We start from the raw sequence: 69204 nt of genomic DNA, 5'->3' as shown, positions 1-69204 counted from the left end.
TAAATATTGAACATATCAGAGTCCAAGACAAATACTTGGGGCTGCCCTCCATAGTTCAAAAATCAAAGAAAGCAACCTTTGGAGCTATCAAGGATAAAGTTCAGAAGAGGATTATGGGTTGGAAAAGAAGTTTATTGTCCTCAGGTGGCAGGCACACGCTGTTGAAAGCGGTGGGGGAAGCGATTCCTATTTACACACTCTCTTGTTTCAAACTCCCGGACACGCTCTTAACTGAGATTCATAGCATGCTCTCGCAATTTTGGTAGGGTCAAAAAGGCACAGAACGAAGAATGGTTTGGATTAAATGGGACACAATGATGAGGCCGAAGAAAGATGGAGGGTTGGAGATCAAACATCTAAGGGCACAAAATTTGGCCTTACTGAGCAAGCAATGTTGGCGTGTAATGAAATACCCTAACTCTACACTGTCAAGAATGTTCAAAGCTAAATATTTCAGATATACAGATTTCTTACATGTAGAGATAGGAAGCATACCGTCGTGGGGCTAGAGAAGTGTTCTTGAAGGCCGCAAGGTGATTGAGAAAGGCTTGTTATGAAAAATAGGCTCTGGTGCTAATGTCCGCATCTTCCATGATCCCTGGCTCCCACCACCATTGCCATCCAATGTCCCTCAAGCTGCAGTGATAATCCCACCGAATCTGCAAGTGTATTATATTAGTGCGCTACTAAATCCTGATAGAAGCTGGAACAGAAACCTGATTGAGTCAATTTTTTCAGTTGATATATGCAATAAAATTTTTTCCATCAAACCAACAGAGAAGGAGGATGAAGTTAATTGGTGCTGGACAAAATCTGGTATATACGAAGTTGGGTCAGGATACAAAGTTGCTTATGAGGTCTTTCATTTTCCTATTTCATTGATGCCTCAGAACATACAGAACAACAGAGTACGGAATAACATTTAGAAATTGAAATTACCTCATAAAATTAAGATTTTTTTATGGAAGAGTCTTCATGAAAAGCTTCTAGCTTTGCAACAAATCCATAGCCGGTTTGCATCCACCACCGCCACTTGCCCAAGATGCATGCTGAAAGATGAATCAATTTCTTATGCCTTGTTCCAATGTCCTCTGTCTTTAATAATCTGAAGTCTAAGCTTAATAAACCCTGACTTATGGCAGAGAGAAGAGGAGACCTTCATCAATTGGTGGCAACGAGTCTTATCTTGGGCAGCGGCTCAAATCGAAGGTAGACAAAAGATCCTCTTTATCGCGGCGCTGTGTTGGAGCACTTGGAAAGCGAGGAATAGGTGTGTCTTTAAGAAGCTAATAAGCCCAACGCCGGAGATAGTACAAGAAGTCAGCAATTTAATGCGTGAACTCAATAGCCATACCTGATGAATGTTAATAATTTCTCTTTATTCTTACTTTGTTCTTTTTTAAGTTATTTGTCTTCCAATCACATTTGGTGATAATTAGAAATACTCAACTTCTTTTATACTTTCTTATGGAAACATTATTATTTTATAATAATAAAATAATATCTATCTTTGAGAAAAAAAAAAACATACATTAATATTTTAAACATTATAACCATCATTTTTACTTGAAAATATCTTTCACATGATTAATTATCTAACAAGAAAAATGTGTTCATACTTGATATAAAAACACATCCAAGACCAAAACACAATAGAAAAAGGTCCCTTTTTACCAACTAAGAAATCAATAATACAAAAAGGAGCAAAATATATTAACCAGGTGCATTGAAATCTCAATCCACCAGAGCTTAAAAGCAAAGAGAGGGGTTTTCAATCTTCATGATTAGTGAAGCTGCTGCTTCTTCTTCTTAACTAAAAATGACACCATAACCAACACTATAACCAAAGTGCGTGCATGTGGGATTGTGGGGCCCAATTAAGTCTGACCCTCCAAACTTTAAATACTCTCAATCTCACTCACCTCTTCACCCATCAAACTCTTTCTCTATCAGAATTAAAACACTTCAACTATTTTAACCTTTTTCTTAGTTCATGCATTTTCACAAACACATGGTGCTCGCACCCTAGCTTGCAACTAAACAACGATCTACTCTTCATCCTTCGAAACAAAACCGAAACTTTTTTCACCATGGCCTTCGATTCGTGGCTCGGTAGGGTAAAAACCGCGCTTTCCAACGGGAAGAATCCCAAGTCAAAACGCGTTGCCGTTTTGTCATTCGAGGTCGCCGGCGTCATGTCGAGGCTCCTTCACCTCTATCAGTCGCTCTCCGACGCCGCCGTCGTTCGCCTTCGAAACGATGCCGTTTCTCTTGAGGGTGCATTGAAGCTCGTTTCCAACGACGAGTCGTTCCTCCTCAGACTCGCCCGAGCCGAACTCGCTGAGTCAGTTCGAGTCGCGGCCGGCTCTGTGTCCCGACTCAGCTGCATGTGCCACGACCCTTTTCTCCGATCGTTCCACCGAGTCTTCACCGAGTTCGCTAGCTCGGGCTACGACCCACACGCGTGGACACTCACCAATCCGAAGGAAATCGAAGCCAAACACAAGAAATTGGAGCGTTACGTGTCACTCACGTCAACGCTTCACAGAGAAATGGAAGAGCTTTCCGTTCTAGAAAGTGCGTTGAGAAAAGCACTTAACCATAGTAGTAACAACAATAATGGTGAACCTGAACCTTGTTCAGTTAATAGTAAGGATCATCAGAAACTCTGTGATCTTCAGCAAAAGATTTTCTGGCAGAAGCAAGAGGTTAAGGAGTTAAAGGAGAAATCTTTGTGGAATAAAGGTTTCGATGGCGTTGTTTTGTTGCTTGTTAGGTTTGTTTTCACTGTGTTAGCAAGGATTAAGGTTGTGTTTGGAATTGGGCATTGTGTTCCTTATTTGTCTCGTAGTTTATCAGCTTCAGCCACTGTTTTTCCCTCTGATCAAAATCCCAATAGTGAAAATTATGCTATTCATGTTTCTAGACCGTTCAAAAGTTTGAAGCTTGATGGGAATGGTGATTTGGGGTGTGGTAGTTTTTTTGAGTCTAATTGTAAGTTATTGAAGCCAATGAATGGTACTTTAGGTGCTTCAGCTTTGGCATTTCATTATGCCAATTTGATCATAGTTATGGAGAAGATGATAAAGTCACCACAATTGGTTGGTGTTGAAGCAAGGGATGATTTGTATGCAATGTTGCCAAGTAGCATAAGATCATCACTGAGGTCAAGATTGAAAGGTGTTGGATTCTCTGCTTGTGATCCTGTTCTTGCTGGAGAGTGGAGAGAAGCATTGGGGAGGATTCTTGGTTGGATTTCACCATTGGCACATAACATGATTAGGTGGCAGAGTGAGAGGAGCTTTGAGCAGATGAACCTGATGGTTCCAAAGACCAATAGTAATGTGTTGTTGTTGCAGACTTTGTTCTTTGCAGACAAAGAGAAGACAGAAGCTGCCATAACTGAGCTGCTTGTTGGTTTGAACTATATTTGGAGGTTTGAGAGAGAAATGACTGCTAAGGCTTTCTTTGAAGGGTGCAACAACAGTTTCAATGGCTTGTTAAATGTTAACCATTCAGAAACCCAGTTAAGGACTTAACTAAGTAGATCATCATGGGTTTCTAAACTTTTGTATGACAGTCATGAGTAATGCTAGACATTTGACAAAAATTTTAAGCTGACTATATTTAACATAATTCTCCTCTTTTATCTGAGATTGGGGTTCGGATATGCGAAACTTTGTAACAAAGTTTAACAGCTGAGTTATCTGTTATTAATGCTAAGTAGCTAGAAAATAATTAAAATTCTCTTTCTGAAATACTGAATAATAGTTTTATTAGATGGGAGGAAATAGCACCACTTGTCTACCTATCCAAAAGTAAGGTTTATGTTATATACTTATATCATTATCAGAAGATATTAGGAGTCCATAGGATTTTATTTTTCCTTTGCTTTATCTCCTTCAGTTCTTCCCTTCTTATTTCTCCCATTCTAATTTGTTTCTACCAATTTTGTGTTGGTCAGGAACATAGATGTATGTCTGTGACATGAATTTTTAGTGAAATTCCCGTAATCATGTGGAATTATTCCTACAAAAGTTCCCTTATAATTTTATCATCATCTACTGTTGATATGCATAGTTTAATCCTGTTGGTTTCTGTCGCTGCATCAATAGTTTTAGATTCAGTTTTCTACAGTTCATGTGATGAGTAATAAATTACTAATTATATTATGACCAACCCTACCATACTGATGGCACTAATTTCACCATTCAGATTGGAGTGGACCCTACTAATTTCTACATCTCACATTCTCACTACCCTATAAGTTCATATAGGAAACTTCTTTAGTTCTTTTATTTCAGCTAATCAATAATTTGCAAATTGATAGATTAAAGTCAGATAATTGGGGTAAACATCCTCATTTGCATAAATGTTTAATTTGATTAAGTTATTCAAAACTCAAAAGCATTATTTTTAGCAAGGACAAAATTCAAAAACTCTTCTCTTCCAACTTGTTGGTTTCTTTCCTTTGTTATTTTTCTGTTATACTAGGTATTGATGGTCTTTTTTCTTCTTTTGATGGATCTTCCTTTTACTAGCAGACACAACAGCTCACAGTTCTGCGAATAATAAGTGGTCCTATGTTCAATTTTCCAGTAAATGCCACCACCTTTTCCAATTTGTGTAACTGTAGCACCCTACACAACATCATTGGCCAAGCAACTTTTTTTTTTTAATTTCTTTATTAAATAGCAGGTTATGAAGGAATAGATAAAATTATATTATTACCTCTAACCCCTTTTATTCTATTTCTTTTCTTTCATTTATATTCTTACTCTATTTCTGTTTGTTCAGACTTGAGTAGTTCATCAAAATAAAGTTGGGAAAAAAAGAGAAAAAGAATAAAAGATGTATTGAGATCTTTAATTTTATTTTAGTGCTACTCACATGAAGATAATAGTTAAGAAGTTGACACGTATTATGTTAAATAATTTAATCAAATATATTAAATCATTCGACAATTTTCAGGTATTATTTTCACATGAAAACATCTTTACATGAGTAGTCATATTTTGTTTTAGTTAGAAACACAGGATTTACTATCAGCAATAGGGATTAATCTCTTCACTGAGAGAGCATTTTAAAACGATAAACAACTAGTTATAAAGTATTGATAGGGATTGAATCTCCAATTACATTATTAAAGTAAGAAATTAGCTACCATGACACAGAACTCGTGCATATATATCTTGAGATCTATGAGTAGTAGTTCTCAATGCACTTGACCGTTGTTGCCGCCATGTGGTGATGGAAACTTGATTCAAGTGGCCCAAAAGGGCAATTGGCACTCCCCATAGTTCTTCTACAGCATTATAGAGTCCAAGTTGAAAAGGCCCTTTTTATCTCCATGGATCAAATGCCATTATATAGTTTAGCAAACTCGACAATAATTTTAAATGTTTTTACTTTGACCTTGACATTCTATCTAGTATCCAGCCATGTGCTGGTAACATGGATGGAGAGCATTCAAAATTTTGATATCACTTTATGAAGACATAAAGTTTATAGACATATAGACTATTTTAGGATTGGCTTTGAAATTTAATTTTTTTTTGCATTGACTGTATAAAACCATTTACATTGATAAAGCAATAAGAATATTATCTTCAAACAACAAAGACATCCTTTTTTCACTAGCCTTTGAGTATTAATTAATGATACCTTTTGACCCAAAGATATTTAAAAGATAAAAACAAAATAAAATCTCTCCAAATACAGGAATATCTCATTAAGCAAAATTATTCAATATCATTCCACAGAGAAAACATGTGATAGTCTAAAATAAACCCTGCATTTATAATTTTATATAACAGTGGTCAAGAACAATTCGTGCTTCTTTCATAGAATGTCCCTTTCCTTTGTACATGTCCAAGTCTGGCTTCCATAACTAGAACAACTGAACAAGTGGTGCTTCTTAGATCGATTCTATTAGATTTGAACATCATGATAATATGTCAATGTCATTGTCAATTTGTCATTCAAGTAGCCCACCAAACCTACAATGAATGAGAAAAACGGGTTCCCCAATGATAAATTAACTCCCCGATTTTTCTTTTTCTTTCAATTATTTCTATCATATAAAGTTTGATTAAGAATAAGTTAAAGAAAAGAAAGAGATGAATGAATGAATAAATTAATTGATTAATCTTGTACTACCCCAAAAAGGCAGTGTCCTTTAGACCTTCCTTGGATGTACCAAACCAAAAATCTAATTTTATCCTAGGGAATACTGAAGAACCACAAGATTATAAAATCTGCAACTGAATTGATTCAAATTGCATTTTTTCTTGATTGCATAAAAGTGAATATCATACCAACTTTTATTATTTTTAGCCTCAATTTTGTGCAGAAAATCACAAGAAAGCAAACTTTGTTGGATCCTGCACCTTTGCATGAGTGGAACTGGCCTAGCAGGTTGGTTGAGGCAAAGTCGATGGAGTACATTCCAAGGTCAAAACTGGACTGCACTCTGCACTCCAACAAATTCTCATCTTCGATCTGCCTACAGAATTTAAATCCACCTCTTTCAATTTAGATCTCTCTTGCAAACCTTTTCGGGGTTACTCCGTCGAGGTTGCGCATTCTAATCAAAATCCTGGATTCCAGAAGATAGCTAAACTTGACAACCAGGGGTGTATATGTACCTTTTACAAAATTCCCAAAAGCAGCAACCTCTGGTAAAACCAAATTTGTCAGGAAAATAAGTGAACTTCAACTAGAGAATTTACAAACTTCAACAACTCTCCTAATCCGTTCAATAACTAGAGGAATCTCGTCCAAAGACATAGTAGTAAAACAAATACGAAACCATCCGGGTTCTATGCAATGGCAGGCTGATCCGGGAGTAATATTGATCTTAGCAATACTCATAAACTTCTCCCATAGCTCAAGTTCTCCTTTCTCACTGTAAGGTTTGATTAATCCACTCATATCAGCCCAACAGAACATACCACCGCTGCTCTTGGCACACTTAATTCCTATTTTACTTAAAGCATCCACAAATTCATGGTGTACTTGGCGCATTCTGTTCCGGTTGGTTTCAAAGTAATCCTGAATAAATTTTTTATCCGAAAGCATTGATGTAACTAGCCTCTGAGTTGGAGCAGATATAGAAGAAAATCTACATAACTTCCTAGCAGTAGCCAAGACATTCTTGTTGAATGAATATATAACCCCAACTCTAAAGCCAGCTAGTGCAAGGTCCTTGGACAGCCCATATATTATATGAATTCGTCTGTTGTCTATATATTCTGAATCTGACTCAAGAATTTCAGCTACGCTGACAAATTTCTCACTTCCATACGTGGAGCCTGCAAATACTTCATCAACAATGAGATGAATATTTTTATCTTCGGCAAAGTCTATGAGATTGTAAAGCATGTCCTGTGTCAGCATATTGCCAACAGGATTCGAAGGGTTGGAAACAAGAATTCCGCGAACCTTGACTCCTCGTTTTCTTGCTTGACTATATGCCTGTTCAAGAGCTGTCATACTTAGATTAAAATTGTCAGCGCTGCGACAGTGAACAGGTATTAGATCTACCCCGGGACGCCATTTAACATCTCTGTCAAAACCTGGATAGTATGGTGTAGGGACAAGGAATGCATTCCCATGGTCTGCCAAGCAGAAGGATAGTATCTCAATTGCAGGAGTTGCACCAGCTGTTAACACCATATTAGATGTGTCAAAATGCACCGATCCTCCCATTACTTGATGCATAAAATCCGACAAGGCCTACAGAACCAAGCCAAACAATGCACATAAGAACAATATGCCCATAACTGAAATGACTGAACACCAAGCACAATACCATAACTGCAACCGAAAGTGACAAACACAGAACAGCATGCCCCAAAGGGTATTAATTTCCAAAACTGTCAATTACTCTGTGTTTTACAATGTTAATTACATGCAATGACTTACAGAGTAGATACAATATTCAGAAGACATGCAAACGCCACCATCCTCATTCAAAATTCCCTAAAACATAAATTGCATAATCCAATCCTAAAAGAAGGAAAATTCTTACCAGTTTGAGTTCGTCAACTCCATCAAATGCCTGATACGTTGCAATCCCATTAATACTCAAACCATCGTCACCACCACTGCCCCACTTCCGCATCCAATCCCCAATCAAATCCAAACTCAACTGAAACAAAAAAAAAAAAATTTCATCAACAAAACGACAATTATTAATTTCTCTTTTACTATTTTTAAAAAAAAAGAACGAAAGAAAAAAGAACATCGTAGAATCCGAAAAATAATAATTAGAGAGAGAGAGTGACGAACCGTGTTATCGGACAAACCAAGCTGGATGATTCCATCGGGGTTGGTGAGCTTGTGATAGGGATCACGTGAGGCTCTGTTGAGGCCAACGTAGTAAGCTGAATCGTCGTCGGAGATGGTAGTGGCGAGCCTGGAGAGGCGCACGCCGGTGAGGGATCCCCTGGACGAGAGGTTGGAGCGCGACGGCGTGCGCGGCAGCTCCGGAAACGAGGAAGAAGGCGAAGGAGGGTTGGAGGAGGGGTGTTTGTCGTTGGAACGACGTCGTTTCTTGAGGTACAGCTGGAAGAAGTAGAACAGCGCACACGGGATTAACGACCCTAACAAGATTCCACCGCGACCTTGAACCACGCCTTGCAGCGGAACGATTAGCTTCATCCCTGTCGAAGATGAAGAAGGCGAAGAGGTTTTGGATTTGGATTCGGGTTCTCGGGTTCGGGTCATGGGAAGACCCGAGTGAATTGAATGAATGGAAGGAAGATTAGATGAGAGCTCAGAAGAAGAGAAGAGAACAGAATATCCACTCAACTGTGCCCAACCTTGCTACTCTTTTTTGTCTTTTGCTTTGTTTTCATAAAAAACAACACAGTTTACTTAATTAATTCACTTAAATATGTAAATTAGGTAAAATTTGAAGGAAAAAAATAAAAATATTATATATATAGATTAAAATTAATTATTATATATTTGTATATATATTTATATATTTACTTAATTTATTTTAATATATATTTTATATTAATAATTAATTTTGACGATTAATTTTCTGAATTTGTCATTTTATATATATGGAATCTAAGCAATGACCATGTACCAAATTAGATGACGTCATATATGAGAGAATTTGATTAATATAAGTCAGTTTTTATACTGTAGATTTTTCCAGCATTTTCTATTTTGGGGGCTTATTAGTATATTGTTATCTCGTTGGCTTCAACCGGATCCAGTCCTCGGAAACATGAACACACGTGATGATTGAATGTTTTCGTTTCTTTATTTTGGATTGTTGACTTCTTTAGATTCGGTTTTAAGGGAAAAACTAAAGACAGAAAGAGCGTGTGTTTAAGTCTTGAGTGGTTGGTGATATTTCATAGCTTTTTAGTTTTCTTGTTATATAATTATATTAGAGTTGTTGCACAAATACTAATATCACTTTATAGTAGTAATAATATCATATTTCCTTTTGTTCTTAACATTACAGAGCATAGCTGCATAGTAGTTCAAATTAGAATTATTTTTTGTTAAAAGTGAAAGTAATAAAGTATATTAACAATGATTTTTCAATCTAAGTGACAGTTCAGTATGATCATAAATGAATGAGAACATAACATATTGGCGATTTTCACATGTACTTTCATCCAAGCCAGCACAACCCCACCAGTGTTGAAAAACCAGACCATGCCCCACAGAGCTTTTCATCAGCCAAATGGAAATTCAGATTTGTTTCAAGGTATTTGTTATGATTGTAAGTGATAATTTTTTATAAAGAAAAAAATAAAAAAATAAAATTAAAAAAAATTCTAATTGCATACATTGAAAACTTTTCTTTTCACAGAAAATATTTACCTTTAGCTCACTTGCAAAATTTCATGTGATTGATGTTGACAATGGTATTATATTTTCTCACCAATTCTCCAATGGAAGTGAACTAAGACTGCTAATTATTATGCAAGTTCACCTTCCTCTAATTCAGGAAATAGTCCACAGCTACCAATTAAATCTGTATAATTTGCTGTATTCTTGGCAAATTTATCCAAACCAAGCAGGTCATCAGGATTCATTTGAGCCATAAGAGCATCATAGAAATCCATCAAGTCTTGATCACTGTCAAATGCTATGTCTTTAGAGAGTTTTGCTTCCTTGTTTTCCGGATGTGAATGTTTAGTCAAAGTTTCTTCTTCAAGTATAGGCTTATCTGATGATTCATTTGATGCTTTTTCATATGCAGTGTTGTTGTTCTGATATTCTACCACCTCCTCCCTAAAAGGCACATCTTCTTGACTTTGATTACTTTCATTGTTGTGATTGACATTCTTATTAACTTCAAAATTGGATACTTGATATGGTGAGAAAACATAAACAATAGGATATTCCAAAATAATTATATCTGCAAACTGTTGTCCTATTGGTGCTTTCATATCCAACTCCTTCAAGGGTGACGTAGGACCCTGTAATAAATGAACTAGTTGTAAGGTTGAATCAAATTCATTGGATTCTAATATAATACTTTAAATATATCTAATCAATTTAACATAACCCCCAAAGACAATATTTGGTCCTGAGCATAAAGGGTATTTTATTCGTGTATATAACTTAGAGATAAGGTCCCGGTAGCATGCTTTAAGGCAAAATCATGATGTAACCAGTAAAAGTGACACTAAGCAATCTTAGTAAAGAAATCAACCTTTGGCCGGATAAAAAGCTTGAGAGAATCCAGCTGTTGCTCACAAAATTGCCTTAGCTGATGGTTCCATGGACCAGGTTTGAGGTGTTTCTCTAAAATGGAGCAGAAGCTTGCATTTTCATTGACTCTAGAAAACATAACATAAAAATGCTATCAAGAAACAAAGTTGTGTATTTTCAGAGCATTCATTATTACAATGAAAAAATTGTCTTACTCGTGGTCATGTAGAATAACATTGGTTGAGTGAAAATGCCATTCAATTGTCCAATATATATACTTCTTCCTGATAGCGTTGTACATATTTATCAGTAACTTGCTTAGAAACAAAATAATGTATCATATATCAGACACTAGGTATGTAGAAATAAACCCTTACATCATTTGATGAGTAAAATGAATATACCTTTTGTCATATTGAGATTGGTTATTCTGTCTTCTTGACATTCCACTGGGGAGAAAAAGAAGTTTCGTTCTTCTGCTCCAAGCAGCACTTTGTAGGCTTCTAAGGTGATGAGGCAACTTAAACTTTTTATGCAAACCCAATTGAGTTCTCATTCTATGAGCAGATTCAACCACCCTCTTCACCTCCTCCAGCATATTATAATCTATATAACAAATATAAATATAATTAATTAAACTAAAGAACTATGGTATAGGATTCAATAAAGGGTGAAGGAAGCAGTACCAGATAATAGGATATTGTCATCAAAATGAGAAAGAGGAACAAAGTGAGTGATGTTCCTCTTGCCATTACAACCAGTGCGAGCTTTGTGAAGTTTAACACAAGGAAGACTGCATGAGTGAAAGGAGCATCCAGGGCACTTGTATTTTGATGGCTTAGATTTGCATTCTTCACATGACAATGCACTTAGTTTTTTTGGTACATCATTTTCAACTTCTTCTTGTTCTTCTTCCCTCGTTGGCAAAGAATCAAACATGTCGTGTGCATGCAACAATTAAATGCGTTGTGGGTGCAGCTGCCACAGGGAAAAGAAAAAATTGGTTCTAGAAATTATAGCAAATTTTGGTGGATGAGACTAACGAGATAAAGTATTTAAGTTTTCCTGTGCATGCAATAATAAATTGCGTTTAGGGTTCCGCAGTCACAATAGAAAAGATTGAAAAATTGCTTGTAGAACAGTAGGAAGTTATAGGAATTTTGGTGTATGAGAGCACAATAACGAAGTTTTTTTTGTCAGAGCACAATAAGGATTGGAATTGTAGTAGACACTAGAAAGCATAGACCAGGCCCAACTATAGTTTGGATCGGTTTAATTGGACGTTTTACTCTTATCCAAACAAATTGGAATATTATGACCACACACAAATTGGAATATTAATCTTTATTTTTTATTAAAAAATAATAAATTCAATTTTAATGCGCTATTAGTATAAAACAATTTCACAGGCATATCATGTTAGTAAAAATAATTATTTTTATAATGACTATATGAATAATCATTTAAAATAGTACATATGATTAAACAATTGTGTAAAATATTTTATATTATTAGTATACATATCAAAATTAAACTAAAAAATAATTTCTCATTCCATTTCGATAATAAGTATCTCTTTCTTGTTTTAGGTTTATTGAAAAATGACAAATTCTTTGAGCAAAAGGGGAGAGAGGATTGGAGATTGGGTTTCGGTTTGAGCAAACAGCATACTTTTACGCGGGCAAATAGCCAAATATATGTAGTATAGTTGTTAGTCATGTTAACCCAAATTAATACAAGCACGTTGTGAAATTTTTCTACGGAAGCGTTCTCGGCCTTCTTCCCTATGCAAAACTCGCCAGTTGATAAAAATGGTGGCACAACGGAGGAAATCTTAGTAGATGGAAGCATAGCAGGTGCAGTGTTAGGGGGTTCAAAGGTGGCAATTATTGAAGATAAGAGTGTGCCAGTATCGCAAGATAAACCACCTATTGAGGTTGGTGATTATGTTTAGAGTTTATGTTCTTATTTATTCTGTCTCTATTATTTATGGATAGTTTAAATATGATTGTTTGGAATATTAGGGGTGCTTCTAATAAGTTAGCCCGGGTGCATTGTAAGGAACTTGTTAGAAAATTTAGATCTGTTTTCTTTATTGTGGTTGAAACTCACTCCCCTTTTCAGCATTTAAAATTATTTTGGAAAAGGTTGGGGTATCACTCTGTTGGTATAGTAGAAGCAGAGGGGCATAAGGGAGGTATTTTATTTCTATTCTCTATGAAGGGTGTTTGTTGTAAGTTCATTGATGCTTTTGATCAGGGTGTTACTGTTGAGGTTCAATTTGATAATTTAATTTGGAGGTGTAGTGGTATTATGGTAGTCCTCAATTTAATAAAAAGATTCTCCTTTGGGATTATCTTGTTGCACAATCCATGGTTTTTCAAGGACCTTGGATTGTTCTTGGTGATTTTAATGAAGTCAAATTTTCTCATGAATCTAAGGGCTGTCAATTTTCTCATCAAAGAGCAGACATATTTGCTACTTCATTAGGAGATAGTGGCTTGTTTGATCTGAAGACTATTGGGAGGCGGTTTTCTTGGTACAGGAGGATGAAAAATTATGTTGACGTGGCAAAAAAGCATGATCGAGTCTGTATAAATAGTAGTTGGTTATCTATCTTTCCAGAAGCTGATGCAGAAGTTTTAAATAGGCTTCAATCTGATCATTGCCCTATTCTGGTGCGTTGTAAAGGTCATCCTCAGCCTAAAGGAAATCAACCTTTCTGATTTGTTACTGCTTGGACTACTCATCCTGGGTATAGGGATATTGTGAATCAGTCATGGTGGTCTGGTAATAGAGGAATTCATGGCAAGCTTTCGGAAGTACAGAAGAATTCACTAGAGTTTAACTCGAAGGTATTTGGTAATATTTTTGTTAAGAAATGTAAATTAGAGCAGCAGATTAATTATTTACAAAAGCGTTTGGAAGTGGTGGATAGTATTTATTTACGTCAGAAAGAGCAACAACTGCTTGATGATTATAATAATACTCTAGTGCAAGAAGAGCTCCTATGGTTCCAAAAGTCCAGAGAGCAGTGGGTAAGGTTCGGGGATAGAAATACAAGATTCTTTCATATTCAAACTCTTGCCCAAAGGAAGCATAATAAGATTCATGGCCTTTTTCTCAAGGATGGAGTGTGGAAAACTGATCCAGAGGTTCTGAGTCAAGAAGCAGAGTCTTTCTATAAAAGCTTATTCTGTCATTTGGATGATGTTGATTTGGGTTGCCTTGGTGATGTGCCTCTTCTTTCTCTGAATGAGGAAACTTGCAATAATCTTACGGCACCAGTTACTATGGAGGAAGTCAGAACATCTATTTTTTCACATGAACTCTTTTAAAGCTCTGGGTCCTGATGAGTTTCAAGCTTTCTTCTTCAAAGAATATTGGGAGATCATTGGTCTTGATGTTTGGAAGATAGTTAAGTAGGCATTCTCCGGTGTTACTCTTGATCTGAGAATGTTGGAGACTTTACTGGTTCTTATTCCAAAGGTTGAATCACCGGTATCAGGCCGATTAGTCTCTGCAATGTAGTTTACAAGATCATCACGAAGGTCCTTGTTAATAGGCTTCGTCCTCATCTTGTGGAGATTGTTGGCCCGCTTCAAGGAGGATTTATTCCAGGACGAGGAACTCCTAACAACATCATTATTGTTCAAGAAGTCCTCTACTTTATGAAGAAGACTAAATCAAAGAAAGGCACACTGGCCTTTAAGATTGATCTGGAGAAAGCTTATAACAGAGTTGACTGGAGGTTTTTAGCTCATACTCTTAAGAGCTTTGATTTTCCTATTCCTACAATTAATTTGATTATGAATTGTGTCACTGCTTCTTCCTTATCTATTCTTTGGAATGGAAATCGTCTGAATGGCTTTACTCCTAGCCGAGGTCTTAGACAAGGAGACCCTATGTCACTCTATCTTTTTGTGTTGTGTATGGAGCGATTGGCATGCTTTATTAGTCATCACGTTGATTTGGGCTTGTGGGAGCCGATTGCTATTTCTAGAGGGGGACCAAGAATATCCCACTTAATGTTTGTAGATGACTTGCTTCTATTCTGTAAAGCTACAAAGAGACAAGTGCAAAATATGATGTTAGTTTTAGCGACTTTTTGCAAAGTATCTGGGATGAAGATTAATATGGAGAAGTCTAAAGCACTTTGCTCCAAGAATATCTCAGCAACAAGGAAATAGGTTTTCACTGGGGTATCCTCTATTAGATTTGTCCAGGACTTGGGCAAGTATCTTGGAGTTACCCTTAGCCATTCTAGGGTGATTCGTTCAGCTTTCAATGGTGTCCTAGATAAGATTCGGAGTAGGCTAGCAAGCTGGAAAGGAAGTTTACTCAATCGGGATGATAGACTCTGCTTGGTTAATTCTGTTGCAGACGCTATTCCCACGTACCAGATGCAGGTCTCTATTTTTTCCAAAGGAATCATTAGTAAATTGGAGTCTATGATGAGGACTTTTCTTTGGAAAGGACAAGTTGATGGAAGAGGATTGAATCTTGTTAGTTGGAAGGTACTGGTTACTCCAAAAAAATATGGAGGTTTGGAGATTAGAGATCCTTATTGTGTAAATATTGCTCTTCTTGGGAAGCTAGTTTGGACTTTTTTCCAGTAGCCAAACAAGTTATGGGTCCAATTGTTGGATGCCAAATACCGATCATCTCTATATGACTGTTTTAGTTATTCTAAGAACAAGGACTCTCTCATTTGGAGGTGTCTTTGTAAGGCTTGGGAAGTATTGAAGGATGGGTTTGCTTGTTGTATTGGAGATTTGAACAAGAATTTTTAGTTTTCTAGCTGGAGGAGAGAATGAGGTTATCTAATGAGATGGATTATGTTCACATTTCTGATTCGAATCTCCGGATACATGATATTTGGTCGGTTGGTAGGTGGCATTTGGATACTCTTTATTCTCTTTTATCTCAAAATCTGAAAGGTAATATTCTTTCTTACAATCCAGATGAACAAGCAGGTCCATAAGTGGGTTGGTATTGGTGTGGGTCTGCTGCCAAAGTCTATGACTCACGCAATAGTTACTTGTGGTTGTGTAAGCAGCTGTTTGGTTGGGAGGAGCGGGAGAATTGGATTTGGCTTTGGCGTCAACTTGTTTCGGTAAAGTATAAGTTTTTGGCTTGGCTGTGTCTTAAGGAGGCGCTTCCTACTGCAAGTTTTCGCTTTAGAAGAGGGATGTCGTCATAGGATAGGTGTCTAAGATGTCTTTCTAGCCAGGAATCAGTTTTATATTGTATTTAGGATTGTCCAAAAGCTCAGCTTGTCTGGCATAGGTTGGATATTTCTTGTCATCCTTTGGATTTGAAGAACTGGTTCTTGTATCATAGCAAAGAGCACCCGTTCAAGTTCTTTTCGGGACTTTGGTGGATATGGCGAGCAAGGAATAATGACATCTTTAATCCTCATGAAACTTGGCCTCCGAAAAAAGTGATTTGTCTGGCATTAACTTCAGAAAAGGAGCTTAGGAATATTTTTGAATTACAACGTATGTCCCTTCTCTCAACTCTAAATGGTTTTTGGACTCCCCCATCCCTTGGTACTTTTAAGATTAATTGTGATGCTAGTTATTTTGGTTCGGGTGATAGTGTTAGTTTTGCTTGTGTTATTAGAGATTGTAATGGGAGTTGGCAAATGGGGTATTTGGGAATGATTGAGAGTAATAGTATTCTTCAAGGAGAATTATTTGCTATTTGGAGAGGATATCTCTTAGCTTGGGATATGGGTCAACGAGATGTTATTTGTGAGACGGATTGTGTGGAAGCATTTAATCTTGTTACTTAAGATGATTTTGGGTTTATTGATCCAGTGGTGCTCAAAATAAGAGATATCATGCATTGAAATTGGTGTGTTGACTTTCGTTTGATTATGAGAGATACAAACACAGCGGCAGATACTATGGCAAAAATGGCGATAAAGTTACAACTTTTGCATGTAGAGCTTCTTTCACCTTGGGAGGAGTTTAAGAGTAGTCTTAAACGGGACTGTCCCTCTATTTAAGCAGTTCCTTGTTTTGTTTGTTTTGTTTTTCTTTGTTTAGTTTATTTCAATCACAAAAAATCCAAATTAATACAAAATTATTGGCTCTCTAGCTCTATTGTAATAATAATACAATTTAAAAAAATTATTATTTATATTCATAAAAGATGTAAATATTGACAAATATACTTATAAAAGAAACTCATCTTGTAATTATGGAAAGTAACTTTCGTATGCTAAAAGTATCCTAACGTTGATTATGTACTTGGTTCATTAATATCCGAACCTACATAGTAACAAAACCCCTCAAAACCTATCTATATGTATTCTATTATTTTTTTATTAAGAAATGGAACAAAGAACTTTTTTGCCCCCATTTGTGCCCTAACAGAGCTTAGTTGTCGTTGTTACTACCATCCCAAATCGGAAAAAATGATCGAAGCACTTCCATTCTGTGACAAATAGTTCTCCCATTTAATCAAATCGATTATGCATAGTAGAGCATCATTGAAAACATCTCACCATCACTATCCAACCTACAATCATTGCTCCATGAAGAACAGATGTATGCCACTTCCAATTTTTGCAAGTTAAACTGATTCTGTTCCTTTCTCGGATGTTCTGATTAGTTTTTATGGGCTTGAAAAATGTTAGGAAATTGGGTTAGGATTAGAATTTCTGTTGCTATGTTGTTATCTGTAATTACATGGAATGATAGCTTAGATTATATTGTCTTGCTTGTAGGGATGACCACCATTCGTATAATTCTGTCTATTAATTATAGAAGAAGGTTTGAGAGAGGTCCATGTGGAAAGCTTGTGTATATTGGTGAAAAAGTAATAGAGATTGAGAGGGTTAATGTGGATATCTTCAATGGATTTTTCATAAGTGATTTACTAAAAGACAATGGGTATACGTCCATAACTGATTTTTATTAGCTAGAACCTGCTAAAGAACTTGATAATGGGATAAAATTATTAAGGACTGATATGGATACAGTTAAAATATATTAAGCAGTTGTGAAGAATGATAACAAAATTAAGTTATATATAGAGCATCCTGTAAATGATCCTGTTATGATTGAAGAGAATATTACTCCAAAAAAGATAAGATTGAAAAATTGTGGCAAAAGGATTCCAATCTCCAAAGAAGACTCCAAGAAAAAAACTTATAAGAAAAGTTTATTGTTTAAAATAGTCCAAGAAAAGTTGTTGAGGATGATGATGCTAAAATAGTGGATTATGTACAAGCTTATTGTTTACAACCTGGTCACAATAAGAAAAGTTGTAAGAAGAGAAAAGAAGCAATAGCTGAAGGGAATGGTGCGCCTCAAGAGCATGCTGCTGTAGGGGATGAAGATACCGACCAATTGGCCAAAATATATTGGGAGAAAATCTTAGAAACTGCAGATGTTGAAGCAGCAACTACTACTGGTAAGGGAAGTGGTTCAGCAATCCCACAGGATGTAGTTATAACTGTCAGTTCATTTGCTGCATATTTTATTTTCCATTACTATTGAATTTGGTTCCATACCTAATCTTTTGCTTCTTGTTTCAACTCTAATAACCTCAAGCAAATTTTCAACCAAACTCCCACCAAATCCTCAACCACAACCTTCATTGAACCCTGCACTAAACAAAAGCCTGTTAAAAAAAATGTTAAGATACTTCTTCTAAATGCTCTGTCATCTATCAGACTTCTATCTATAAACTCTTCCACAAATAACTCAAAAACTGCATCTATGGTTACACTCCAAATAATGCAAGGTGCTAGTGTTGGAATCACCACACATTTTATGCCGTTTATGTCTACACCTGATATAACATCAACTGTTAGAAGTAGAGGGCCAATTGTCAGAGATAGAGACAGGTTGGTGATTTCTGAAAAAATATATGCAGCTAAGTTATCCTCCTCTAGTAGATCAGTAGTACTGTATCAAACGGGAGCAATAACTCAATTCCAATATCATAGATGTTTAGTTGATGGAAACTATATTGCCAATACATTAGTTCAATCTTGTTTTGGCATGCATTAAACTTTTGTCTTTGTTTTGTTGGTAGTTTTATGTAATCAAAAGAGATAGTAAATTCTTTTATTTTATTTTGGTGTTATAGTGTATTTGTTATGAAGTACGGACACTTCTCTGAGTTGCCGTATTTACGTATCGGACACATTTCGAACACGACACTCATTGATACTCGTTTGACACGCGTGTTTGCTGTGTCAAACCGTGTCTTAATAAAAAAAAATTCTTCTCTGGACATGCCTGTACACACCTAAATACCATCACGTATCAACATGTCCAGTTTTATTCTTAACATATATTTTTAAAATAAATTTAGATATAGTATATATTATCATTTATTAAAACAAAAAATATTTTAAATACTTGATATAATTAAAATAAGACATTAAAAATAATTAAAAAATTTAATTCATATTTTAATATCAATAAAATATCAAAATATCATTACAATTTATCTAAAAAATACTTTATATTTTATATGTATGTGTGTCCCCTTGTCATGTAAGAATTTAAAATTCGCGTGTCGACGTGTCCTGTGTTGTATCGTATTCCGTATCCGTGCATTATAGTGTATTTGAGACAGATATTAAAATTGTGTTTTTTTATGAATCCACAATGTATCGGATGCTACATATTGCTTTAACATAAAAATTAGTGCTATGGAATTAGAGTATGTATTTCAATTATGTATGATATGATTTACTTTACGAGACATACCTATTTAGACCTAAATCTCAATTCTTACAAGACCTTTTTTGTCGAATAAGGGAATCATTCATGGTCAATTATGCCAAATGTTAAAACATTTATGGGTACTTATATCAAATAAAATATAAGTCACATTATCAAAAACGGTATTGATTCAAACTTCTTGTCATATTAAGAACAGGAAATAATAATAAACAACAAGGATCTCCAAACACACCAATCCTATATTTTGATTATTAAATATAAGTTACAAGCTAAACAAAATATAATTTTCAAAGTCATGGTTGCTGTTTGTCCTCATTTCACCCTTAAGTTTTTCATCTTTCTTTGCCATCGTGGAGAAGGCTTCATGATTCTTCCCTCCAACTACAATGATTGTCAACCCACCTTTATGTCTTGCAAAAAAATGCTCTATATTCTTTTTAACTAACGATCTTGCCAGACTCTCCGAACTTTCTTCGATTTCATCCACCCACACAAAGTATTTGAAGTCTCTTATTTAAAAGATCAAAATACTCACTCAACTGTCAATTAAAATTAAAAAAAAATATAACCTTCACAAAAAAAAACTGCATAGCCATTACATTTCAGGGAGTAGGACATCAGATGAACTATCTATTTGAGTTTGTTATGTGTCAGATTCCATTAACGGAACCTTTAAACCATAGAAGCGAGCATCTCCCGTCAAGCTTCTTTTCCTTTTTCTTCTTCAAACTCGAAGCATTGTTGCAACTTGCATTACTTATAGCAGAGTTAAATATATACAAAGACATCTCTAGGAATTAAAGTATTTTTCTTTGTCAGTGTTCGTATTTGAGGAACAAAGAAACATGAAATGGTTTTAATTTCTGGGATAGGGTAAAAATCAAAAAAGAAAGGCATGTTAGGTTTCAATTTTTGTATTACGTGACTCTGAAATGGTTACATGTCTTCGTTACCATACACGTAGATAGATTTAGATGAGTTTTGTTGTCATGTAAGTTTGGATACTAACCGACTCAGTGCGTAACCAATGTCAAAATACTTCTGACGTACAAAAGTCATCTTCTATGATTATAAGATGAGTTTTTTTTATAAATACATTTGTTAGTGTTTATATCTTTTATAAATATAAATAATAATTTATTCAAATAATAAAATAAAATTTAAAAAATAATTTGCCTTAAAAATAATTAAAAAATTACTGGTTCAAACTAAATCTAACAAGAAATATCCCAATTCAAAAAAAAATATTAATCTATTGAATTGGAGAGTTTTATACTTCTATATATCTTTCTTAAATATCGCATTAAGATTTGTTTTTGACAAACTTGTTTTACTATTATATTACAACTTAAATTCAAATTGTAGGTTGTTTTTTTTTTTACAACTATCTTGAATTATCATTTATCAATGAATTATACTCTAATTATTATATAATTCAAAAACCTATAAAAGAAAAACCACACACTCATACACAAGAATGGCTTATTGGATATAGAAAATTTTAGAAATTGATTTTATATATGCATCACATTGAATTTATGCTCCAAGGTGAAACTTGTAACATCAACTTCTTTAAACGAATAAGATATATATAGTTGGATCTAGGTTGTTCCAATAAGATTTGAGATGGAGTCAAATGACCCATCATTTTTGAAATCTCAGGAGCGTATGTGCTTTGATTTTTATATAGGTTTGGAGCAAAAGACAAAGTTGTCCTCATTTTCATGTGCATGAAGATGTGACAGGCGAGGACAAATCCGGAAAAGCGTGCACATAGACCTAGGAAGCCATAGACATGGTTCCGCAGTGTATGGAACAAAACCTAATTTTCCACGTAGAGACGAAAATGTTTGGTTACAAGTTTTGCATGCAAACCCCTTAGGAAATGACCTTATTTGTCTTCTACTCTTTTTTTGTTTTTTGCTTTATGAGTATAACTATGAATTTAAATTTCAAACATATGCAAAAAGAAGGAATAATGTGGGGATACTCATAAATGAATGTGACAAATGCTACTTCCATTTTTTTCTATATAGACCAAAACCAAATTCACGAGTAATAAGGGCAGTAAATTTTGTAATTTGTAGTTATTAATTAATTATTATTAATATTTTTAATAATGTAACATCTAATAGTATGAGATTATTCACTATTAATTAAGTGTTAGATTAAATTTTAATAAAAGCGTTGACCCTAAATTTTTTCAAACCAAAATAGTAGATGGAGAAAATAATGGGACATATATCCATGCAAATAAAAACTTTGCAACATCTACACATTATTTATCACGCCCACATATTTCCTTTGTTGATGGTGCTTTAATTTTCTCTTTAAGTACTTATCCAAACAAATTATTAAAGATATCATACATTTTCAGATCTTTACTATTTTCAATTTTCTTATTATGCAATAATATAACTATATATATACGAGATATAAAATCTATTAACCTAAAGATGCCATAATAATAATAATAATAATAATAATAATAATTAGTAAATAAATGAAAAACAAGGACAGGTATATCAAGCACACACATGATCATCGATCGTCATATTCCATACGCATCCAGTTAATCAATAATAATATTAAAAAAATTAAATATTCTAATAATTTTATCTATCAATTTTAATACTATATATATTTTATAATTAAAATGATTAGAACGTCGATGTTTAAGAAATATTTGAAATTATTTGAATAATATATATGAACCACATGTTATATATATACATGCATGTATGCAGTGAATAGTAGCAATCCTTTCAGAATAAAGTCAATGAGATTGAGCATATCTATGTAGCAAAGTTTCAACTTCTAAAGGTATATTAATTGAACACAAATCTGCAGGTTAGGTTGATGACAACTGAATATATTACAGTTAAATATTACATTATTAATGAGGTTCAGTAAGAAATGTTCTTTCGACTTTTGTCTACAGAAATAAGACAGCAAGAAATTAAAATAAAAAAAATGCAACATATGTATGTTAAATAAAACACAATCTATCAATTTTCCTCTTGTAAAATTATTCTTACTCCACTTATTAAATTATGAAATTTAACGACGATTCTTATATGGTATATTTAACTTTTAAAATAACTGCAAAATAAAAATAAATAAAATGTATAAATTAGTTTGTCAAATTTAATACTACATTAAATAATATGATATATTTAATAAACTAATAAGAGTAAATATAATAAGTTCAATTTATCTAAAACTATAACGTGTCTAATTATTATTTTATTTTTAAAATTTATGCTTTATTAATTACAACTTGGTTCTGATAATTATCAACTAATATTGTCTAATCCAATTAAAGTCATAGTAGTGAATTATTACTAGGTGTTAATAACAAATATAACAAAAATTAATTTTGATACACTCACATAATCACATTAAATCATTTTACCCAATCATCACATTACATTCGTTTTTAGATAATTATTTATATAAACTTTTAAAAAATTACTTTTTTATATAATAATACATAATATATATAATATTAGTCAAGATGATAGTTATTTTAGTATTTTCATCTGTAATCGTATTTAATAAGATTTTAATATATGAAAAAAAATACTTAAGATAAAAATTGACATCGTCTTTTTTTTAAATAAAAAGTCAGTTAATTTTATAAAAATTGATAATTAATAATTTTTAATTATCAATTTTACGTGTACTTAATTTTTTATTTTTTTTAAGGATTTAGTAGATGAAGGGATTAGTGGTAAAATAATGATTGACTAACGGAACATATTAATATACGATGCGATGAAAAATTCAAAAAATGGTAAGCATGTGTGTCTAAATTGGGCGCCAAACAAACTCTCTCTCTCGCAACGAAATCTTCGCCATTCTCTCCGACATTAACACTTCATTCATCCATTTCCTCTTTCATTTCCACTCATTCCAAATAAAAGAACACACAGAACCAAATATATATACTAATTAATTAATTTAATTGACTAAGATCAAGCTTATTATAAATTAACGTCCCAACCTCAACCTCTTCGTTTTTCCGGGAAAACGGATTAACGAACAGAGTTATTTTCCCTCAAACGAGAAAAAGAGAGAGAAGCGGGGACGGGATTCGACTCTGTAACTTCAACGCGGATTCTTTCTGGTTCGTGTCGAATCCCCAATTCAACCGCATTCTCTCTCTCTCCCTCCCATTCAATTCAATTCAATTCAATTTTATTCATTCATTCATTCATTCGTTATTATTATTATTATTTTATTTTTGTTTGCTTCATTGCTTTTTACCCCTTATTCGTTGAGGTTCTTCGTCTTCTTCAATTACGGTGAGAAAACGGAGATTCCATTGCGGAAAACACGGAAATTGTAGCTACTAGCCTCTGAAACAGAGAGAGAATGATGGAAGAAGAGTTTGAGGAGTTCGAGGAGATCGAGGTCGAATACGCGTGCCTAGAAGAGGATGAAATCGATCCCGTTTACGAGTTTGATGCTCCTCAATTCTGCGATTTCTTACGTCCCGAGACGCTTTTTGATGATGCTGAAGCAGAGCAGTGGTTCGAAACCGCTCAGAGCCATGAACCTTCACGTAAGGATTTCATTGAATATGATCCTTTTTTTGTGAATCGTGATGTTTTTGTTTCGTAGATTTTTTCTGTTTTCATTGCAAATTGTATGTTTCAGAAAGAAAATTTTGAATATAATAGAAATTTTTCGTTGTTTTGTAGCATTTTTGCTGAAGTTTAAATGGAGAAACCCCTGTGCAGATGTTTCAAAAGCTCCAGCCAATAATGGCAAAGGTACAGTTCTTTTCCCCTCTTTTGTTTTTTGCAATTTCACAATTTACCGGATTTTCATGCAATCGATAAACGTGGTTGAAATTGGCACACTGAATCTGGAAAATTTTTTTCTTTTATTGCATATAGATTGGTAATTGATAATTTCTGATTCTTGATCAACGTCAAGAATATCTTAATGAGCAATGCTAGGGGGCCAACAACATTTGTGATTGGTAGCCATCAACTAGCCATCAATGATGATTTGATGGTGTGAGATTTCATCCAATGGCTCACTTTTTTCTGCTGGTTACATGCTGGCCAAAATGCAATAAAATTGCTGGCCCCCTAAACTCTTCCTATCTTAATTGTTCTCTTTTTCTTTTCCCATAAGTGTTTAGCATTTGGTTTTGCGATTGCAATTGTAACTGAATACATGCTTGTTTTCAGAAACAAGGCCTACCTGCAGCAATTCAAGTGGATCATCGAAATCGAAAGTTTCATCTTTCATGAAGCCAACAGCAAGTAATTTGGCCAAGCAGAAGAATGTTACTGAAGTTACATGCAATCAATCTTGCAGGTCCATCAGTTATATCTTACTATATGATTATTACTATGTCTATTTTTGTTTTCTTTCCTTCTTTGTAAGATTGTGGTTAACTTGTTTTCCTTTTTTCACCTTTAATTCTTAGTCTTTTTTCCCTTAAACTAAGCAGGATTAAGAGTCAGGATTCTTCTCCAAATGATAGCCTATTATCCAAGAGACAGAAGCTTGAAGCCGGTTACATAAAAAAGGTATCTAAGTTTATCTGAATATTTGGTGCCTAGTTATTTATATATCCTTCCAGTTTCAAATAACTTGATGTTTAAAAATTATATGTACCATGTCTCCTAACAAAATCAGAACATTGATGTTGCCTTTAGTTTCAGGTTTGCATTTCTCTCAAATATGGTTTTCAATGTTCATCAATTTAAAAAAAATAAATAAATAATCAAAAAATTAGATTTCCTTGTTTCTTAAAATGCTAGAACAATAGCATGCAAATAATTTCAGTGGACTATTTTCGGCTGAACTGCTAGATTGAGCAAGTTTCTGTCATAAAAAAATATAGAAAATAAAAAAGTCCACATTATTGTTGTTGATGTTAGACTTAATTATTTATTATTGCAACAGGCTGCTCATCTGAAACATCAAGCACTTTTTGCACATAAGAAAACCGAGGTAACCAGTTTTTCATCATGTATAATATTCGGTTGTGCAATACTTAACAGTTCAGTATACAAGATCAATTTATGTGTGATTTTGAACTGTGGTGCAGAAAGATCCTTCTGGAGTGAGTGCAGCTTCTAGACCGAAAGCAACTATTCCTAAAGAACCAGTTCTGGAAACAGCCGTGAGGGCACAAAGACACAAGTATACCAACTACTACTACTACTACACTCAGATTATAGTATCCAATGGTTTCGAAATACATGCTGAATTGTTGGGTGATGTGGCTTTTTAATAGGCAAATAACTGATGCTGAATCCCGTGAAAATACAAAATCGTCACTTATAGCACGTCCCTTGAATAAAAAGGTAGGTACCTTCAGTTTATACTTCTTGAATAAATCACAAGTGCTTAATCATAGTCAATTTGCGTATATAGCTGTTTTGTCAATTATAATTTTTTTGGACATACCAGATTTTGCAGGCTCCAGCACAATCCGTACAAAATAAGAAAACACAGCGAGCAAAAGAAGCTAATGTAATATTTTCTTTTGAAAAATGCTGTTGTATGCTTTCCGATTCATTATTTTTAATTAAATGCAATGAAGGAACTCATAATTGTTCCAAATTTTACTTTCTTCCCGAAACATCACAGTAGGTAATACAACAAACTGCCAGCAATGCTAGTCCCCTAGAAATATGCTTTAGTAATTGTAGCCTTTGAAGTTTGAACTATCTGCTTCTGCTTCTACTTCACTAAAGTAGGATGAATTAGTTAGTATGTTCAAGCAACTCTTTTTGCCCAACAAATAAGGTTAATGGCTTCTCTATTGTAGGGTGAGGGAGTTTTGAATAGAAGTTCTAACACCAATACAAGGGAACACCGAAGGTATAAACATTTAGAATTGCATGGTAGAATATTAGTATTACAATTACAGATACGATATGCGGCTAATTCATGCATTATCTTTGCATATAAGTGAGCAATTATAATCTGTTATCTGGTTATATTACTCTTCTAGGACAAACTCTAGCGATGGCTCAAGGCAGGAGAAATGTGGAATGACTAACAAACCCAGAGGAAAGCCTGAGGATGCGGTTTGTAAAACTGATTTTAGAATAGGTTCAATTTTTCATGTTTTATTTGTTAGTAAAATAAATTGATTGATTATAACTGGGTGTGGTGCTTTTATTAGCAACGATCGAACAAAGGTGAAAGAGGTGTCTTCCGAAGTATCAAAGTATATCCACTGGTAATGTACTAATCTTATGCTTGTATTTGAGATGTGAATGAATCATTCTGCGTATGTTTCTTATTTGAATTCCTACCCCCTTTTTCTTTGTATTGTTTTTATAGGAACCAAATGACAAGAGACTTAATTATGAACCACCTACAGATTTACTTAGCAAGGTACTTACAAACTGTATTCCATTTCTCCAATGTTAATATGATCCATACTTTCATTGGTACATATTTAGCTAATATTTGAGTCTGATTTGCAGCTGTCCCTGGTTTCTGATGTGAAAAAACCTGCAAAACTGCCATCTAAGGTGCAGCCAATTTCCTAGGTTCAGCTATCTTAGCACTCATATAACAACTTAAGATTCTTTTGAGTGGGTAAAGGCATGGTGATTCCTATTGTTATATTGCAGGGCTTGAAGGAGAATAGACCTGGATCCTTGCACCAAGAATACGAGGTATGCAATTAGTTACCTGCTCAATTCTATACCTAGTCTTGATTTTAATAACAGTTTTGTTTATATGCAAGTCTCTTATTGTATCTTGACATTTAACTAGTACAAGAAACCGGCCAAAGAAGCAACCTGTGGAAAGCAGTATCGATGCGTCCTCATAACGCAGCAGGCCTATATGGTGGTAAGTAGAACCAAATTAAATCTAAACTTACTTTGCATTAGTTTGTTTTGTAGTTGCATCCTTTGGTAAGCTAGATACTATGTGAATTTCACAATAATCTTGTCTTTGACACAGGAACTCGGACATTAGATGAAAATGTGGTGTTGGTTCTCCTGATTGATGCTTAAATTCTCTTGAAACATTTGCTAAAGTTACAAAAATATATATCCCCTCTATGATGGAAACTTCAATTGTAAGTAATATTGGAAGAACAATTCCAATGGGGCCCTTATTTGCTAACCAGTAGTAATTAACAAAGGATAGTATTACTACTGGATGAGATTGTTTAGAGAGGGATAGACTTCCATGATGTATTGCAGCCTAATACATGCAATGCATTGTAATACAATGAGATCATATTGAAATTTTTGTAACTTGTCCATTTCTTTTTTAACAGTTAAATTTATGTATAAAGAAACTTGAAAAGCCAAAACAAAAAACAAGACACATAAAAGGGTAATGTGGTACATTTTGGCACATACAATACTCAAGTCTCTAACCATCTAAATTAAAATGTAAAGTGTAATAGTGGAAAAAGTCTAAAATAATGTGAAATAGATGGTGGATATTACTTGTTAATAGTCAACAGGGTTGGGCATATAACAATATAGACACAAAAATGGTGGTGTATGTGGCATGTGAGAGTATGGAGACAATTAAAATGACAACATTTTGCCTACAATTTTGTAATACATGGCCTACAAATTGGATGCCGTATGATACGTTCACATCAATGATACTTTTTACAGTTATAACAGTTGATAATGTGTCAATTTGATAAGCAGTTGATACTCTTGCTCCTTCTAATACCAAAGAAACAGTTGATAATGTGTCAATTTGTATTTGTCACCGAATAAAAAAGATTAGTTAACGTTTGGGTGCGGAGTGTAGAGCGAACATAGACAGAATGTCTTGATTTTATGTTTACTTTGCACTATTATAAGCAGTGTGTTTGTAATACTAATATCTAATATGAGCACAAATGAACAATATAACAGAAAATAGTTAGCATCACAACTTACATGAGTTATGTAAAACTGTAATTGTCAAAGTATAGGAACCACAAATTCAGAATGGAAGTTAATTATGTTGCAGTTAGTTAAACGGCATGCAAGGAACTGGTATACAAGTACAAATTAAGTACAATATTTTTCATATTATTTGTTGTTTATTAGAGTCTTAATTGAGTGTCATTTCATAGAAATTCTTGACTTCTTTTTCCAACGTGCTGCAGCATTCCATTTTTACACTTTAAAAAAAAGCACTGGAAAAGTAAAAATCTTATGTCATCAAAGGTATTAGAACACCAAACACTTTCGACACCTGTATAAAAATACGATTGTTATTAATCAATTGTATATTTAGATTGTTTTTCAATTAACCAAAAAAAAAAAATACATGTTGATTGTTAATAAAATATTAGTATAAAAACAATGTCTATAATAAAGGGTGTATGCATAGTTGGATTGTTTTACAAGACCCTAATGACCAAAACCCTAGCTAAACTACAGCACCAATAATTTGAAATAATGGTCGGTAACTATTAACCAAGATCTTCATTCGGGTCCTTACATGTTACAGAAAAACCTTCAAACAGAAAAAAGTTACAGGCTGAATTCTTTTCTAAACAATTTGTTGAATCATTTCAGCTGCAGCAATTCATGGCAGCAAATATAGGCTAACCAGGGTATGATGTAAGCAGATCAGTGTAAGCAACAAACAAGACTGGCCTGTGATTACCTATATACATCTTCCTCAAAGAATACAAAATTTATATTCCTATGTACATCAAATCTTCTTCCACTGTGTTTTAGTGGAAGTGAATATAATGGTTTGTCTGTGAAGCTTATCATATCATGGAGCTCTTGAGGGGTAACACATTGAAATCCTGATTTCATTAGTCACCAAAGAATAGATGCTTGCCTCCAATACATTATTTAAGGTCAATGAAAAAGAGATGAGCCACTAGTCACAACATTCTGTCTGTTTCGCTCATTGAAGCTTTTGCCTGTTAAGGGTTGAAAACGGATTATATTCGTTAGCAACACCAAGGTCTAAATATGTGTGTGTGTGTGTGTGTGTGTGTGTGTGTGTGTGTGTGTGTGTGTGTGAGAGAGAGAGAGAGAGAGAGAGAGAGAGAGAGAGAGAGAGAGAGAGAGAGAGAGAGAAAACCTCGTTCGGTGTGGTATTTTCGGAGGGGAACCAGCGCATGAGAACACCGAGATTCATGACAAGAGGTATCAACTTAAAAAGTAGTGGGGTGGTAACCTGAGGCATTTTAACAATAAGTATAAACTTGTAAAAGGAAGATTAGTATGGAGCTTCTAGGTGCAAATGAAATTTACCAGACTGAAAGCCGTCGTTCCCAGAAGAAGAAGATACATTTTCCCCTGAAATATTGTAGTCAGTCAGAGAGAGAGAGAGAGAGAGAGAGAGAGAGAGAGAGAGAGAGAGAGAGAGAGAGAGAGGGACGACATTAATGAGAGGGGAAAAAAGCATAGGAGAGAGAGCGCAGACACCTCAACAAGATTGAGATTTGAAGCACGACTGAGGAGAACAAAAGCGAATTCTCCAATCTGAGCAAGCGAAATACCAACCTGCGTTGTCATTAAGACAGCTATTCAGTGTTCAGCATATCATGGTATTTAAGTAATTATAGTTAACCAATAGAGCATATGGAAGTTGACAATGTTAACTTACAAGAAATGACGTTCTAATGCTATATCCAAATGCCTTTGTAACTATTGCAACAACGGCTGTCTTAACGACTATAACCAGAATAACAGATGCCAGCAAGATATCAACATGGTTCCAAAGAAATTGCACATGTATAAGCATTCCGATACTCGAGAGGAAAAGAGCTGCAAATAGGTTTCGAATTGGTTCCACCTATATATAATATGAAAGCATAATCAGACAACTGCAATGAACTTCACAATTCAGAAAAAGTAAATAAACATGAGAATGATACCTGATCCAAAGTATGTTGAGCAAAATCTGTTGTAGAAACCATCACACCAGCCATAAATGAACCCAGCTCAAGACTAAGGCCGAGCTTATCACTGCACTGGAAAGATATTAAATAAAGTTAACAAAATGCACAGCATCATAACTAATTGTTTAATCCACCAAACTGCATATAACACAGATGTAGACAAGGCCATTAGGCTTTGAATTGTTTTGGAAAAGCAATATGGAATGGCACATAACTAAAGGAAAACTTAGTATACGGTTTTCTTACCCATGCAGAGAGTAAGCAGAAAGCAACAGCAGCTAGCTGATAAAGTTCATTTGTCTGGAAAGGAAAGGAAGCTCATGAAAATTGCTATCGGAGGCAAGAAAGTGGAAGTAAAACTCTGAAACAAATATGAATTACCCTTACCTGAGATGAGAGCTGCATCATCAGTTTAAGAAAGCGAGGAACAAATGACCAAGACACGACAGAAGTAGCAGTAAGATACAAGGACAGCATTAGCATCCTGAAGTTATAAAAAAAAAACAATTAGATATATTCAATAATATAAATGATCATATCCACACTCTCCCCCCCCCCCCCCCACACACACACACACACAAAACAAACAAACAAACAAAACCCCTAAAAAGAGGGCCTGAAAACCATTATGAACCCTATATCTCACTAAAACTTGTGACGTAGAATTTTGCAAGATACATCAACATTTCAGTGTTTCCTCAAGTTCACAAGTAAAATTTTCTGCTCGATACAGTTTTCCCACAAATTACAGTTGTTACACTGGTGTCATTTATCCACTTTAGAAGATAGTGTTAAATATATGTTAGAGTTGGTATATTAAAGTTTATTTGGATGAGAACTTGTATGGAAAAAATCGTGCCCTTAAGTTTAGGCCTTCAAGAACTCTCGAAAGTGGAAACTAGTAGAGAAATATAGCAGCATTATTAGAGTCAATTAGCTTGCATTAACTGATTAACAGAACAAATAGTTCTTGATCATTAATCAGAAAGGCGCTTTATGAAATGATACAAAGGAACCAGAGAAAGGATTGCATACGAAGAGACTTACAGTTTTCCCATTGAAATAAATCCTTGTAGAAGACCACTGCTGCCACCCAAAACTGGAAGCAGCGCAAATAGTAAACCCACAGTGCAATCCTGGATATACACATGTTGAACAAGGACCAATAAACAGACAAGTCAATCCTTAGACATTACTTTATGAAAATCTAACAAGTTACCATTTAACATCAACAAGAAAGATACCTGAAAAATAAGAGTCCCAATGGTAACTTGAACATGAAGAGCATTATTAGTATTCCGATCCACCAAAAACTTTATGACCTGGTTAAAAGTGAAAGTAAATGTGTCATGTCAGAATTCACAAAGCACCAGGTTTTTCTTTTTTGTAAAAGAAAGGGGATATATACAGTGTTTTTTTGTTTGGAGAAACAGGGAAAACATACCACTGCTGTGGATGACATGGAGAGAAATGAGCCAACGAAAACACCTTCAGACAATTTGGCTCCAAATATCTGCAAATCAAGTGGAAAATGATGTTCAGAACCCATCTCTACTCAACCATAAATCCTTAATTCTATTGAAGACCATAACATATACACTCAGCACCATACCTTGGAAAGAATGCCACAAAGAACCATGAAAATAGCAATTTGAAGAAGACCTCCTAAAACAGCAACAGGTCCAACAGCTTTTAACTGCATGGATACAAATTTCAGAACAGCTGCTCTTTAGAAAATGAAAATTTATCAATATTTTGCAACCCCTAATTGATAGCCTTTGGCAAGGATAACAATATTTCCATTTTAATCTTTAAAATCATGAGTTGAGTTGAGATAACCTAGGGTCAAAATATGTGAAATACTATCAATAAGACATGAATAGCAAACCTTTGCCAAGGAAAACTCCAGACCCAATGCAAAGAGAAGAAATACAACCCCAAATTGTGCAACAGTTTCAACCTATATAAAATGTGAGGAGAAAAGGTTTATCCAGTGCAAAACGATTGACAAAAAATTACAGGACACAGCTTGCTTCAGCAAAAATGATAGTGAGTTGTTGAGAACAACATACCTGTACCATTTCACTAATGAATTTCAAACCTCCTGGTCCAATAAGGGAGCCAGCAAGAAGGTAGCCCACAATAACCTAAAGAAAAGCAGATGAAATCCAATACTCAACATAACTTATTGCAGAAGACCACTAAAAAAAAACACTTATTGTCAATGAAATTGCATAAAAGTCACAAAATGCCACAATGAGTAATAGTAACAGTTACAAACCGGTTGTCCCAAACAGGAAAAGATAATTCCACCAATGGCTGCAGAAACTATGAGAACCACTAAATCCGATATTAGCCTGCATGAATGAACAACAATCACACATCATGATAGAAAATAAATAGGAAAGCCAGATAAAAGGATTTCAAAAATTACAAAAAAAAAAAAGATAGGTATGAGAACATAATATGTTCAACTTATCATCATCAATAAGGGTATCACAAATAAGGAAACAAAAAGGAAATATAATTTCTGGAAATCTGCTAGCCTCTGAAATCCAATGCGTATCCATTGATAATAGAAATTACTAGGATTCACTGAAAGGTAACCACAGTTTAAAATAATAAAGTCATAGTAGATATCAACCTCAAATCCACTTGAAGCACGGGATATTTGGATTTCTTGTTTGACATCACAAAGACATTGTCCTGCCATGAAGTGGCATAAATATGTAAGCAGGAAACACAAAACAAAATAGTTATCAGAACAATGAAGAGCAATCATTGAGCCTTCACATGATACTATAGTGCACCTTTTATGCATCCGGAAAAAAAATTGTGCACCTTTTTGTCAATCAAGGTTGTCACGTCTTCAGAATCTTCATTCTCGAGGGAGAATACATCTTGAAGCTGAAATGGTCTTGTGAAACTGCAAAAAATAATCATTAAAAGATGATGAGAGAATTACTGGGTAAATGAAGGATATAACACGTAGCTATCTATTGTAAGTTGTAACAGGGGAAAAAAGACCATACTTTCCCTCATGTGTATCATTTTTCTTCGTTTTATCATGAGTAATTTTAGCTACAGTCTCCAACACAGCCTACAAAACAAGACCAGATCGTAAAAAATGATACTTATATAAAGAAAATAACTTTGGAATAATCCTAATAGAAAGAGCAGCTCAAGCAGAAATTAAACTATGAAAATAATCCAAGAGCAAGAAGTAGTAGTTATCGGCAAAAGAGTAAAATATTTGAGGGCTTCATCAAGACAAAAAATAGGAGAAATCAGAAACATCAACGGTGGAGTTATGCATGCATATAATATAATAGAGGAATAGAAAATACCCTAAATAGAATGAAAGACATCATCTTAACATTTATAAATAGCATGAGCAGTCCATCACTCCTTAATCAAAGTGATGAATTTTCATACAACCGATTGAACGTTTGAGAATTTAAAAGAGAAAATAGAGATGCCCAATGCAGGTTCATTTCTGTTCTATAATATTATTTGATGTTGACAAGGATATATTTTGGCATCTTTTTATACATAAAGAAACAACATTTTTGTTGGCAGCTTACAAAATCCACTTTAACATAACTATTAAAGACCACAGTATCAGATCTACCTGTTGATCAGCTACACTGCTATTGAAGCTGCTCTTATCATTTCCTGTCAAAGATGGAAAAGAAGTATGAGAATACCATCACTGGTGGCTTCACAAACTTGGGGCAATACTATTCTGGTTCAAACTTCGCAATTTATCATGATCCATCAGATGTACACACTATTACAACGTTAATGCAACCTAAAGAGCTCAAAGATTTAGCACCTCACCAGGAATCCACTAAAACTGAGCAAAGAACAGCTAAATTCATCAACACACTCCTATCTCCACTGCACATGCTTAGCTCTTTTTCCAACTCCAATGCACTAAAAACTACCAAGGAGCTTCTCAAGCTTACCACATTTTCTTCTATGCAAAATTCCAAAGACACCCTCTTCCAACAATGCATCATTTACTATTTGCAAATTCAGCTGATTCCACAAGCAGCTGTTTTCAATATTTCAGAACTCCAAAACCCAACGACCAACACCAAAACACTAGCAAAGTTGCAAACTTTAACTACCCCATCAAGCTAATTTCTCGGAAGACAAACCGAAAGAAAAACTTTAAATGCAAAATCAGAGAAACAAGAAATAAGATAAAAACCTTCAGGTTGTTCATTCTCAGAGAACTCCTTCTCGAGAACGCGATCAAACATCTTGGCAATGGTTCCATCGTTGGATTCAGGGGCAGAAGAGTTGGGCATGTTCCCGTAGAACCTCTCCCTTGTTTCCTTGTCGGATCTGACTGGCGAACAAACCCTAGCACAGATCGCGAGAAGGAGAACGCAACACCACAACCCAAAAATCCCCCATTTCTTGGGGGCAAAAATCACCATCTCCTTCGTCGTTACTGCGAGCTGCGAAAGCTTCGAGCTTTGCGGTTTTCCCGGGAATTTCGATTACAAAGAAAAAAGAGTGAGAAGTGAATAGAGAAGGAAAATGGGGAAATCGGGAAATTGAAATGAGAATGCCGAGAGAAAATGGTATTGAAAGTTTCTTTCTTTGTTGTTCTTCTTCGGAGTTGAGAGAGATGGTGGTTTCTTCAAGTTAGTTGCATTCCCATTATTATTTTCTTTTTTCTTTTTTGGAATTTTTATGTATTTTAATTTGTTAGACTTTAGAGGGACTTTTCTGTAATTTGGGAAGCATTTTCGTGTGTAACTAATTAATGTTCACTAATTCTACATTGGACTATCTAATTATCTGTCACTATCATATGTAATAATTCCACACATAATAAATTAAAAAAATTATTAAATGGATAGTTAAAAATTACAAAGTAAAAATAATTGGAAATGAAATTAGTTTGACAGAATAATTCAATTCCTTTGATCGGTATTCTCTTCACTCTCTCATAACTTTGATTTGATGTTTGTGTTCATGAACCTAAAATTTTGGCCTAGATTTAAATATTTAACAAAATTAACTAGAATTTTTAGTTTGTTTAATTATATAAACATCAACTGGTTAACATTTATTAAAACACCTGTATATTAATATATTTGAAAACTTTTTTATATATAAAAAGTTATGGGCTAATTATCTAAAATTTTAATTAGTTAACTATTACTTTTTTTTGGAATAACTTTTTATCAATTGGTTGCTTCATAATTTTTAGAGTAAAGGACATTTTTGTTTGACCTTTTTTTTCGCGGATATTTTCGTTTTTAAGAAATGGAAAATATATTCAAGTCATCCACCCCCAAAAACGTGGACATTTCAATCCTTTCGTCAAATTCAGGCGTTTGGACGGAACGGAAAAATCTGATCTGGCAGAGGTGGCACTGAGATGGCCGTAACGAAGGCCAGGTGACATGGAGCATTTCGTAACAGGACATATAAGTCCCTGGAGACAAAAACGACGCGATTTTTGTAACCTCCTCCAATCATGTTTTGAATTTCTCTGCCTTTTCTTCTTTCTTCGTCCTTTTCCCTTCCATTCTTCTTCCTTGCCCCTGTCTCCATCACCGCCGCATAGCGGCGCCTCCTTCAGCCACCATCAACGCCAACGACCCCTTCCTTCCTCTCTTTTCGCGTCTTCTTCCCTTTCTCACTCCCTTATTCCCATTAGTTTCTCTTTCTTCTCACCCTCCTTCCACCCACCGTTCGTCCGCGACAACCTTCTCGGCGACCCACTGCCGCCGCCTCTCTACTGGTGCACCACCGTCGCTACTAGGGCCCAACCATCATTTCCTCTCTCTCTCTCCTTACCACCCCTGTGCTTCCCAGGTCTTCTTTCTTTCTGTTTAATTTACTCTGATATTGCAATTAGTTAATTAATATTGTTTAGTTAGTTTTGTTTAGCTAATTTTAATTTGGTTAGATTAGAGAATCTGGCGTGGATAGTGGATTAGGTCTTGCTTGCTTAATGCTGCTCTCTATGCAATCACTGTTTATAATTCATTATATTTAATTTGTTCAATTGTTCTTGAGTTGTTAGGATTAGGGTTGGTTAATGGAAATTGCTGAGACTGATGTTTTACACTGCTGGTGTGTAAATTCTCATTGCCTGTTTTGGTTAACAATGAACTCTTATGTGCTCATTTTACTGTCTGATGCCACATCTCTGTTTTAAAATGAGCTAATTCCTTTGATTCAATGATGCACTTTTGTTAGGTTTCATGTAGCTTACTTTTGATATAATTGTTGAACTCGATGAGAATTGCTACTTGAATCTGCTGTTTTTGTTCTCTGTGTTGTATTTCAAGACATTGTGCTGTACTTATGTTGATTGTGCTACTTGGTTTTTACTATGCTTGATTATGGCTCATGTTACTTGTTTTTGTTCTTGCTTAGTGATGCTGAGTTCTTAATGCATATTGAACTTCAATTTTGATTCAGTGAGACTTGATTATTTGATCTACACTCTCTACCTATAATTGACTGTTGAATTCATTGTTTGTTGCTGCCGAATTTCAAAGAAGTTTTGTTTGCTGCATTGGGAAGAGGATGTTGTGATGTTGCTACTGTCATACTAAATATTTCAACTACACATATGACCCTTACAGCTTGACTTGGTCCACTCCCTTCACCTGTTGCAATTTTTCTATAATTTGAGAATTCTTCTGTAGGTTATGTTTACACAATTTGAGTAGATTAGGGTTTAATTGAACACAGTTGACAAAAACAATTAAGCCTTATTCCAGTGGATTAGGCAATGCTATAGCATTCTATTAAAATAGAACATAGTTGAATGGCACAAAAGTTTATGCTGGACGTTTTGTCCTTTGGTCAGTATAGTTGAATGCAATCCTTAAAGACAAAGATTTTAAACAGGCTCTTTCCTTCAAGAATGAAATAGTTTCATCTACTTTCAAATCCCTCTCCTTATACAATGCTTCTCTGTTGAAAGAACCCCTCAACCTTTCCATGACAACCACCAAATTTATATACAAGTATCATTGTATTTTCATGCAATTCCAACAAGATCGTGGCTTCCCTCCACATGTTAAGCTCACACCTCATGCTTTATGCCTACACAAAGAAGAAATGGATATCCACATGAAGGTTGTGGTAGGCTTAGAGAAGGGGGGGTTGAATCTATGCCTTCCTTTTAGTTGCAGTTATTACCCTTTTAAACAAACTTTCAATTCAGGTTCTGTTTGAATCACAACAGCGAAAATTTATGAGACAATTTATTTTTGTCTCATGAATATCAAAAAACAGAACTCATCAGAGAAGAGAAAAGCTAACACCAGCATGTATTCTGGTTCGGTTGCCTTGTGCTATGCAACCTACATCCAGTCTCCTCCACAACTATGGAAGAATTTTACTATAGTTAACAGTATTACATACACCAATTTCACACTCAAGTTCTAACCTAACTTGACATTGGCTATGCTAACACCTAACTACTCACTCTTAGTACTAACCCAACTAAGAAAGGGATACCAACCAGGTACAAGATACAAGACACTTAACCAACCTAAAGAAATCAGAAAATAACTCTAGACTTTTCTCTCAAGTGTATCACTCAGCCTTTTTCCACTCATGGCTTTTACTTGAACTTTCTCACAATGCCTTTTCTCTTAAGAAATTACAGAAAGATAAGCTTAGAAAAGTTCATTACAATCAGTAAAACATGAAGGAGATTGACTTCATCAGCAGCCTCTTTGCTATGTGCAAAACCAGATTCGCAAACCTTAGATGCAGTTCTTTAGTATTGGCCGAATGCTTCTTTGAAAGAAAGCATTATCCAAGTAGAGGAACTTCTTAACAGAACACTGTTCTCACTCTCTGGTTTTCTCTCCTTAGTTCTGAATGAGCAAGAAGTCTTCTTTTATTCTCCTTGCATGTTGTTGGGTTCTTCTTCCAAGGTCAACACCTTGAGCCTTGAGCTTCACCAACCCACAGATTCACTTTTTCTCCTTAATCTTCAGATTAGAAACTTTCCTTTTGACTTCTTTATCTTGACCGAAAGCCATAATGCAGCAACCATAGAAATCTTCCAAAGATCAACATGATCTGAGCCCTTGAAAACCAACTTGGTCCCCAAGACATGTTTGAGACCGTGGATGCACAGCAGATTAGGGCAGAAAACAACTTTCTCTTGTGTGCCATTTTCGGACTTGCAGAGTGTTGGGAGGTAGAAAAGAAGATATGGAGCACGCAAACGGAAATGGATTACTTTTACCAAAAACCGGATTTGGCTTGAACTTGTTGATTTGACTTCAGCCTTTCTTGCCTGACCTTCTCTTTCTTTCCTCTTCTTTGAATAGCTTAGGAGCTAAGCAATTTCTCTTGCTTCTGTGATTTGACATGGTCAGAAAAAAAGTAACGTTGAGTTTGTGAAAGCAAGTGAGAAGGAAAAAGCTTGCTGAACTCAATTCGGGCTTGGGTATGAATATGATTTGCTTGGCCCGTTTTGATTTCTTTGACTTTGTTTCTTTTGAGCTTCTGTTTTTTCTTTTCAACCCACCAGCTTGGTTATTTTATTTTTCATTCCATTTGGGCTGTAATTCAAATTTTGGCCTGCAACAATTTATAAGTAATTAGTAACATGTAATTATAATTAATCAACATTAATTATTTATTTTGCCCAAAAATAATGTGTGCCATCACTTAATTTATTTAGTTAATTTCTTAACTCAACACCACAAATGTCTCATTAACCGATTACCCTGATTATTTTGATGTTTGTAGCATCGAAGATCCATTATCCAGAAAGGTTGTCCTGATTAGGAAGCATCCATTAATGGGTATGAGATTGAGGATCGCTCACAGGGCCAACAGCTACTCAAAAGAGAGGAAGGAGGAAGTCGCCGGCATTGATGGTGGCTGAGGGAGGCGCCGCTGTGCGGCGGTGATGGAGGCAGGGGCCAAGGAAGAAGAATGGAAGGGAAAAATGATGAAGGAAGAACAAAAGGCAGAGAAATTCGATACAGGATTGGGGGAGGTTACAAAAACGGCGTCGTTTTCGTCTCCAAGGACTTATATGTCCTGTTACGAAATGCTCCAGGCCACCTGGCCTCCGTTACGGCCACCTCAGCGCCACCTCTGCCAGCTCATCCTTTTCCGTCCAGTGCAAACGGCTGAATTCAACGGAAGAACATATATGTCCACGTTTTTGAGGAGTTAGGGACTTTAATGCATTTTTCATTTTTTGAAGACGAAAATGTCCGCGAAAAAAAAGGTCAGAGATAAAAATGTCCTTTACTCTAATTTTTATTAGGGGTATTAATTGATATAATTTTTCTATTAATGAAATAAGCAAAATCTCAAAATTTATTCATGACTCTCCAAAGATCAAAATGATGCCATGTCCAAAACGTCACTTTTCTTAATGTAGTATGTATGACCATTACGAAATATTTAATTCAACAAAGTAGTTCACGGACTTGTTCAACGTATAATAATATATGAATGCTATATGTTTTTATTTTTATTTTTTTTCCACAAAAATATGTTTCAAAATTTTGAACTCGGGTCTTTATTTATCCCGAAAAGAAGGATATTTGTTAATAATAACCCTTTCCTTAGCTGTTTGGAAATTGGAATTATATACTTCTTTTTGTGTTTTTAATAGGTAAGGTATTATTTTCTCCCTTCATTAATTTAGTTTGGTAGTTTTCCTTTCTCAATTGCCAACTAACGTAGGGTTTAGTAGGAAGTTGGAAAAGTATGCTTTTTGTTTGCATATATATTCATATTCTACTCTATTGTCATTGTGGTGGTTGCGTCTCTTTTCTCTTTCGTTTTTTCCCTCACTTTTGGACTAATTTTCAATTTTGATATCATTTTGCTTTCAAAAGAAAGGAAGGTATAGATCTACTAATATTTGACACCCTTTATCTTTGTAATATTCTAAGAAAATCATGTTACAACTTAATGTCACAGAACTTAGCATCACACACTAAAATTAACTAGTGTAAACTGTGCTTCCCATTATCAAGTCAACTATATTTAATTTTTCATTTATTTCATTGTTTCTAATCTTACGAAATTTGCATGTTTTGTGCATCAATAAATTAGAAGAAACTAGTACAATAGCGATTAAATAAAAGTAAAGGGAATATAAAATAGAATTTAATTTTGATGTATTTTTACACATGCATCCAATTCTATAATGCTACATCAATAAAAATAACTACCTTTTACATTTACGTAGAACAGATATGATTGCACGACTATGCAAAACATTTTCCATTGTCAGTGCATCAAAATTAAACTTCCTAAAATATATATTACCAAGTTTCATTTAAGACACTAATAATCCTACGATGATGAATATAGTCCAAAGTTTTGACAAGGCATCTCTTTCAGTTTCCTTTGAGGTTATCATGATTGTCAAACTTTTCACGTTGTTGCTTTCTTTCGAGCGAGGACTAAGATGTTCAAAACTAGAAATACTTCCACCCCGTATAAGATTTGTCACATCGTTTTTGTTGATAACTACATACTGCATTGAATATATTACTTGACTGACAATGATAAATATATATAACTTGATATGATCATGCTTTTTGGAATACCCATCAACATTAAAGTCCTCTTCCTTCTAACTGCAAGGCTTGATAAATAGATAATCATTGTTAAGCTTCAAATTTTCTTTGAAAAATACCAACATCTAGTTGAGTAGTCACCTAACCATTCATAATTATTGCTTGCACCCCAAGATTCAAAAGTAAAAATTTTGGTGGAACTTTCATGAATCAAACTTGGCATTTCAATGTTAGAAATAACATGGCTTCAACAGTATCATCAAAGAAAGTCTTGTTACCAAAAAGAGTCATGTTAACTTTTCATCAATCTGAATTATGCAAGATATGGTGTCATGTAATCACACATGTAAAAACTAAGGAATGGTAGTAACTAGAAAGACAGATCAACAAGTAACAGATCCATAACCTTCAATTGAGAATGATATAGCCCATCAACAACATAAAGAGAACAACAACAAAGCATTTCCCATACTGCTACAAAAACTCTTTATTGAGCCATCAAACTAACCGAATCTAAATTCGTCTTTTCTTTGGGAGTCGACAACCATTATGAGGCTTTCTAGTGGTATCTTCAATGTGAACAACCGGATTTCTACTTTTGTCTGCTCGAGAATCCAAAAAACCCTCCAACCAGCTCATTATTGCTTGCCTTTTTCTCCTGAAATGAGTAAATCCGTTCACTTTCATAACAACAGCTTTCAACCCCAAACCCCTTGCCCTTCGCCCGACAACCTCTGAAGTTGCCTCAGCAGCATACCTAGCAAGCTTCTGCCCTGATTTCATCTCTTTCACGGAACCAACGGAGCCGCTAAGCTTTATGTTCCCTTTAGAATCTGTTACGGTAACAAACGTGTTGTTCCGCAGCATCTTTATATGAACAAAATCGGCGTCTTTCTCAAATTGATTACTGTAAGCCTGAAGATGATCCTGGCCATCTTCATCTATAACCCCTCTCACGAAATCCATAGGCCTGGAACTCTTCTCAGTCTCAGTCCCACCATCATTCTCATTGCTTACATTTAGATTCTCCCTGTCCCGCATAAAAAAAGGACGAGTACCCGAATCCCGGCCAAAACCCCTCCTATTCTGAGCATAACTGGCACCTCTTGAGTTTGAGTTCTCTCCATTCCGCATGAAAAAAGGAAGATTATCCGGTTGACGGTTGAAACTCCTCTCATTCCCAGCACCACTTCCACTCGTGTTCCACATCACCCTATCCCGGATGGCCTCCGGTAAAGTTTCATTCCCACCTCTCGAGTTTTCATTTAATCTATCCCGCATCGAAAAGGGACGATTAGGATCTGATTCACCAGTTGAAAATCCTCTAACATGCTCTGCGGCATTAAAATTTTGAATAAGACCCCATTACACTCATGACTAGTGACTAGCCTAAAAACTAAACCTTCACTTGCAAATTTTGAAACTGTGAAACTGATCCAAGACATCCATTTTCAATTTGCAAGCATTTGAGCATTCCAATTCGACAATAACAAATAACAATTGAAACTTCACCTAAAAACACAATAACCATAACGTTTTCCACAAATCCATATCAAACAACTCGGGTTATAAACTTCCAAACACACAATTCACCAACCAATCAGAACACTCACCCTAAACCACTAATCAATAAGCAACATTTCTAACCAATAAGATCGAAATGCCATAATCCATGGATGGGTTAAAAATTGAAAGCAAAAAAGAGAACCAGGAAATTACCGATGTGGTTTTGCAACGGTCCTGAGAAGAAGGCAGAGATAACAGACCGTGAAGGTTTGGGTGCGAAGAGAGAAGATCCACGGACATGGCAAATTGGAAAGAGATAACGATACATGATCAAAGATTAGGGTTTTCAGAGTTTTTTCTTAGTTTTTCTTTCTAGCTCACTCACACTCAACCACAGCTCCATCTCACTGTGTTTTGGGTCGGGTCGGGTCCCATACCCATTTTTTGTGATTCTTAGGCCCAACCATCTCATTTTGGGCTTTTTGAATAACTATCCTGTCCAAAAAAATAATAAGTATAGTGTCCAATTTAAATAGTAGTAACCTTTCGGGTGTGGGCCGGATTTGTCCGATTCTCACCGTGTCCAAAAAATAAATAAATAAAAAATAGTAGTATATAGATTAAGAAATAATTAAAATTGATTTTTAATTTAAAACATTTTTAATGATTGAAAAAATTATTCTTATTAATTAATATAAAAAATATTTATTAATTTTATTTTTATACTCTACTTAATTTTTTTTACAAGAAAAAAAAGTAAAGTATAAAATACAAAAAATTAAAATTTTCTAATTATTTTAGATAAATACTTATTTGTACACCCAGAAATAAATTACTACTGCTAAGACACTTCATTTAAATATTTAACAATATTTAATGTCTAATGATTCAAGCCCATGTCAACTCTTTTTATGTTCTTGAAATTAGTGTTCTTCATCGAATTATGTAAATGATTCCCCTTCAAAGTTCAAACAAAATGACATTTTGTAGCACCCAAAAAATTCTTCTACTCCATTCATGAGTCTTGAGGCTTTTACCAATGCCAACTACCTCTACCTCTTTTAAGAAATGAACCCTCAGTGGCTCAGTCCAACTTGACAACCAGGTAAATAATCTTATATTTGAGTGATGAGTTTAATTTATGTTACAACTATATATATAGTGATGAGTTTATTTTATGAACCAAAATAATAACTTAAGTAAAAATATAGTAACTCTTGTGATGTAGTTTTTTTTCTTGTCAAATGATGGCATGTCCTTTTGTCATTTTTTAGGTGCAATTACGTTAAATATACACAAAAATCAGTAATAAAAATTAATTATTAATATAAAATATGTATGAAATATATAAAATATACATTTAAAATAAATTAAATTATATATATATTATATAAAAATATATAATAATTGATGTTAATAATTAATTTTAGTGTATAAATAATATTTTTGTTCTTAATAAAATAAAGTGCTAAAATAGTAATATAATGTCGATAATGTCGATAGTATGGTTTTCAATGAGCATTAATAGGTATTAATAAGGGGCTATAATAATACACTACACATGATGGAATGAGATTTTTTCTGCTTCTTTCATATAAAGTCTTAAAGTATGGCTACGTGTATGGCTTCTACCATTTATGTGTGTCCCTTCTTTTCAACAAGCGATGTATATGAAATTCGGTTCAAATGATGAAATCACGAGTTAGACATATAGTATGGCTAAAGGGTAATTATCTTTCAAATATCTGATGAATAGAAAATGACCTTACATATAATATTAGTTATTTTCACGGTTGGTGTAGTTTATTTCTAGGTCCAACAATAAAAAGACATTTTTCATGCTGTAAAGATTATGGATGCTTATTGGGTTATCATATCTAGAAACCTACTTCATTTTTTATTGCTCTACTATTTAATTAACAAATAATAATAAAACTTTCAAAAAGCAAATAAATTCATAACTTTTGTTAACCAGAGTTTGAATTTCTTTTATGACATAAAAAAACATTAATTTATTGCAAAACTATTTAAAAAAAAAGATATTTAACAACAGATATGGCTCGTGCAACACGCAGAAGGGAAATTACTATTTATAGGCTTCAATTTTCATGTAAAGTTAAAGTGTATGTAGTATCAAATAAGTAAAAAGTAAAAAACTTTAGCTTAGATGCTAAATGTACGGCTAACACAAGACTTATTCATAAATCATAATGAATAATAAGAGTGAGTAATTGACAAGCTATAGAATGATAATGTCACATTTGCCCTTTGTTCATTGGACAATGTTTCAGCTTTTCTATTTGCATTATTAAAGGAGATGCATTGAGTTTTGTGCATGCAAACCCATACCATATCCCATTTTCTTTTATAATTCCTCTCAACAACAACCCTATTCATCAGAAAAGATGAATATGAAAGAAGTTGTTGTTGTTCCTCATCTTGTTCTGTTTCTCTTCTTTGCCTTTGGATTGGCACTTTCAGTCTCTGAGTCCAAAATTATTCCTCATGCTGCTGATGATTCTTTCAGTGTTGGCTATATTCAGGTAACTGGGTTTTCATGGAACCCAATAAAATTAAAATAAAAAGATAAAAAATAGGAAAAATATAAGTTTTATTAACAAGAAAATGACTTCTTTTTTGTTATTTCCTATGTATTAATTATATGTTGTTTATTTGTGTGTGTGTGTGCGTTTTTTTTTTTTTTTTTTTGGGGATAGATGAGGAGTGCAAAGAATTGTTCTTACTTGGTAACAATAAATACAAGTTGTTCTTCACCAAAGTTTACTACAGATCAGATTAGTATTGTCTTTGGAGATGCTCATGGCAACCAGGTTTTCTCTTTTTTCTTTTTTTCCCTTCATTTTATTTTAATCTGCTAAAAGATTGGATTCTTATTAAAATATTCAGTTATATATTGCTCTAGGAGGTATAATAAGGTATGAACAACAGAAATTGAACTCAGAATCATGGGTATTCAGTGTTATATATGTTGCTCATTACATGCTAACTTTACTAGTTTATTTTATTTTGGAAAAGAAAAATGTCATGTGGTTATAGCAATGTTTCCGAAGAACCCAAACTCAATTATTAAAATAAAATATGGTGAAAACTCAGGTGCAGTTGGCTTCGTGAAGTTAATAGTTGAGAGCCATTAGATGAAAATTTAGTCAAATCAGTCAAATCATCTAACGGCTCTTAGTTATCAACTTCACCTGAAGTCGACTGCATCTGAATTTCCACCTATATAATTATTTATATGAATATTTTTTGTTTATTTAAACTTTTGAATTTAGATATGGTATTAAAACTTACCTCGAAAATTCTAAAAATCTGTTTTTTTATGATTATTTACATGATCAATTTGAAAAGATAATTATTTTTATTGATGTGTTATTATATAGTAAATGTACATATAAAATTTTTTTAGAGTATTACCAGTGTATCAAAATTAAATTCTTTAATAAATAGTAACTTGGCTAGAAGCTTGCTGCAATGCTAATAGCTAATGGAATTGTTGGAAACTTGCTTCTGAAACTAAATGATGTATCTAACTTAGAGCACTATTGCTCACTTTTGGCAGAAAAGTGGTCTATTTCCTCTGTTTTGGTAGGGTAGACCAAAAGCAAGGAAAGATATTTTATTTTATTTATTTAAATTTCTAATATTAAACTCTTTATCAACTTCATTCACACTCATTCTTTGGCCTTTGAATTTGGGTATTTAACTCCACTTTAACTTTGAATTTTTGTTTTCCATCTTTAGATTGAGTTTGATATCAATAAACTACCTCCTAGTGGAACATAATGTACAAATAAATAAATAATACAATTCCAAACTAAATATTTGTTGTTTTTTGAAGCCATTTCTAGTACTAGTATGAACATTATTGATTAATGAGTTAATTAGTTAGGAAGTTGTTATCTAAACTAGCTTCATGAGTGATTAGGTGTAATGAACATATTCAAAGTGATAAAAAAAAAAAACCTCAAAACATGAAAATTTGTACATGTATGTATACATTTAATTAGTTAACAAAGCTGGAGTGATTTCAAAGTATTCCATTTTGTATGTTTCTTTGGATCAGGTATTTGCACCAAGATTGGATGGTTATCCAATATCAGAGACATTTGGACAATGTGCCTCAGACACATTCCATAGAGAGGGTCCATGCACACAAAACATATGTTTTGCATACCTAAGAAGATGTGGTTCCAATTTTAAGGGTTGGATGCCTCAAACTGTCCAAATCTATTCCCAACACTTAGAACATCATGTTACTTTCAATTTCAACACTTTCATTCCCAATGACACTTGGTATGGTTATAATTTCTGCCAAACGCCGCCTCCGCCACCTCCTGTTCCTCCTCATGAAGATTCTCCTCCACCACCAACGTCGCCGCCACCACATCCTCCTCATCATGATGAGCCTCCTCCTCCACCTCCACATTATCATTCTCCCCCGCCACCATCACCATCACCTCCACCTCCTTCTCAACCTCCTCCACCACCACCATCACCATCACCTCCTCCCCCATCTCCTCCCCCTCCACCACCATTACTGCCTCCTCCTCCTCCTCCTGCACCGTCTTCTTCAAACCATTTGTGCAATCAAAATTGGATTATATACTTGGTTGTAGGACTTGTTCTTAGTATAATTTGGATGTAGCTAGTTTAAATTTAATTTGATGCACTTTGAATATGTTCTATATATGACTTTATGTCTCTTAAATTTGTAGCAACGGAACTCAATTTATAATCTAGGATGTAGGGACACTATATCTATATCTATGTGTTGTACGGATATGAAATCTCTTGAGAAAAAAAATAAAAGAATGACTAGAGGTACCGGTGGTTGGTCATACAAATGCATGTGCGGCGGTTTGCATGTGTTGCAACCAACCCTTGAAATCAATTCCTGAACCTTTTGATTTGGATTTACACACCATGATTCAAACACATCATTCTATCAAGATGCAAGAAATTTGACCACTAACTCACTAAGATATACACTACATCTCTATTTGGCGGTTATTTTAAGGGGACACTTGTGCACAATTTTCATAATATTAAATCTAGCTAGTATCACTTATTTTAAAAGAAATAAAATATTTATCAACTTATTAGTACAGTGCTGTTGGTGGTGGGTGAGAACATTGATGAGAGGAACAGTCAGAGATACCCAAAGAGGAGGGAAAAGGGGGGGGGGGGTTTAGCTTAAACTAAATAAAGATAAATACAAGGGAAATTAATTTTAGGTTTTTTAAAAAACAACTTTAAATAGAAAATTTCTATGGGGTTTAATCATTAATTTAAATTTATAATCTAATAATTTAATAATATATTTTATTTTATATTTTTAAATATTAATAATTAAAAATAATCAATTTTAATAGTTTTCTAATATTTTTTGTCTAAATAATATGAATGAAATTCATTATATGAAAAAGCAAGGGCAAACAGGTGATGAACATTACAACTTTCCAAACACACCGTGAGCTAATAATAATGGTGATTATTAAATAGAATAATATATAATATTAGTGCATTGACAATGACCAATAATAATAATAGAGGTGTTCATAGATCGGATTTAATCTGCATATCTGTGATGTTTTTTTTTTTGAATTCGATCCGAAAATTACGGATATAGATCCGATTTGCAAGGCTATCGGATCGGATTCGCATACTAATCAGATCGGATTGCAGATTTTTTATAGGTACCCGCAAAAATAAAGAAATAAATAAGTAAATATTCTTTTTATGTTTTATTTCAACTAATACTTATCATATATGTTGTATTATTTTAATTTATTATTTAAAAAAAGTATGTTTAATATTATTTTAAGAGTAAAATATTTTAAAAATAGAAAAATAAATTTTATTGATATTTTTTAATAAAAATAAGTTTTTAAAAATATTTTTGTGTTTTGCAGATATATTTGATATCCGATCTGATCCGATCTTCAAATGTGTGGATCGGATTGGATCGAATCCAAACTTAAAAATGGCAGATATTGGATCCGGTCCGATCCGATCCGCGTTCACCTCTAAACAATAAAAGAGTGACTTCGATAAAAGACGTCTAAAACGTCTTTTTTTTAAGATATCTTTTAATAATTGAAATTTAACATATATAATCGATTAAACTATGTTATTTTTATTAAAATTAGGTCCGACAAATTATTTTGATCGAAAAATAGTGAATTAAATTTTGAATCGATCTAAATTAATATTTTTTTTATAAAAAATGACTACAATACCTTTATTATAGAAAATAATTAAAATAATCCTATTAATATATATTAATTTTAAAAACTCTAAATTTCTATGATGAGAGAGAAATACAAAACTAAAAGTTAAGATTTTTAAAATTAATATATATAATAAAAATATTTTAGTTATTTTCTGTAATAAGAGTATTGAAATTATTTTTTATAAAAAAATTAATATTAATTTAAATTAATTCAAAATTTAATTCGTTATTTTTTGTCAAATTAATTTATTGGTCTAATTTTAACAAAAATAAATTGATTATATATATTAAATTTTAGTTATTAAAAAATATTTAAAAAAAAGTTTTATACGCCTTTATTTAAGTGATTTTTTAATAAAATAATAATAATAATACAAAAACTTCTAGAGAATCTAAAAAATTGTAGCCATCCCATTCCAGTCAATGGGCAAGGCACACATGCAATATCATGAAAGCATTCATGTGTCATTTTGTAAAGCAATTTCATTCTCCTAAGTCCTAAAACATTGGCTACACGTGTATATATATGGTTTAAGTTTATGCTTCTCTGATACTCTTTTCATTTACTATATATTTAAAAGGAGTACGAGGAGACTAACAAATTTTTTAATTTGTAATCATTAATTATTATTAATATTTTTAATAATATAAAATTATATTTAATAGTATAAAATTATTTATTTTATTTATTAATTAAATATTTAACAAATTTTAATAAAAGGTAAAAATTCAGGTGAAGTTGATTTCACATGAAGTTGATATTTGAGAGTCGTTAGATAAAAATTTAGTCAAATTAATTAAATCATTTAACGACTCTCAACTATCAACTTCACGTAAAGTCGACTGCACATGAATTTCACCTTAATAAAAATGTTCATCCTTAGACTTTCTTTATATATAATTTGTCTTCATTCTTTTCTAAAACGGGTATAAATTCAATAACATAGAAGAAACCAGAGTCGTAATTAGTTACAATTATTTCATTTTCATACATGGCTACGATCTCATCAACAAACAAAAAAAAGATAGATAAATAAAATCTATGGCCCAATAATGCAAACTTATGTTGCATATTTATGCAATTAGTTCATGTTATTATAATTTATATTATTAAAATTGAGATTAAATAAGTTTAATTTAATTTATATTGTTTAATAATAAAAAATGACATTAAATATTTATGTATGTAATTAGCTAGTTCATGTTATTATAACAAAAGTTAAATTAAATCTATTCAATCTCAATTTTATTATATATCAATTTTTTTTACTTCAATATTAGTGAATTATTTACAACAGATGCTTATTTCTGAGGGTAGAGATGGTGTAATATAAATTTTACATTTTTAAATATATAATTTTTAGATAGTTTTATAACGGTTTATTTGATTTCCAAATCACCTAGACACTTAGGAATGTTCAAAAAACTAGTTTAGTCAAACTAAACTGAAACTGATCTAAATTATTTTAAATAAACTAATTTTTTAAATAAAATAACTAAATTGAAACTACAGTATTTATGTATAAATTAGTTTAAACTGAAATTTTAAAATAAAATTAATTTTATTTTGGTTAACTAATTTAAATTAGTACATTACATTATAAATTAGTTTAAAACTAATTTTATTATATGAAAAAGCAATATAATTTAATTTTTAAATTATTTAAAATGATTTACTATAATTTCAGTTCAATTTATATACAAAAAGAAAAAGGGTAAAAACTCACCTATATAGACACCTAGCTAGTCTTCTAATTAGGAGGAACACTTTCTATCTCCATGCATATACACCTACCATCTCTATAAATTAAATATCATAGATAGGATAGGAGGCAATATAGTAACTTCATCTCTATTCGGTCTAACCCTAGTTTTTAAGACTCTCTCGTCCTACCTAACCACTTAGACAAGAATATAGATATTAGTGCAATTTTATTTTACTCTATGATTTCGCATCATTACCGTTAATTAATGAAGATATAGTAGTACAAAATATGTCATAAATTTCGATGTCCCCCAACAGTATCATATTGTTAATAATTTTTTCGTTTTTATGTTATTTACAGTCCCCCATATAAATTAATTTTTAAAAAATAATAAGACTCGTGAAACACACGGAAGTAAAGTCCAGTTAAAAATAAACATGGGAGCATAAGTGAGAGTGACAATTTTATAGAAGTATATTGTCACATTTGCCCTTAGTTCATTGGACAATGTTTAATGTTACCAAGCGCTATATCCCTTTATTTGTCTTGTGCCGTGAAGCTTTATATATACCATGCTTTGGTACCAAGCTTATTCAAAACCATAGCTTGATATTTTTCTCTCTTTCTTTTTCTTTAGCTAAGGTTTAGTTTCTGAAAGATGAATATCAAAGAGGTTGTTTTTCCTCTTCTTGTGTTTTTCTTTGCCTATTCTGGATTGGCCCTTTCAGTCTCAGAGCCCAAAAATGTTCCTCTGCTTCCTCATGCTGCTGATGATTCCTTCAGTGTTGGCTATATCCAAGTAATTAACTGCATGCTCTTATTATATATATTTTTCTCTTTTTTTTTTAAATAATTTTCTTTCTTTAGTTTGTTGAAGCTGTTTTCTTTTATTGTGCATGATATAGATTTATTTTATTTTAATAAATTTATTTATTTATTTATTGTGTTTGAATAATAGATGAAGAGTGCAGAGAACTGTTCTTACTTGGTGGCCATAAGTACAAGCTGTTCTTCACCTAAGATTACAACTGATGAAATCAGTATTGTTTTTGGTGATGCACAAGGCAACCAGGTTTTTTTTACTTCTTCTTTTTTCTCCCTATGATTTATGTTAATTGGGCCAAGATTGGATTTTTATTGAAATCTAATAATATTAAGTATAAGCCAAGTAATTAACCGATTTTTTGTTGTTCCTTACTACTTGGTACAAGCTGATCAATGAACTTTTTTTTTCCCTTGTGAAATTATATTAGTTCTATATCACTTTTACAGTATCATGGACCTGAGATTTTGAAGTGCTACAAGTTCTATTTGTGTGTTTAAATAAGGGTTAACATGCTAGAAAATTTTCTACTAAACAGAGCTCTAGAAAGGTCTCTGATAAGTGATAACCATATATAGAAAGCACTAGCTATAATTCTCTCTTTTTTGTTGAAAGTAGTGGAACTTCTTCAGTTATGAATAAAAGCATACACTACACTACATCGCTTTGGTGCATTCTAGTAAGTTGGAGTAGGTGGCTATAATATTTTAAAGAGGGAATACTTTGTCTGACTCCGAATAATTACTTGGAAAGGATTACGAAATATTTGACAAAAAAAAATATTCAATTTGATTTCTGATCTTTTTTTTGGATTGATTAGTTTCTGTGCTAAAAAAATAACATTGACTTTTTTTGGCACATGGACTAATCAATCCTATAAAAGTAAAGTTTAAAAATCGGGTTAGATATTGTTTTTGTCAAAGAACTCGTTGTCTTTCGAGATAATTGTCAGGTGCTATTTAGGATTTTTTATTTTAAAAAATTTTATTAAAATTAAAATAATATTTTTTATTATTTAGTAATTTTTTAAAAAAATATTCTTAAAAAAATATTTTAATTTTAATGACATTTTCATAGGCCCTATCTCATGTATGCTAATTGCTAATTGCTAAGCTGTTTAGTGAAAAAGGTCAATTTTTTTAACGATTGTAATGTTTCATATCCACTAGTCTTTTGCTCTTTTAGAACTTGAGTTTGATAACTCTTCCATTTATCGAAGTCCAAATTCATGTTATATCCTCCTATTTATGTCTTCTTATTAAACACCTATCCTCTCTAGAGTTTAACTAGCAAACACTGAATAAAGAAAAATGCTCAGAGAGCAATCTATATGACCATGTTAGATAGGATTAATTACATATATAAAACAATAAAAATATTATTTGTACATCAAAATTAGTCTTTAAAATCAATCATCAATATATTTGTGTATAAATATATGTGTAGTTAAATTTATTTTCAATATATATTTGTATTTCAACATGTATTTTATAATGGTTGGTAGTTAACTTTAATGACTAATTTTGGTATACACATAACATACTCGATAAATCAATATTATTGAATTATGTTTACTGTTTTACCATTTTATATGATTTTTTAGACCTTCTTTCATCTTTGGTCACCTATTTTTTGTTTGATCCACTTTCTTAATTGAATATTCTGTCGATCTTGTCTTTATATCCAAATCATTTAAGGTAAATCTACACATCTAAATTGAAAAACCAAGCATGTTTAATAATTGTTTGAGCTTACTCTTTAAACAATTATGATTATTATTATCAGGTATATGCAGAAAGACTGGGTGATAGAATTTCAAAGACATTTGAGCAGTGCTCCTCAGACACATTCCAGATAGATGGTGAATGCACTTCTGAGATATGCTTTGCATACCTTCGTAGATCTGGTTCCAAAACCAATGGATGGAAGCCTGAGAGTGTTAAAATCTACACCTACAACACTGACCCTGTTACTTTCAATTTCAACACCTCCATCCCCAATGACAAATGGTACGGCTACAATTTCTGCCAGGTTCCGCCGCCGCCATCGCCACCTCATCCTCCTTCCCCTCCTACTCCTTCCTCTTCACACCCTCTATACACCCTCAACTGCCTCATCTATGCTGTTCTAGGACTTGTTCTTACTCAAATTTGGATGTATTGATATTCCATGGCTATTAATTATTTCCATGTGGCCATGGAGAACTTAATTAGTTAGGTAACTAAATTTGTGATCCTTTGTGGTGAGCAAAGTCGGTTATTATTATTGTGCGTGGCTTTGCATTCTTATTAGTTAGATCTTTTGCTCTTTGAAGGACTAATTATGTTTTGAGTTTAATGTTTGAATAAGTAGGGTCACTTTCTGTTTTTAAAGACACTTGATGTTATATTATATATATTTCATTATTGTTAGGTGTAATTTTCTTCGCTTGAAATTTTTTATATTGTTATTTATATAATAATTCAGTTAAATATATTAATTTTTTATTATTTTTAATTAATTATTTTAGATAAAAATAATTATACGAAAAATTTTGTGTTTAATAAATTTAAAATATTGAGTATTCGATTGTTTTTTTATATTTATAGTATATGATATTTTTAAATATTTATGCTAAGTCATATCATATGCCACTTTATCTAGGATTTAGGACAAAATAATTAAAAATAAAATATTGTCTCCTTGTCTCCTATGATGATGGTATCCGCTTATAGTAACCACAGGATCGTCTAACATTAACGGATGATTTATTTTAAGGGGGAGTTTTCAAGTTTGAAAATATGCTAAATTGACTGGTGATGTTGATTTTTGATATTTCATGGATTCAGAAAAAGTGCAGGCAGATGAAGTGTATGTCTTACTTGTTGACACGTTCAAGGAGTACTTTTATAGATTGCGATTACGATTATCATCAATGCCCATAAACTCGGCCTTGCTTGGTTATTAAAAATTTCTGGCTCTTTTTCCGTGACTAAGGAAAAAAAAAAATGAATTCTAATTGGTTGTGTACCTTCCGATTCAAAAGCATAGGTCATAAATCCGTTATAAGTATGGTAATTAAAATCTCGATTTAATTCTTAAAATTTTTTGATATTGTTCTTGTATGGATACTTGAAGGGAGAGTTCGGTCCCTGGGAGTCGACGCCGAGTTGTTATCTTCGGTGCTGACCTTTGAGCTTTTGTGAAAGTCTGAGCTTTTCTCCAAGGAGATGTCCAATTGCGCAGAGCGTGAGCAAAGAACAAGGGAGAGTGTACCTGCAAAGGCACTCCGAAGATTAAGTCAGTAATGAGAATTCAATGTCCCCTTTGAAGATAAAATATCATACTTTTATAAGTGAGATAAAATAGGTCGGTTACGTTTCTATTGATCATCTGAGTTGAAGAGCAATTAATAGGTTTTAACAAGTGATAATGTCTGATTGTAACGTATAATGCCGAGTTATAACGTAAAGTGCCGAGTTATGGTGTATAATGCCGAGTTATTGTATATAATGCCGAATTATGACATCGGATTTATAATGGTCGTATCATAGCCCCCAAGCTTAGCCTGACTATATTTTGATAAAGCAGGTTGAGCTTTTTTTTTTTTTTTAGTTATAACTCGGCGATTTGAGTTATAGGTATGGAGCCCCCAAATCAACTTACTTTATTAAAATAATGAATAATTTGAATTTTTAGACGTAATTTGAAGTTAACGTGTATTGGAAAGTATAGTAGTCTTGTCATTGATTGTGCCTTTGATTTTTCCAATGAAATTTTGAACCGTTGATTTAATAGATGCAACGGTTAGGTTTTTTCATGGAACCGAGTAGTTAATTTGAATAGTTGCTGAGACGATGTTGATAAAAGTGAATTGGTTGGGCGAGAATATTGAGTTAGTTCACCGTTGTTTGGTGATTTGATTGAGTTTGATTGCGTATGTGTAAACGATGCGACTTTGAATTGAAGAGTTGTCGCGAATGGATAAGTGTTTGTACTTGTATGATATGTGATTGAGTTTGTTGAGTGTTTATAGTCATAGTTCGGAATTGAAAACTGAGTTTGATTGCGCATGTGTAAACGATGCGACTTTGAATTGAAGAATTATCGCGAATGGATAATTGATTGAAGATTGTGTTTGATTGCGCATGTGTAAACGATGCGACTTTGAATTGAAGATTTATCGCGAATGGATAATTGATTGAATATCGTTGATAGTCATAGTTCGGAAGATAGTTGATATATATCTGATGATAGTTGATATAGATTTGACAAAGAGTGATAATGATTGATATAGCTCGGATAATTATTGATTTAAATCTGAAAATAAAGATAATAGATATAGATTTGAAAATAGAAAAACAGATATAGGTCAGCGAATAGGGATAACAGATATAGGTCGACAAATAGAGATGACAGATATAGGTCGGCAAATAGAGATGACAGATATAGATCGAAAAATAGAGATAACAGATGTTGATAGACAATTAGAGATAACAGATCTGCAAATAGAGATGATAGATATGGATCGAAAAATAGATATAACAGATATAGATTAGCAAATAGAGATAACAGATATAAATCGGCAAATAGAGATGACAGATTTAGATCGGCAAATAGATATAACAGATATAGATCAAAAAATCAGATTTAGATCGGCAGATAGAGATATCAGATATAATTTGGCAAATAGAGATATCAGATATAAATTGACAACTAGAGATAACTGATAAAGATCGGCAAATAGAGATAACAGATATAAATCGGAAAGTAGAGATGACATAAATAGATCGGCAAATAGATATAACAGATGTGGATCGAAAAATCAGATATAGATTGGCAAATAGAGAGATCAGATATAAATTGGCAAATAGATATAAGAGATGTAGATCGAAAAATCAGATATAGATCGGCAAATAGAGAGATCAGATATAAATTGGCAAATAGAGATATCAGATATAAATTGGCAACTAGAGATAGCTGATAAAGATCGGCAAATATAGATAACATATATAAATTGGAAAGTAGAAATGACATATAGATCAGAAAATCAGATAACAGATATAGATCGGCAAATAGGGATAACGGATATAAATCGAAAAATAGAGATGACATATAGATCAGAAAAATAGAGATAACAGATATAGATCGGCAAATAGATATATCAGATACAAATTGAAAAATAGAGACGACATATATAGAATTAAAAAATAGAGATAACAGATATAAGTTGAAAAATAGAGATGACAGATATATATTAGAAAAACATATATAGATCGACAAATAGATATAACAGATATAAATGGGCAAATAGGGATAACAGATATAAATCGAAAAATAGAGATGATTGATATAAATCAGAAAATAGAGATGACCGATATAAATCGGATAATAGAGTGACTGTTATAGATCGGCAAATAGAGATTTTTAATATAAATCGGCAATTAGAGATGATTGATATAAATTGGACAATAGATATAACATATATAAGTTGGCAAATAGGGATAACAGATATAAATCGGAATATAAAGATGATTGATATAAATTGAAAAATAGAGATGACTGATATAAATTGGATAATAGAGATGACTGTTATAGATCGGCAAAGAGAGATTTTTGATATAAATTGGCAAATAAAGATGATTGATATAAATCAGACAATAGATATAGATCGGCAAATAGATATGACTGATATATAAATTGAAAAATAGAGATGACTGATATAAATCGGCAAATAGAGATGACTGATATAAATTAAAAAATAAAGATGACAGATATAGATCAGAAAACAGATATAGATCGAAAAAACAGATATAGATCGGCAAAACAGATATAGATCGACAAATAGATAAACCAGAGATGAATTGAAAAATAGAAAGATGATAGATAATGATCGAAAAAACAGATATAGATCGTTAAAAACAGATAAAGATCGGCAAATATATATACCATAGATGAATCAAAAAATAAAGATGACAGATATTGATCAAAAAAGCAGATATAAATCGGCAAATAAATATATCAAATGATTTGAAAAATACAGAGATGACAGACAATGATTGAAAAAGTAGATATAAATCGGCAAAACAGATATAGATCGACAAAACAGATATAGATCGGCAAATAGATAAACGAGATAAATTGAAAAATAGAGAGATGACAGATAATGATCGGAAAAACAGATATAGATCGAAAAAACAGATATAGATCGGCAAATAGATATACCATAGATGAATTGAAAAATAAAGATGACAGATATTGATCGGAAAAGCAGATATAGATCGGCAAATAAATATATCAGATGATTTGAAAAATACAGAGATGACAAATAATGATAAAAAAAAGCAGATATAGATCGGAAAAATAGATAAAGATCGGCAAATAGATATACCATAGATGAATCAAAAAATAAAGATGACATATATTGATCGGAAAAGCAGATATAGATCGAAAAAACAGATATAGATTGACAAAACAGATATAGATCGACAAATAGATAAACCAGAGATGAATTAAAAAATAGAGAGATGATAGATAATGATCGGAAAAATAGATATAGATCGGCCTTTTTCGGGCCTTAATGATTTACTATATGACCTTTGTTTACAAAGGTGCAGGTAAGTTTGAAGCCATTGGAAGGAAATGGGGCCTATAGAAAAAAGGTTGTTTATTTCGAGGCCCCACGGTGGGCGCCAATTGTTCTTGTATGGATACCTGAAGGGAGAGCTCGGTCCCTGGGAGTCGACGTCGAGTTGTTATCTTCGGTGCTGACCTTTGAGCTTTTGTGAAAGTCCGAGCTTTTCTCCAAGGAGATGTCCAATTGCGCAGAGCGTGAGCAAAGAACAAGGGAGAGTGTACCTGCAAAGGCACTCCGAAGATTAAGTCAGTAATGAGAATTCAATGTCCCCTTTGAAGATAAAATATCATACTTTTATAAGTGAGATAAAATAGGTCGGTTACGTTTCTATTGATCATCTGAGTTGAAGAGCAATTAATAGGTTTTAACAAGTGATAATGTCTGATTGTAACGTATAATGCCGAGTTATAACGTAAAGTGCCGAGTTATGGTGTATAATGCCGAGTTATTGTATATAATGCCGAATTATGACATCGGATTTATAATGGTCGTATCAGATATTATAATCTTAAAAGAAGTTATTAATTATAATTTTATAATTTAAATTTTATTAAAATTTTATATTTTACGTTCTTAATTTATTTTTTTAATTTTATGTAAAATTTTGATTTTTTCTATTTTTTTATAAGGGCCATATTCTTATTTCTTACGATCACGGTTTAAAAAATGAAACGTGTCTGAAATCGGTGCAGTAAAAATTGACAATAATCTTTGATTCCTTCAAACTAGTGGATTCACCAAAAGACGGTTGTAACCATCTGCTAATGAAGTCAATTTTCTGGACTTCTGTCGATATTTTTGGAATAAAGATTATCAACACATCCCAACCCACATTTTAAGCTTTTCTAGGAAAATATTAGCGTCATGCCGAAAATTCAAGCCATTCACATGATTTCACGTGACTGATTGCCCTCACTCTTGAAAGTTGAAATCAGGGTTAATGCTCAAATTCGTCCCTCAAAGATCACGCGATATTCATTTTCGTCCCTGAATGATTTTCTTAATTAAATTAGTCCCTGAAAGATAAACTGTTAGTCAAATTAGTCCTTCCGTCAATTGAATAATGACGTGTCACGTTAAGTGCCACGTAGCATGATGACGTGACACGCCACGTGACGACACGTGGCACGCCACGTGACAGGACAGTGACACGTGGCATGTCACGTGTCACTTGACATATAAAAAAGTTTTTTATTAGTCAAAATAGTCCTTGAAAGTTTAGACGTAAGTCATTTTCAACCCTTAAAATTTTAAAAATTAGTCAAACTAGTCCTTATATAATTTTTTTTCTTCATAAAATTATCTCCCTCCTTTAATTCTTCTCAAAATCTCTCTTATTCTTTTTTATTCTAAAACATTTTTTTTACATTACTACATTTTGCTGGAATATATATATATATATATATATATATATATATATATATATATATATATATATTCAAAATTGAAATGTATATATTTATTAACCTAAACAAAGTTATACCACTATTTTTTTCTACTACATCTTTCAGAAATAAATTTGAGCATTAACCTATATATATATATATATATATATATATATATATATATATATATATATATATATATATAGCAAAAAGTAGTAATGTAAGAAAAATGTTTTAGAATATGATGATTTTCAGTGGCTAAGAAAATGGGGTTGAATCTTAGCCTCTTTTTCGTACTCTGAACACTTGCTGGTCTTTGAAACAACTTTTGGAGACTATTTGATTTTTGTCTTGTCCCTAGCCACGAGACTTTTATTTTTGTCTCGTCACTTAGCACGAGATATTTTTCAGTTTTATCTCCTGTGCAGTAGAAACAGAAATAAAGTAGAAGAGAGAGAATATTACACCCAGATATATCCTGGTTCAGCTGTTAAGTGCAGTGCAGTCTACATCCAGTCTCCATCACAACAATGATGGAATTTCACTATAATCTTCTTTGATTACAGACTATAAAGTGCTAACCCAACATACAAGGAGATTCCCACAGAATACATTGAAGGAGAAGAAAAATTGTTAGCTCAGGATAACCCATGCAAAATCCAACATGCAATTACCTCTAATCGTTTCTTGGTCATCAGTCTTCATCAATCCGAGCGCTCCATCCTTGACTTGCTCTCCAAGATGAATTTCTGGCCCTTGATGCTTCATGATGATGATAGCTTCATCTGCTTCAATTTTCGCCTCTTCCATCACGTAGCCACCCTAGCTACTTCCTGTGGTGGTTGAGCAGAATCAGAGACAAGCCATCCCTCCAAGGATCTTCACCTTACTGGCCGAATCTTCTTAAACCATTTTTGGTATGGAGAAGTCAAGATCTCATCACCATATCTTACCATAAGTGATAAGAATCTCAGCCACTACATTTTTTATGTTTTCTTTTTCGTGCCATCATAGTGATGATCTTTAGGCGTGCTTCTTCTTTTCTATGGTAGCTTGCTGTAGCTTCCATGGTTGCTGAGTGAAATGACCGAAAGAGAAGCAAGTAGAGAGAGAAGTGAGAGGAAGAAAGAAAACCAATTAAATGTGTTTGAATAAATTAATTAAAATGATTTGCTTTTACTTCCCTTTGGTTGAGTAGCGTGTAGCATTGATGATCAACATCATGTCAATCACACTTTTTCTCTCATTGTTCCAAGGTCTGCAATAACTCCAATTAATAAAATTTGGATTCCACCAAAGAGTAAAAGTGATATCCGTTGAAGCATGCAGTAACATGATCAAAGGAATGGGTTTCATTTGTTAAAAGGATAAAGCAATATTGTGCCCCATCTCTCAATTTTGAGAAGAATTAAAGGAGAGAGATAATTTTATGAAGAAAAAAAAAATTATATAAGGACTAGTTTGACTAATTTTTAAAATTTAAGGGATGAAAATGACTTACGTCTGAACTTTCAAGGACTATTTTGACTAATAGAAAACTTTTTTATATGTCAAGTAACACGTGACATGCCACGTGTCACTGACCTGTCACGTGGCGTGCCACGTGTCAATGTTCTGCCACGTGGCATGTCACGTCATCATGCCACGTGGCACTTAATGTGACACGTCATCATTCAATTGACGGAAGGACTAATTTGACTAACAGTTTATCTTTCAGAGACTAATTTGATTAAAAAAAATCATTCAGGGACGAAAATGAATATCGCATGATCTTTAAGGGACGAATTTGAGCATTAACCCGTTGAAACCAAGTTAGTGTGGTTCGTTACGGTTGTGCTTATATATTAATAAATATTTATATTTATTTTTCAATTATATTTATGTCTATTAAAATTATTTTAAATGTAAAAAATAATTTCTCCAAATTAATGTTTATAATTCATACTTATTGAATGTTATTTTTATTCTAATTTATCAAATATGACTGTTATAAATTTGAAAAGTGAAAAATTATGTTTTAATTTCACCCATTAAAAAATTATTTAAATATTTGAATTTGATTATTGACCAAGTGAATAAAATTCATAATAATAAAAATTATGCTAACAAATATCTTTTTTTTTTAATAGTATCTCCTAATGTGACCGACAAGGAATAATCTGCTCAATGAATTATTACATACACAATGTAAAATTTAAATCTCCACACTTGTATGAGCCGACCATTCCACCAACTCAATTTGGTTATTATACTAGCCAATATATTAGAAATTATCCTAAGAAGGATGCCATAAGTTTTATTTTTTTTTTTTTTTGTCCACATGCAATAAGCTTCAAATCTTCAACCAGAATCAGAAGTGTTGGATTTTCCATCTACTGGAGACTGGCTTTTTTTTTCCTTATCTGGACTGATATTGACCCATTTATGGCCCAAACTGAAGTTGGGTTAATGTGAGGAAACCGGGTCATGAAGGAAGGCAAGGCCCAAAAAAGTCCATAAAGAAATAGAAAAGCGTGAGAAGAATAACTACCGAACCGTCATTAGGTCGCAGATCTAACGGCTGTGATGCGTTGAGAATAGGGTTTGAGGATCGAAGGGCAGAGAACGCGTCCACCATGAAACCCTGAATTTCCCTTAAATCCCCGCGAAGCTCGACGCAGCCTCTTCCTCTTTCTTCTCCTGCTTCTGACTGCACTCTCACTCTTCCATCCTTCCTTCGAAGCAGGAGAAAATATCTCCCTCTCTCTCTCTCCACAAATAACACACCTAACCTAACCCTCAAAACGCCACCGTTCCGCCATGCCTTCCCTTGCTCTCTCAAACGGCGCCGTTCCCTCCCCTAAGGACACCAAAAAACACAAATCCAAAAAGGAAAAGAAAGAAAACAACGTCGACGACGCTCAGGCTCAGCAGCTACACGACGCCGTTTCTGAAACCAAGAAGAAAAGCTCCAAGAAGAGGAAGAAGCTCTCCTCTGATGAGGATGAGGACGATCAGAAGAGTGAGACTAGCTCTGAGCTCGTTGAGCCTCAGAATGATGAAGGCTTGAAATCCAAGGAGAAGAAGAAGAGCAAGAAGGAGAAGAATAAGAAGGCCAAGTTGGACATGGATGAGGAAGAGGAGGAGGAAGAAGAGGTTCTCAAAAAGGAGGAGGATCCTAACGCCATTACCAACTTCAGAATCTCCGAGCCTCTTAGGGCAAAGCTCAAGGAGAAGGGAATTGAGTCTCTCTTCCCGATTCAGGCCATGACCTTCGATATCATCCTCGATGGCTCTGATTTGGTTGGTCGCGCTCGCACCGGTCAGGTATATTATATGCCCTTATTTCTCAGCTCACGCTATGATCTGTTATTAATATTCTATTTTTGTTTTTAAGAGAACAAAGAGAAAAAAAAAATCAATTTTTTGTCCTGATTGGTAATGCTTCTTCTTAATTGCATTTGCACGTGTTTATGTTTGTTACCGAATATGTTGATTTGCCATGTTTCTGGAGTTTGAGCTTCAAGTTAGTTCTGGTATGATAGGATACATATATTAATTAACATATTAGGAATTAGTGTGACCTAAGAAATACCATGTCTGAGTTAATTGAAATATTTAGTTCTTTGGTGAATGGGGTTTCAATTTTGGCCTTGTAAATGATTATTATGAGAGGTGAAATAGTTCTGATGCTACGCAATTTTTTTTTGTGTTTTGAATCATGCTGCTCGTGCATTTTCAGGGTAAAACTCTGGCTTTTGTGTTGCCCATACTAGAGTCTTTAATCAATGGTCCTGCCAAAGCGTTCAGAAAGACCGGTTTTGGGAGGGCTCCAAGTGTCCTTGTTCTTTTACCCACCAGGGAATTGGCAAGTCAGGTATACTTAACTTACAATAGCTGACTGTGGAAGTGGCTTAAGTGCTTTTATTTGCAGTTATATTTATGTTTGTTTCTTCTGTTGTGGATTAGGTGTATGCTGATTTTGAAGTTTATGGTGGAGCAATGGGATTGAGTTCTTGCTGTTTATATGGTGGGGCTCCATACCAGACTCAAGAGAGTAAGCTTAGGAGAGGAGTTGATATTGTTGTTGGCACTCCAGGTCGTGTGAAGGTATTGCCTGTATAATATTTGTTGGTTTCATATAATAGTTTTTCATTTTGCAATATGATTCATACCTATTGCCAATGGTTGATAGTAGAAGCTTCAGTCTATTTAATGGCTATTGTTGATTTTATATAGGATCATATAGAGAGGGAAAATATTGACCTGAGCCAGCTAAAGTTCCGTGTCCTTGATGAGGCTGATGAGATGCTCCGAATGGGTTTTGTTGAAGATGTGGAACTAATTCTAGGTATTTTGTTTGGTATTTGCCTCTTTGGCCAAATTTTTTTTAAATCTGTAATTTATAAATTATTTGAGGCCACTGATGTTCCATGCCAGTGTTTGATTTTATACTCTGCAGCTTCCTTCTTTTTTCAGTATAACAATGGTCCTTGATTTTTACAGGCAAGGTACAAGATGTTAGCAAAGTTCAGACACTTCTTTTCAGTGCTACTTTGCCAGACTGGGTTAAGCATGTATGTTTGTGATCATCCTATGTTCTAATTCATTTATTTACATTATATTTTTTTCCTTATGAAATGTTATTTTGTTGTCAGATTTCTGGAAAATTTCTGAAACCAGATAAAAAAACTGCAGATCTGGTGGGAAATGCAAAAATGAAGGCTAGCACCAATGTTAGACATATTGTTCTTCCATGTAACGTTTCTGCCAGGGCCCAGCTTATCCCAGACATTATACGCTGTTATAGCAGGTTGTTTTTTTTTTTTGTCATTCATTTCTTATTTCTACATCATTTTATGAATACTTTGAAGCATTTATTTGACATGGTTTTGTTTCAGTGGAGGCCGAACAATTATATTTACTGAGAAAAAGGAGTCTGCTTCTGAGCTTGCCGGCTTGTTGCCCGGAGCAAGAGCTCTACATGGTGATATACAGCAATCACAACGTGAGGTGAGCTGCTACATGTATTTCGATGATTTTTTTTAGATTTTCATCTTACATGTTCACCATGTTGCAAGTTGTTTTGAAATTGATTTCCTTGTGTAATAACCCCCTGCTGTTGTACATATATTTTTCAAATAACAATGCTTGGGTTCTGCTTTTTCTATTTTTCCTCCTCTTAACTCTAACCATTATTGCAGGTTACACTGGCTGGTTTTAGGTCTGGGAAATTCATGACTTTGGTTGCCACAAATGTGGCAGCGAGGGGTTTAGATATTAATGATGTTCAGTTAATTATCCAGGTACCCTTGATGTCTATACATGCCAAATATATAATGCATCATCTTTTTATTGATGTTCTGATCTGATCTGATATGCTCGATTGTTTTGGATTTAGTGTGAGCCCCCACGTGATGTAGAAGCCTACATTCATCGATCTGGGCGCACAGGAAGAGCAGGTATTTTCAGAATTTTGTTAGGTTTTTTTATTGCTCTGTTTGTGCTATTGAGCTTGTGGGTTACATTCTAGGCTTTGTTTTTTTCAGGAAATACGGGAGTTGCTGTAATGCTTTATGATCCCAGGCGATCAAATGTATCTAAAATAGAAAGGGAATCGGGTGTGAAATTTGAGCACATATCTGCCCCCCAGCCTGATGATATTGCCAAAGCTGTTGGTGGAGAAGCTGCTGAAATGATTACCCAAGTGTCTGATAGGTATGGTTTTTGTTATTCACTTCTGTTAACATTTGTTTTCTTCTAATGCTAACATATGTCATGTGCACAGTGTGATTCCTGCGTTCAAGTCTGCGGCCGAGGAGCTTTTGAACAACTCTGGTTTATCAGCTGCTGATCTACTTGCAAAAGCACTTGCCAAGGCTGTGGTCAGTCAATTAATCTTCTATATGTTTAACATGTATTTTCCTTGAAATATAGTTTTTATAAATTTATCAGATCCTTCATCTTCCATATAATTCTCTAATTCAGGTAAATATTGTGTTTTTTTTAGGGCTTTACCGAGATAAAGAAAAGATCACTTTTGACTTCCATGGAGAATTACGTTACACTGCTTCTTGAGATTGGAAAACCTATGTTCACGCCGTCGTGAGTATTCTACTACAATGTTTAATTACTGTCGTCTTTCTTCAAATTAGAATCTAGAAATTTTGTATTCTAGTGGTTTAGTTACTTCAATTGATGGTATAGACTTGATTCTTCAGTTGTCAACCACTTTCAAGTATTAGTATTAACTGGATTTTGTTTTTGGCGTTGGTTGTTTCCTCCTATTTGACATATGATGTTGTGGGTTGGTATCAGCTTTGTTTTCGGAATCCTAAGGAGATTCTTGCCCGAGGAGCAGGTTGAGGCTGTGCAGGGTTTGACTCTCACTGCAGATGGAAATGGTGCAGTGTTTGATGTACCAGCCAAGGATTTAGACATTTATCTTACTGGTAATTTTTTTTAAATGATTTATTTCAGATTTTGAGCAATTTAAAACAAAGCTCTGTCTCACATATAATGCACGCACATACACATTGCTTCGTTTAACTTCCACTGTCATCATAGTAGTAAACTAGTAATTGCTAGTGTCGTAACATACTAATATTCCTTAAAGTCCAAATAGCTATAATTATTATGTTCCAAGTCTGACAAAAGAAGCTATAATGTTTTGTTCATATTTTAAATTCAGTTATTTTTGCTCTACAGGTCAGCAGAAAGCTGGTAATGTAAGCCTAGAGGTGTTGAAAACATTACCACGTTTGCAAGAAAGAGAGCAATCAAGGGGGGGCAGATTTGGTGGCGGTCGAGGGTTTAATGATAGAAATGGTGGGAACAGGTTTGGAAGAGGTGGTGGCAGGAATGGTAGATTCGGCCAGAACGATAGGTTTTCGAATGGGAGAGGTAATTTCAACAAAGGTGGAAAGAGATGGTAAAGGAGTTAGGGACTGGGTGTTTCCTCTGCTCTGGGTGTTTACATGGGCATAACTAATACAAAAAGTTTTGGGGGAACGACCAAACAGGATTCAAGTTTATGGATTCACTCTGCCCCCATAGCCCTTTATCCATATGATCTTTTTTCTTTTTCTTTTTTTTTTAACTTATTGATTTGTAATTCACACATTCCTAAACCTTGCCTCCTTCCCAATTTAGTTGGCCGTCTGAACCCCAGGCTGATTTTTCCTTATTTTGTTTTTCATTTATTTCAATTTTGATAGCAAGTATAAGAAATACTTTTGTAGTGTACGAAAGACATTGAACCATGATATGTTGCTATTTTTGTTTTTTTTTTTTGATGAAAAAAGGATTGGCCATATGGCAAAAAAAAAGAAAGAAATATTTAATATTTATTTCGGTCTATATTTTCTTCCTGAGTATTTTAATCTTTTACGCCTTTTTAATAAGTCTTTATTTTATATGAACTCATATGTCTGGTTCGTAAAGCTTAATAAGAGACCTAAACCCAAACCAGGGAAATATTTTGTAGTCTTTTAAGTCTGCATCCAAGAAAAGCTTCTTCCATTCTTTCTCATCCCTCTGCTTTCCATGCAGAAAAGTCATCACACTCTTGTCTTGCAAGAGCTTTAACTTTGTCGTTTCATGCCCATCTTCCTCTTCATTTATCACTATATCAGTTGTCCTCCATCATTGCTTTTCCTCGAAATAGCTTTAGCATTTTTCGGATTTGTTTGCAGTGATCATCATCCCAATCATGCATTACAGACTAGAGAAATAACAAACATGTGGAAGGTCCAACACACTGCATTTTATCTTAGGAAATTCCCCACTAATAATCTTAGCAGTGTTGCTCACAGGTTTGCAATCTCATTGCGAACCTCAACAAATTCGAATCACTCTCCACAGCATCGTTGAAAATCTATGATACACAAATAGATATACTAGTATTATTATTGGACATAATACAGTTAAGATACATAAAATAGAAATGACATAGGAAGCTTTGATTGTAGAACCTTAAGAGCTGAAACAAGTGAACTTGAGGTTTGAATAACTCATCACTTGTTTTCTGGTGGGAAATGCATATCTTCTTGTGCCTCTCAACCTACATAAGCTAAGGTCTGTTGGAGTGATATTTTCTTTTAACAAAATCATATTTAATAGGAATGTAATTGCCGATGCATTCTTTCACAATTTAAAAAGGTATTGACAATTTTAGTGTCCTTAATTTTACAAAAATGATCATCTTAGTTTTTCACTTTTAAAAAAGTGGCTCATTTTAATTTTCGGGCACGAAGGCCTTAACGGATTAACCCGTAGTTTGTTATTTTTACCAATGCTTCTGTAAGATTTGGCCAAGTTCGAAGTCATCTTCTATAAATAAAATACATAGTTTATGATAAAATTAGTAATAAAATATTATGAATTTATATTTTAATTAATAATTTTTGTAGAATGATATTAAACTAGTGTATTCATCCATCTTTTTATAAATTAAGTATGCAGGATAATAATAAATATAATGTTAGTTAAAATGGTAAATATCTAATAGTTTAAACTAATAAAATAGACTCGTAAAAATTTATGTCGTTGAAATAATTTTAAAAGATACGAATAATAAAGAAGTTTTTTGAAAAATTTTTAAATACGACAAAAATTAATTAAAGGAGGCCACTTAGATAAAGATGTCTAAAACGTCTTTTTTTAAAGATGTTTTCATATTGTGTTTTAATTGGTTTTTCTGTATAATTTATTCGGTGTTCCTCATCACATATTATTAAATTTTTCAAAAGATTTTCTTTCCAAAAACAATAAAAAAATTTAATTTGGACTAAAACAAAAAAGGTAATAGATTAACTATTAGATTTTTTTTAAAAGATTATTTACATAAAAAAATATATCACATTCATCAATATATATATATATATATATATATAACAAACTCAAGCCTCTTAAAATTTTTATAAATAAAAAAATAATTAATTTATATTCGTACAATATATAAAATAATTACTATATTATTATTATATTATAGATTAAGATTTACTAATTTAAATTTTCTTTTTATTTTTAATATAAGCATTAGAAATAAATAAATTTTTTATAACTAAATGTAGTGTAACAAAATATATATAATATTAATTAGTTCTTAAAAAATAGTTTCTTTCATTTTAGTAAAATAACTATTTATTAAAGTAGACAAATTAATTATTTTCTTCTCATATACAATTTTTTTAAGACATAAAAGTAATTAATTAGGACATTGGTTAAGATAATTAAAGTCACTATTTCATTAAATTTTTAATTTAAAAAAAAATCCTAGTTAATTTTGGTATAGAAATTTCAAATTTGAAAACATTGATAAAAATTATGTTGAATTTTGATTTATTTGATTCTCATTTAAATTAATTACTACATAAGTTAAAGTTCTGTTTTGAAGTTATATTCGAGCTTTAATCTGATTTTTAAAGTTTCAATTTACTTAGTTTGATTTTTTAACTTAGGTATCCATGACCCATATTAGGGTTTTAAGTGTTTGGTTGAAAAAAAAAAAAGGTAAAAAAAATTTCAATTTTCACATCAAATAGTCGCTATAATATATAATGTAGCAATCGTTAGTCTATCTCAGCATGTCGTTAACGATTTTGTGAGACAGTGACAAAAATAAGATTAGGAACCAATGTGAGTCATAACTATTAAGTTGGGAGACTAAATTGAGTAAATTGAAATTTTTAAAATTAGATTGAAACATAGTTGTTAGAACCGAACCAGTGATCGTTCGATCAAGCTATTGGTTCACTGGTTTATTGGTTCAACCGATAAATCACTGGTTGAATCGATAAAACCGGTCTCACATAAATATAAAATATAAAATAGTTAAAAACTTAAAATTAAAATTTGAAATACATATCTTCACTAACATTTTATGAAGAATCAAGTCTCAACTTCTAAAAATAACTAATATAAAAAAAACCATAAAATTTTAATACTACAATAGTATCTTATTTTGACATAATAAAAAAATAATTAATTCACAAAACCTATCATCTAACTATAATATCAGTAGATTTTAACACTAACATCAAAACAAATAACCTACTAGCAATAAAATAGATAAAGTAAATTAATAAATTTTTAGTGAAATTTATATTT

At 33.2% G+C, this 69204-nt stretch overlaps 9 protein-coding genes across 11 annotated transcripts; 5 read left to right on the top strand and 4 right to left on the bottom strand.

The window, feature by feature from the left end:
• The first annotated feature begins 1694 nt into the window (after positions 1 to 1694).
• On the top strand, positions 1695 to 3610 carry LOC112801716 (protein PSK SIMULATOR 1). Its single transcript, XM_025844620.3, has one exon. It carries the CDS (start codon positions 1857 to 1859, stop codon positions 3537 to 3539), a length of 1683 nt encoding a protein of 560 aa, XP_025700405.1. The 5' UTR covers positions 1695 to 1856; the 3' UTR covers positions 3540 to 3610.
• Positions 3611 to 5708: 2098 nt separating this feature from the next.
• LOC112801715 (1-aminocyclopropane-1-carboxylate synthase 6) lies at positions 5709 to 8875 on the bottom strand. 2 transcript variants are annotated; one of them, XR_003202066.3, is made up of 4 exons: positions 8293 to 8868; positions 8033 to 8152; positions 6390 to 7737; positions 5709 to 5999 (listed from the first exon to the last, which is right to left on the bottom strand). XR_003202066.3 is itself a non-coding variant. In XM_025844619.3 (3 exons), exons 1-3 carry the CDS (start codon positions 8728 to 8730, stop codon positions 6715 to 6717), a joined length of 1581 nt encoding a protein of 526 aa, XP_025700404.1. In that variant the 5' UTR covers positions 8731 to 8875; the 3' UTR covers positions 5709 to 6714. The 2 variants fall into 2 exon arrangements, 1 of the variants encoding a protein (XP_025700404.1); XM_025844619.3 differs by having other exon boundaries at positions 5709 to 7737; positions 8293 to 8875.
• A 799-nt stretch (positions 8876 to 9674) lies between these two features.
• LOC112801714 (uncharacterized) lies at positions 9675 to 11931 on the bottom strand. Its single transcript, XM_025844618.3, has 5 exons — positions 11376 to 11931; positions 11094 to 11295; positions 10905 to 10973; positions 10691 to 10817; positions 9675 to 10454 (listed from the first exon to the last, which is right to left on the bottom strand). The coding sequence occupies exons 1-5, from the start codon at positions 11626 to 11628 to the stop codon at positions 9951 to 9953; spliced, it is 1155 nt and encodes a 384-aa protein (XP_025700403.1). The 5' UTR covers positions 11629 to 11931; the 3' UTR covers positions 9675 to 9950.
• An 11474-nt stretch (positions 11932 to 23405) lies between these two features.
• On the top strand, positions 23406 to 27660 carry LOC112801713 (uncharacterized). Of its 2 annotated transcripts, XM_025844617.3 has the most exons (17): positions 23406 to 23529; positions 23685 to 23967; positions 24107 to 24178; positions 24605 to 24734; positions 24871 to 24949; positions 25329 to 25376; positions 25474 to 25568; positions 25663 to 25732; positions 25839 to 25901; positions 26200 to 26252; positions 26386 to 26461; positions 26560 to 26616; positions 26721 to 26774; positions 26867 to 26914; positions 27017 to 27061; positions 27162 to 27239; positions 27354 to 27660. In XM_025844617.3, the coding sequence occupies exons 2-17, from the start codon at positions 23778 to 23780 to the stop codon at positions 27366 to 27368; spliced, it is 1173 nt and encodes a 390-aa protein (XP_025700402.1). In that variant the 5' UTR covers positions 23406 to 23529; positions 23685 to 23777; the 3' UTR covers positions 27369 to 27660. The 2 variants fall into 2 exon arrangements, with proteins under 2 accessions (XP_025700402.1, XP_025700401.1); XM_025844616.3 differs by having other exon boundaries at positions 23419 to 23967.
• A 1023-nt stretch (positions 27661 to 28683) lies between these two features.
• LOC112801712 (K(+) efflux antiporter 5) lies at positions 28684 to 34965 on the bottom strand. The gene is made up of 20 exons (XM_025844615.3): positions 34490 to 34965; positions 33905 to 33948; positions 33306 to 33373; positions 33115 to 33199; positions 32918 to 32979; positions 32555 to 32630; positions 32346 to 32420; positions 32162 to 32233; positions 31886 to 31969; positions 31718 to 31786; positions 31518 to 31595; positions 31321 to 31409; positions 30661 to 30757; positions 30520 to 30573; positions 30250 to 30345; positions 29979 to 30167; positions 29798 to 29875; positions 29624 to 29668; positions 29451 to 29546; positions 28684 to 29286 (listed from the first exon to the last, which is right to left on the bottom strand). The coding sequence occupies exons 1-20, from the start codon at positions 34719 to 34721 to the stop codon at positions 29248 to 29250; spliced, it is 1728 nt and encodes a 575-aa protein (XP_025700400.1). The 5' UTR covers positions 34722 to 34965; the 3' UTR covers positions 28684 to 29247.
• A 6135-nt stretch (positions 34966 to 41100) lies between these two features.
• LOC112801711 (uncharacterized) lies at positions 41101 to 42727 on the bottom strand. The gene is made up of 2 exons (XM_025844614.3): positions 42546 to 42727; positions 41101 to 42160 (listed from the first exon to the last, which is right to left on the bottom strand). Exons 1-2 carry the CDS (start codon positions 42658 to 42660, stop codon positions 41340 to 41342), a joined length of 936 nt encoding a protein of 311 aa, XP_025700399.1. The 5' UTR covers positions 42661 to 42727; the 3' UTR covers positions 41101 to 41339.
• Positions 42728 to 44528: 1801 nt separating this feature from the next.
• Positions 44529 to 47244, top strand: LOC112801709 (embryo-specific protein ATS3B). Its single transcript, XM_025844611.3, has 3 exons — positions 44529 to 44875; positions 45050 to 45163; positions 46417 to 47244. The coding sequence occupies exons 1-3, from the start codon at positions 44738 to 44740 to the stop codon at positions 46996 to 46998; spliced, it is 834 nt and encodes a 277-aa protein (XP_025700396.1). The 5' UTR covers positions 44529 to 44737; the 3' UTR covers positions 46999 to 47244.
• A 3541-nt stretch (positions 47245 to 50785) lies between these two features.
• Positions 50786 to 53532, top strand: LOC112801710 (embryo-specific protein ATS3B). The gene is made up of 3 exons (XM_025844612.2): positions 50786 to 51090; positions 51250 to 51363; positions 52900 to 53532. Exons 1-3 carry the CDS (start codon positions 50950 to 50952, stop codon positions 53275 to 53277), a joined length of 633 nt encoding a protein of 210 aa, XP_025700397.1. The 5' UTR covers positions 50786 to 50949; the 3' UTR covers positions 53278 to 53532.
• An 8107-nt stretch (positions 53533 to 61639) lies between these two features.
• On the top strand, positions 61640 to 66453 carry LOC112801708 (DEAD-box ATP-dependent RNA helicase 7). Its single transcript, XM_025844610.3, has 14 exons — positions 61640 to 62421; positions 62837 to 62971; positions 63064 to 63204; positions 63334 to 63445; positions 63601 to 63671; positions 63753 to 63907; positions 63996 to 64107; positions 64299 to 64400; positions 64496 to 64556; positions 64644 to 64812; positions 64883 to 64979; positions 65105 to 65199; positions 65413 to 65546; positions 65803 to 66453. The coding sequence occupies exons 1-14, from the start codon at positions 61915 to 61917 to the stop codon at positions 66027 to 66029; spliced, it is 2118 nt and encodes a 705-aa protein (XP_025700395.1). The 5' UTR covers positions 61640 to 61914; the 3' UTR covers positions 66030 to 66453.
• Positions 66454 to 69204: the final 2751 nt, after the last annotated feature.

Source organism: Arachis hypogaea, chromosome 5, assembly GCF_003086295.3.
Source record: "Arachis hypogaea cultivar Tifrunner chromosome 5, arahy.Tifrunner.gnm2.J5K5, whole genome shotgun sequence".
In the NCBI taxonomy this organism is placed as follows: Eukaryota; Viridiplantae; Streptophyta; class Magnoliopsida; order Fabales; family Fabaceae; genus Arachis; species Arachis hypogaea.
This window is presented reverse-complemented; position numbering and strand designations above follow the sequence as displayed.

What these genes read in the sequence shown, in the direction of transcription:
- LOC112801716 (XM_025844620.3), top strand. Translation starts at nt 1,857, where the DNA reads ATGTGGGATTGTGGGGCCCAATTAAGTCTGACCCTCCAAACTTTAAAT.
- LOC112801715 (XM_025844619.3), bottom strand. Translation starts at nt 8,730, where the DNA reads ATGACCCGAACCCGAGAACCCGAATCCAAATCCAAAACCTCTTCGCCT. An exon ending in TTGGTTTGTCCGATAACACG is followed by an intron (nt 8,153 to 8,292) that starts GTTCGTCACTCT and finishes TTTTTGTTTCAG; the next exon opens with TTGAGTTTGGATTTGATTGG. An exon ending in GAGTTGACGAACTCAAACTG is followed by an intron (nt 7,738 to 8,032) that starts GTAAGAATTTTC and finishes TTGGTTCTGTAG; the next exon opens with GCCTTGTCGGATTTTATGCA.
- LOC112801714 (XM_025844618.3), bottom strand. Translation starts at nt 11,628, where the DNA reads ATGTTTGATTCTTTGCCAACGAGGGAAGAAGAACAAGAAGAAGTTGAA. An exon ending in TGACAATATCCTATTATCTG is followed by an intron (nt 11,296 to 11,375) that starts GTACTGCTTCCT and finishes TTTGTTATATAG; the next exon opens with ATTATAATATGCTGGAGGAG. An exon ending in AGCTTTTTATCCGGCCAAAG is followed by an intron (nt 10,455 to 10,690) that starts GTTGATTTCTTT and finishes CATTTATTACAG; the next exon opens with GGTCCTACGTCACCCTTGAA.
- LOC112801713 (XM_025844617.3), top strand. Translation starts at nt 23,778, where the DNA reads ATGATGGAAGAAGAGTTTGAGGAGTTCGAGGAGATCGAGGTCGAATAC. An exon ending in GTGAGGGCACAAAGACACAA is followed by an intron (nt 25,569 to 25,662) that starts GTATACCAACTA and finishes GCTTTTTAATAG; the next exon opens with GCAAATAACTGATGCTGAAT. An exon ending in CCTTGCACCAAGAATACGAG is followed by an intron (nt 27,062 to 27,161) that starts GTATGCAATTAG and finishes ACATTTAACTAG; the next exon opens with TACAAGAAACCGGCCAAAGA.
- LOC112801712 (XM_025844615.3), bottom strand. Translation starts at nt 34,721, where the DNA reads ATGGTGATTTTTGCCCCCAAGAAATGGGGGATTTTTGGGTTGTGGTGT. An exon ending in TGAGAATGAACAACCTGAAG is followed by an intron (nt 33,949 to 34,489) that starts GTTTTTATCTTA and finishes CATCTTTGACAG; the next exon opens with GAAATGATAAGAGCAGCTTC. An exon ending in TCATTAGTGAAATGGTACAG is followed by an intron (nt 32,234 to 32,345) that starts GTATGTTGTTCT and finishes CATTTTATATAG; the next exon opens with GTTGAAACTGTTGCACAATT.
- LOC112801711 (XM_025844614.3), bottom strand. Translation starts at nt 42,660, where the DNA reads ATGTATCGTTATCTCTTTCCAATTTGCCATGTCCGTGGATCTTCTCTC. An exon ending in ACCGTTGCAAAACCACATCG is followed by an intron (nt 42,161 to 42,545) that starts GTAATTTCCTGG and finishes TTAATGCCGCAG; the next exon opens with AGCATGTTAGAGGATTTTCA.
- LOC112801709 (XM_025844611.3), top strand. Translation starts at nt 44,738, where the DNA reads ATGAATATGAAAGAAGTTGTTGTTGTTCCTCATCTTGTTCTGTTTCTC. An exon ending in TCAGTGTTGGCTATATTCAG is followed by an intron (nt 44,876 to 45,049) that starts GTAACTGGGTTT and finishes TTTTGGGGATAG; the next exon opens with ATGAGGAGTGCAAAGAATTG. An exon ending in GAGATGCTCATGGCAACCAG is followed by an intron (nt 45,164 to 46,416) that starts GTTTTCTCTTTT and finishes TCTTTGGATCAG; the next exon opens with GTATTTGCACCAAGATTGGA.
- LOC112801710 (XM_025844612.2), top strand. Translation starts at nt 50,950, where the DNA reads ATGAATATCAAAGAGGTTGTTTTTCCTCTTCTTGTGTTTTTCTTTGCC. An exon ending in TCAGTGTTGGCTATATCCAA is followed by an intron (nt 51,091 to 51,249) that starts GTAATTAACTGC and finishes TTTGAATAATAG; the next exon opens with ATGAAGAGTGCAGAGAACTG. An exon ending in GTGATGCACAAGGCAACCAG is followed by an intron (nt 51,364 to 52,899) that starts GTTTTTTTTACT and finishes TATTATTATCAG; the next exon opens with GTATATGCAGAAAGACTGGG.
- LOC112801708 (XM_025844610.3), top strand. Translation starts at nt 61,915, where the DNA reads ATGCCTTCCCTTGCTCTCTCAAACGGCGCCGTTCCCTCCCCTAAGGAC. An exon ending in TGCCAGACTGGGTTAAGCAT is followed by an intron (nt 63,672 to 63,752) that starts GTATGTTTGTGA and finishes TTTTGTTGTCAG; the next exon opens with ATTTCTGGAAAATTTCTGAA. An exon ending in ATTACCCAAGTGTCTGATAG is followed by an intron (nt 64,813 to 64,882) that starts GTATGGTTTTTG and finishes TCATGTGCACAG; the next exon opens with TGTGATTCCTGCGTTCAAGT.